General features: G+C 36.5%; 3 protein-coding genes across 3 annotated transcripts; 2 read left to right on the top strand and 1 right to left on the bottom strand.

The window, feature by feature from the left end:
- The first annotated feature begins 17,420 nt into the window (after positions 1–17,420).
- On the top strand, positions 17,421–33,453 carry LOC133873940 (syntaxin-81). Its single transcript, XM_062311745.1, has 8 exons — positions 17,421–17,680; positions 30,013–30,152; positions 30,535–30,618; positions 30,814–30,918; positions 31,358–31,501; positions 32,406–32,651; positions 32,783–32,914; positions 33,230–33,453. Exons 2-8 carry the CDS (start codon positions 30,075–30,077, stop codon positions 33,371–33,373), a joined length of 933 nt encoding a protein of 310 aa, XP_062167729.1. The 5' UTR covers positions 17,421–17,680; positions 30,013–30,074; the 3' UTR covers positions 33,374–33,453.
- A 10,044-nt stretch (positions 33,454–43,497) lies between these two features.
- On the top strand, positions 43,498–44,191 carry LOC133872312 (small polypeptide DEVIL 16). Its single transcript, XM_062309797.1, has one exon. It carries the CDS (start codon positions 43,822–43,824, stop codon positions 43,990–43,992), a length of 171 nt encoding a protein of 56 aa, XP_062165781.1. The 5' UTR covers positions 43,498–43,821; the 3' UTR covers positions 43,993–44,191.
- A 13,481-nt stretch (positions 44,192–57,672) lies between these two features.
- Positions 57,673–59,882, bottom strand: LOC133873315 (zinc finger BED domain-containing protein RICESLEEPER 1-like). Its single transcript, XM_062311033.1, has 2 exons — positions 57,837–59,882; positions 57,673–57,723 (listed from the first exon to the last, which is right to left on the bottom strand). The coding sequence occupies exons 1-2, from the start codon at positions 59,880–59,882 to the stop codon at positions 57,673–57,675; spliced, it is 2,097 nt and encodes a 698-aa protein (XP_062167017.1).
- Between the last annotated feature and the right edge of the window lie 12,066 nt (positions 59,883–71,948).

Below are 71,948 nucleotides of genomic sequence, written 5' to 3'. Positions count from 1 at the left end.
TGAGTAGAAGTCAAAAGGATTACACTCAAGAAATAAATCTAGCCAGAGTGTACCAAGCTTTAATACCAATTGAAAATTTAAATGACTTCTAATTTAACCGTGTGTGTGTGCAACGTGAAACAAAATAATGCAAATATGGAATTTAAAGAACACAATTATTTTGTTAACGAAGTGGAAACTTAATTAAGAGAAAAACCACTCAGGAGCAGCCAAACCCAAGAAATCCACTATCAGAAGACAAAGCTAGTACATAGACAGTAATGAAAAATAAAGAAGACTTCTATTTTTCCAAGTGTGTGATAGTGTGCAACAAAATAGTTAAATTGCAGAATTTAAATGATACAAATATATTGTTGACGAAGTGGAAACTCAATTAAGAGAAAAATCACTCTGGGGTAGCTAAACTTAGGATATCCACTATTCAGAAGACAAAGCTAATCACAAAGTAGTAGCACTCATATACCTAAATGCAATGGTCGTACCTTGAACTCTGATGTGTAGCCTAATACTAAAGCTTCCCAACCAAGTCACCTACTTGAAGGGGTCTTCAATAGAATCCTTTACCTTAGGGCCAACCCCTAAGATAGACTTCAATTTCAGCACAGCAACAACACTTGGCAACGGCTTGAGAGTGAGCGAATCAGCACAATAACTTCTAAAATATACTCTCTAAGCATTATAGAATTCAATACCGAATTCTTACAAAATACATGCTTAGGGGGCTCTATTTATAGGCTACAGAAACGTAAATCACGTCTAATGCGATTTTCCTAGGCGGCGTCCAAAAGGACAATTGTGCGATTGGCTTTCTAAATTCGCTTGAAATTTTTTCCTGAATAGAGCCGCATCCGAACGATGTTGCCTTAGCATCCAGACGATTGCACTTCAGCTGCACGCAATTTCCATATTAAGGCCTGAGTGTCCAGACCATGGAGTCTAACGTCCGGACGGTTGAACATCTTCTGCACGACTTGCCTTATCAAGGATAGCGTCCGGACGGAATAGCCACGTTGTCCGAACAGTTGCAGCTGTCTTCCCAATTCTGTGTTTTGGAAAGAAATCTTTTGACTTGTCGAACACTGAGAGGCGTCCGGATGTATTGTTGAGACGTCCAGATGAATGCAACCGAGAGCAGTTTGAAGCTTTTGGACACAGAGGGACGTCTGGACGGAGAGTTCTCATCGTCGGGATGGACAATGCTTGACAGATGAGCGTCTAGACGGAATTCCACATCATCCGGACAAATGCAAGGGAACTGAACTGAAGTGTAGACTCTGAATAGAACAGCATCCATGTATAATAAGCATCATTACGTAGAAGTGATTTTGTCCAACAAAATGAAGCCAATACCAAACTAACAAACTCGCCCTTTGGCCATTTTGGGATAAAAATCACTTGACCGGTTAGAAATACAATCCCAATCCAAATAAAAAAAATACTCCCCATTTTTGTCTCAAAAGGACAAATGGTAAAAAATAGAGTATAAGAAAAACCACAAAATAATTACTCCCCCTCAATGTCTCAGCAGGACAAGGGTAAACAAAGTAAAAATAATCCATGAGTTTAAAAAATGTTTACAAAATATTCAAAATATAAAGATAAAATGTCTCAAAATAAATAAAAATAAAGCACCACATAAAATCAATCATCCTCAGCCATGGATGCATCATCCTCATCATCATTGCTGGACAGATGATGGTGCTTGAGACACTCCTGGATGTCCAGCTGTCTTTGCTCCACACGGAGGTTAATAGAGTGAACCTCCTGCTGCATAGTAGAAATAGCCAGCTGCATAGAGCTCATGCCCCCCTGTAGAGATGCCAACGCCGCTAAAATCTGATCAGAAACTGCATCCTGTTGTGGAGGTGGCGGAGCAGTTTGAGATGAAGAAGCAATGTCTGGCATCTCAACATAAATAGGAGGCGGCTAGGGGTCTTCATCCTGATCTTCATGCCTCAACTATGTATTGGACTTCATCAGGGTCTGCTTGCTGAGGGGATCCTGAATCTTCATCTTTGGTTCTCCAGCAACATCAATGCCAGACTGCAAGATAATCTGAGTAAGCAAGCAACTGAAGGGGAAACCGGTATTACTCTCATCTCGGGCTTCCAGCATAATACCAAGGATATGCTTGCACAGGCAAAACAACAATCACAGGCAGATCACATACAAAAATTGTGCTCTCTTCAAAATCAGATCACTACGCCTGACAATAGGCTAGAGATTATGCTGGACGATCTTTGCAAGCATGCAGTGTGGGGGAGACAAAACACCAATCTTGATGGTAGAAGCTCGCTCCTTGGCCTGCCGAACAGCATGAAAGAACTCCTTGAGCTTATCCAAGGAAGGGGCCAATACAACTTCATTAAAGGGACTAGCAGAAATCTGAAGCACCGGTACCCCAATGATCTGGCTAATGACCTGTGGATCAACCATAATAATATGCCCCACAATCGTAGACTGTAGGACAATGCCATTGTCATCATTCTGCACCACTTCTAGATGTGCATAGAACTCCCTAACTAGCCTGGTGAGCACAATGCATGCGCAGTTGTGGAGGTAGCCTCAATGATAAGTCTGGATAATCTGATAGATATCATCCAGGGGAGAGACCATAATATTAGCTCGAACCACATTCCTCTCTAGAATGACTGCCTTGTTCATTATCTTGGCTCTTAAAGCTGCCACATCTTCCTCTATCCTTTGTCAGACTTTGCGTTGTGGACTGTCAGCAGACATGGTTCTGCAAAAAAAAAAAAAAAAGAAAAAAAAAGATATGCCAAAAATATTCTCAAAGATATTAGTGTTTTGTTAGTTCCCAAAAAATTTGGCATTATAACGACAGTAAAATGGACTTTTCCAAAAATTACAAACAACAATATAATCCAATACAGTCCAAACATATGCCAGAATAAATATTCTAATCCCAACAGCAGAGAAAATACTCACATAAGACATTATTTATCTCAAAACAAATTCCAAGATATAAAAGATATAAACAGTTAATCAAAACTGAAAATAATGCAAAAGAAGATGTGAAAATACCTGGAAATGAGATAAAAGGCACAAAAGGATAAAAGAAGTCGAAAATATGCAAGATCCAACGAGAAAATCGCAACAAAATGACAAAAAAAACAAGAAAAAAAAGAGATGGAATGCAGAGGCTAAGGCAAAGAGCACGATATATAACCTGTGGGGTACCCGTCCGAATGGATCACTAGCCCGTCCAGACGCGCATTGCCACATAAGCATGCGACTAGGCTGTGTGCGTTCGGACGAATCACCTGACCGTCTGAGCCGCACCCGTCCAAATGCAAGAAGAAACCATCCGGACGTTTCACACAGAAAAACAGAAATTGAAGGAAAAATTGCAGAAAAAGATTTTTTTTCCTAAAGTCAGCATCAGAACACGCATGTATAATCAACTGATAAAGCAGTAAGATAGCATCTCAAAAATATGCAGAGATATAAAAAAGAGTTAAGAGTTTTAATTAGATTACTCAACTCATGCAATGCGTGTGTGTGTGTGAAGACTTTCTCAATAAGGTATAATGTTCACTGATATGACTTAAAGCAACTGAATTTTCTACACATGAGAGAAAATTAATGACGATCAGTCAAAAGTCAAAAATTATTTTACTAGGGCCTAACAACCCTCATCTGATACACTCCCCCTAAGATGCAGCATCTAATTTTTTACTTGCACCATGAAGGACAAGATAAAATTTTTATTTGCACCATGAAGGACAAGATATAAAGTTGATCAGCACATAAGCAGTGAATTTATGTATACAATAATGGACACAGAATTATAACTGCTTGTTTCTTTTTGGTGCTACAACCTAGAGAGAATGCTAGAATTTTTAGGCTCTCGGTTCAACTAGCATGTTGGTCAATTTGACCATCATAAAAAAAAAATATCTTTCATAAGAATCTTCAAAAGCAAAAAAATCAGAGAGAAAAAAAAAAATGTACCTTAAGGGAGCCTTGGATAGTGCATATTTTTATTGCACGAGGAAAGTAACTATCTAATATTTACATGCACATGAAAAACTTAAAAGATATTTTGGTATAAACTCTCAATCATATAAAAGTATAGTCAATTAATGCGTAATGAACTGAGATATTAAGCAAAAATATATGCAACAACTGACATGCCAAGAAACGAAAAAAATAAAATTCCCTACATTTTCTCCCCCAATTTTTTTTTTTTTTTTTTTTTTTTAAAAAAACAATAAAAGCATGCTATAAAGATAAATCATCACAAAACTAGCATGTAAGGCAAGATCAAACCTGTGAAGGATCAAAATTACCAATACAAAAAAATAGTCGCCCGATATGCTTTTTCTGTCTTCCTCAAATAGTACCTGTAAAGTTCTCTTAAGAAAAATAGAGGGCAAATAACAGTGGTTCCTAAATTGCAAAGTAAACAAAAGATATGACAAGTGGAAGATCATGCAATGCAATCAAACCTGATGCTCTAGGATTAGGAACCAAATTCTAGGCATGTGTATCCTCACCAACTAGATGAGTCCATTCTCCCTCTGGGGGTGAATGTCTTCCTTCTTCCTGACCCATACCTGCATTCCTTTTAGTGGGTGTGGACTTGACTTCATCTGATGGTCCATCCACTATGTCATGCTCTGCATCCAACTAGGCAGCTCCCGATAGGATTGATCATCCTCCATCTTTTGCGGCTTCTTCATATAGTGCCTTGATTTGTTAGCCTTGGGTTTGCCATTCTGATTGGTAGGAACAAATCTCTGTTGAGGTCGCTGATGTTGAGGAGCCTGGCGTCGTGGAGCCTGATGCCTTGGAACTTGATGCCATGGAGCTTGATACTGGGAAGCTTGATTCCATGGAGCCTGATATTGGGGAGACAGATGCCTTGGATCTTTATGCTGGGCCAGAGGTCTTGTGCCGAAATTTGCTTGTCTGGGCACTTCTTTCTTGACCTTTGATCTCTGAGCCTTGAGAAAAGAGCACTGGGGTCGAACATGCCCACTTAGTCCGTAGTGATGGCATATGGGAGGTCGTCTAATGGTGGGAGGCTTTTGAATGATTGGAATATCCCCACCAATTACGTCAATTCCTTTGTCCACGATTGTGAGTGGAGGCTCGGGGACTATGGGCTTGACAAAAACAGTCCTAGAGTAGAGGGAATGTCAGAGGGAGGAGCTACATAAAAGAGTCCAGTCTTGTTAGTTGGGCTCTTTTGGATTGACAGCATATGAGTCAGCTTCTCATCGGTGACCCTCTCCAACTGAAGATGTGTCTTCAGTAGCTTCTCCTCTAGGTCTTGTATCTTCAGTAGCAGTGAACTCTTCTCACTTTATAAGCTATTTAGCTCATGAATGTGCTGCTTGCGAGCCTTCCTCAGCTTCTCGAACTCTACATAGAGGACTTTATATGCCTCATTGAGTTCTTCCCCATCTTCATCACTGTGCTCTGAGTAGTAAGAATCCTCATTTTCTTCATGTGGAGCCACAAAAGCTAGAAATTTTTCTTCCTCAGGAGATTTTTCTTCTTTGAACTCATCACTAAGAGTCGTATTATAAGCCTTCCCTTTTCCCTGTTTAAGATTCCCACAATCAACCTGTATATGCCAAAACACTGAGCATTCAAAACATCTTAGGCCTTTGGGATCTTTCTTCTCAGCTTCCCCTGGTTCAGACTCTTTGGTGGCCTTCTTCAGTCTTTCACAAAATTTCTTCTTGAATCGATCATTCCTCATCAGTCTTTCGAAATTCTTGGCTAGCATTGCCACTGCTTCTTCTTCATACTTGGATTCGTTTCTTCTTGGAAGCTTTAAGGGCAATGGTCTTCACCTTTTTTACTGGGGGCAGGGACAGTTCATAGGTTTGAAGAGATCCCACCAACTCTTCAATCTTCATCTCTTCCAAGTCTTTGCTTTCTTCAATGGTAGTTACCTTGATTATGAAATGCTCAAGCAAATATCTTAGAATTTTACTGATGAGTTTTACATCCGAGACGGTTTTCCCAAAACTCACCATTGAGTTTCTTAGGTCGCTCATTTTAGAGTAAAACTCTCTGAATGTCTCATCTTCCATCATCTTAATCTTTTCAAATCTAGAAATCAACATTTGAAGTTTGACAAATTTAACAAGTTTTGTGCATTCATATGTTGTTTTTAAGATTTGTCATGCTTCTTAAGCGGATTCACAATTTGAAATTCTTGCGAATTCAGACGGTGAAAGCGCTTGACATTGAGCATGGAGGGCTTTATCGTTGGAAAGTCGTGAGTTTTTCTCAGGGACTAGTTCGGGAGTTGCATCCGCTGGTTTAGTCCAACCAGTTTCAACAATCTTCAAACAATCAATGGACTTTAAAAAGAATCGCATATGAGTCTTCCAACAATCAATGGACTTTAAAAAGAATCGCATATGAGCTTTCCAATAGCCATAGTTCGTACCATCAAAGGCAGGAACAATATTAAGATTTTGAGACATATCAAAATAAAATAGAAGTCAAAAGGATAACACTCAAGAAATAAATCTAAACAGAGTGTATCAAGCTCTGACACCAATTGAAAAATAAATAAGACTTCTATTTTTCCAAATGTGTGATAGTATGCAACAAAATAGTTAAATTGCAGAATTTAAATGACATAAATACATTGTTGACGAAGTGAAAATTCAATTAAGAAAAAAACCACTCTGGGGCAGCCAAACCTAGGATATCCACTATTCAGAAGACAAAGCTAGTTACAAAGTAGTAGTACTCACATACCCTAAGGTAGTGGTCGTACCTTGAACTCTGACATGTAACCCAACACGAACACTTCCCAACCAAGTCACCTACTTGAAGGGGTCTTCAATGAAATCTTTTACCTTAGGGCCAACCTCTAAGATAGACTACAATTGCGACACAACAACAGTACTTGGCAACGGCTTGAGGGTGAGCGAATCAGTACAATAATTCTTAAAATATTCTCTCTAAGCACTATGGAATTCAATACCGAATTCTTACAAAATATATGCTTAGGATCCTCTATATATAGGCTATAGAAACCTAAATTTCTTTTGATGCGATTTTCCTAGGCGGCGTCTAGACGGTAGCTGAAGGCGTCCGGACAGACAACTGTGCGATCGGCTTTTCAAATTTGCTTGAAATTCTTTCCTGAATAGAGCTGCATCAGGACGGTGTTGCCCTAGCGTCCGGACGGTTGCACTTCAGCTGCACGTAATTTTCATATTAAGGCATGAGCATCTGGACCATAGAGTCTAACGTCGGGACGGTTGAACATCTTCTGCATAACTTGCCTTATCAAGGATAGCGTCTGGATGGAATAGCCACGACGTCCGGACGGTTGCAGTTGTCTTCCTATATCTGTGTTTTGGAAAGAAATCTTTTGACTTGTCGAACACTGAAAGGCGTCCAGAGGTGTTGCTGAGGCGTCTGGACGGATGTAATCGAGAGTAGTTTGAAGCTTCTGAACACATAAGGACGTCCAGACGGAAAGTTCTCGTCGTCCAGACGGATGATACTTGACATATGAGCGTCCAGATGGAATTCCATGTCGTCCGGATGGATGCAAGGGAACTGAACTGAAGTGTAAACCCTAAATAGAATAGCATCCCCGTATAATAAGCACCATTACATAGAAGTGATTTTGTTCAACAGAATGCAGTCAATCACAAACTAACAATTTTTAAAATTATTATTGAACTTGAGATGAATGATTATTAATTTTTGATTCAATAATAATCTTAAAACCATATCAAGGACATAAATTTCCTACCAATCGGTTTATAGGAAATTTCATATAACCCACATATAAGGTTTTTTTTTTTTTTTTTTTTTTATTATTATTATTATTATTATTTAACTAAAGGGATAAAGATTAGTATAGCATTACTTAGGAAACTTCTGGGTGAGTTTCGAAATAAAATTAAGGGTAAATGTCTAATAAATCTATGAGTCGGAACGCCATTTGAATTCGACCCCTCACTTTTTGAAAATCAGTATTTTGAACTTAACTTCCGTCACTTTTCATCAATTTTCGCCACTTCTGTTAGTGCCACGTGTCCATTTTCACCACATCATTTTAAAATATTATTTTTTTTTATTAATTTTATTTTAAAAGTTAAATTAAAAAAAGAAAAGGGGTTGGGGGTGATAAAACTTCATTTAAATTGATTGATTAATTGGGTCTATGATTTTGCAAATGCAGTGATGAATTGATTCATTTTGTTGCGGATAAACGATGCCTCAAAAGCCTTAAGATGGAAGGGTGTCCTAATCTTGGGGGTTCGGTTCTTTGTTCGTCTAGTCTTTGAACCCTAGAGGAATTGATCGGTATCATAGGAGAGGCGGCGAGCCACCCCATAGGTGGCGTTGGCCCCCTTTGGGGTCGCTCGCAAGCTACCCTCTCATGGGGTGGTTGCCGTCCTTCTTTTTTTAATTTTTAATTTTTTAAAATAAAAAAATAAAATTTTATAATTTTATAATATAATAAAATAATAATATTTTAAGATGATGTGGAAAAAATATTGACGTGGTACTAACAGAAGTTAAGAAAATGGATGGAAAAATTACGGAGGGACCTATTTCAAATTCGCGAAAAAGTTAAGCTATGAATACTGATTTTCAAAAAGTGAGGGATTGAATTCAAATGGCGATCCGACTCAAAGATTTATTAGACATTTAAGCCCCTAAGATTCACGGCAATTTCAAAGAAGTTGCTGGATCCCACTTTTAACAATCCGGGCCGTTTGTTATATCGAATGGCCTAGAAGATGACATGTGTAAAACATTTTGCTTTTCAAAATTTTGAACCCAGTACCCTTTGTTTTGGGCAAAAGCCACTCTCCTGCTCGATCTCATTCTCCTGCTCTCTCTTCATTTTCTCCATTGCAAACAACCCACGCTACAATCAATCCACAGAGGTGAACTTTTCTCTCTCTTTTTTTTCCTCTTTGGTTTCCTTTTGATTTCATTTGATTTTTTTTTTTTCCTGTTTTTTTGGTTTATGGGTTTTCAACTTTTTCTTATGTTCCGTTTATTTCGACGTAAAATGGTTTCCGTCGTAAAATATTTTCGACGAAATCATTTTCAGAAAAAATGATTTTCTCGAAAATATTTTCCAGTGTTTGGCTTGTACGAAAAAATTGAAGGGCGAAAATGCAACTGTCGCATGAATCCGGCAACGTCAGGTTGCCGTTGCCGGATTTCGGCGAGCATGTTTGGCTGGATTGGGCCAAAATAGCCGGATTCCGGCCTGACTCCTCCGGATCCGATCAGATCCGGCTGGATCCTGGCCATTTTGGCCAGAGCTGGCTGGATCCGTCCAGATCCAGTCGAATCCGGCCATTTTAGCCAGATCCAGTCGGATCAATGGCTGGATCCCGTCAGATCCGACCGAATTCCGGCCATTATGGCTAGATCCAGCCGGCTTCTGACCATGGTTTAATTCCGACCGAAACTGGCGAATTCCGGCCAGTTTAGGCCGGAATCTGGTCCGTCGGCAATTGGCGACGGTGGCCGGATGTCTCTGAATTCCGGCACTGGCAGTATTCCGGTGGCCGGATGTTGCCGGATTCTGGCACCGCTTGGATTTCAACGACCGAACATTGCCGGATTTCGACAATCAAATATCAAACATGCGTGCAAGGACGAAGAGTTTATGGTCAAACCGAAAATGATTTTCGTTGACCATTATTTTCGTCCCTACCAAACACCGTAAAATGCCGAAATCATCTTCCATAAATCATTTTACGCCGAAACAAACGGAGCATTAGATTCTCTCTCTTTCTTCGAAAATTTTAAGGCCTTCCTTTCGATCTGATTTTAACAACAAACCTTCCTTTTGATCTGAATTTTTCGCCGAAGAACAACCGATTTTCTTGAGAGATTGAGGGCTGATTTGAGGCACTGTTAAATTGCCGGCACTCCATTTTTGGCTGCTCATTTTCTCATTAGTTGCTAATTCGTTAAATCCATTTAGGAAATCAGTCTGGGGAAGAAGACGCAGAGAAAATGGGGGGTTGAGGTGAAACTTGAGTAACCCAGATTGCCAAATCTGCTGGTGAAGAGGAACTCAGATTCCTTTCAAGATCTTTTTCCATAAATGGGACAAAAAAAATAATTCATGCTTTTGAATGTAAAAACTATCGAGAGAGAAACTCGGTTTTCCTACAACAAGAACAATACAGATCAAAGAAAAAGTTGGGAGAATGAGAGAGAATCTAAGAAAAAGTTAAAAACCCATAAACCAAAACACAAATAAAAGGCCAGAAAAAATCAGATCAAAAGGAAACCAAAGAGAAAAAAGAATAAAAAAAAAAAAAAGAGAGAAAAACTTAACTCTTTAGATTGATTATGGTGTGGTGTCCTGCAATGGAGAGAACCGGAGAACGAAGGAGAGATGTAAGAGAAATTGAGCAGGTGAGGGATCTTTTGCTCTGAAACTATAACAGGTGGATTCACTGTTATTGATGTCTAAGGCTTGGATTACGAATTTGTAAATGGAAATGGAAAAGAAATAGAAAGAAAGTGATGAATTGATGTAAGAATGGAAGAAATATTCAGATCATATTGATGAATGTAGATCATATTGATGAATGTAGAACACTTATATTGAAAATAGAAAAATACTGATATGGCAGCTTCAAGGGTGCCTAACCTCCATGAGCATTCGACGTGCTCTGCCTCCATTTTCAGTCTAAAGACTGAATACTAATTTTCATGCCTTAAACATTTTAGGGGTCTTGTTTATATAGACCCAACTTAAAACCCACTAAACTATTTACAACTCAAAGGCCCAATTACTACTAAGGCTCAAGGCCCATTAACTAATATACCTATTACAATACCGACCCCTTTAAGCACCTTGCCCACAAGGTGCGGTTTAATTTTGCGTAAAATATAAACGTCGTGGGCCCATTTTAAGCTTGAAATCTGCAGCAAGTTTTCTAAGCCCATGTATTGCTCCCAAAACGACCTCACTGCTCTCAAAACCCAGGTCTTCCTCAAGTGGCCTTAGCACACGTGGAATTCTTTAAGTTGCCCAACTCCACACACAAGAGATGCAATGCATCTAGACACTCCAGCCAGCTGTAAGGCATTGCCTTGACTTCTTAACACTTTGTGCAATATTAACCACACACGTCACCTAGCTTCTTCCTGAAAGCTTCTTACCATTTTTTTTATTCCGAAAATATCCCTTTCTTCAAGCTTCTAGGTTCTTCCATGGACGTTTCCATGGACTGCCAGTTTTCTGTCCGGCACGGCTCTTGCAACAGCAGCATGTTAGAGCGTCCGCTTCAGCCGCCGCATTTGCTTATTCTTCCACACATTTCCAGCGCCATCTATGTTGAGAAGACCAACAACCACGGTAACGCCAGTTAAATATGGAGACACAAAAGAACTCAAATAGTGATGTGAGGTTTTCCGATGTTGCTCTGCACATTTTGTGTGTTTGAGTGCGAACTGCAATTTCTCCTTATCAACTTGTTCATCATCTTGAGAAAGAACAAACAGAGTTGGAATTTCAACCGGATTTGAAATAATTGTGCGTATTGGATCTTCATCCGTATCTATTTCATCGTCACTTTGCTCTGCTACTCCTGCCTTGACTTGATCGAGGCTCTTTATCTTTTCCATAACGGAATTTATTGTTGGAATTTGTAATTTCTGATTTCTGATCTAGTGCAGATTCTGAAATTTCCGGAATAATTTTTGTGTATTCTATATCTTCAACAGATCTGTTTCAGCTTCTGGAATTTCTGGAATAATTTCGTCTCTCGGCTGCTCCTCGTCATCCTTAACATTTTCGGAGGATTCTTCTTTTGTAGGAACTGCAAAACGTGCTCTAAGAGTTCGAACGAATTCTTCCCAAGGAATCACACGTTTGCTCCATCTTATGTCCTGGAACCACTGCATCTCTCTAATCTTACCTTCTAGATGGAAGGTGGAAAGGGAAACGTGACGCTCATCCGGAGTGCGGTGGTATGCAAAGTACTCTTTGGCACGACAACACCACTCCTCCAGATCATCACTATCAAGCTGAGGGAATTTTGGAGCTCTGGCATGTTGTGAACTCCATTGCTAATTTTGTGCTCTCATTTCAGCTAGCAGATTGGCGATTTTTTGATACCTCCGTTGCTGCTCGGCCTCTTGAAACTTCCGCTCGGCTACTTGCTTCTTCCGCTCATGCTCTAGAACTCCAAAGACCACGAGATAGAATCTAGCAAATCCGTCGTGCCATCCACGGAGTCCATCGGCAGAATATACTAGCGTTGATCGATTCGTTGGCCTTGTATACGAAAATTCCATGGAACCAACATAACAGTTTTCCCCGTAGATCTAGGGCTTTGATACCACTTATAACAGGTGGATTCACAGTTACTGATGTCTAAGGCTTGGATTACGAATTTGTAAATGGAAATAGAAAAGAAATAAAAAGAAAGTGATGAATTGATGTAAGAATGGAAAAATATTCAGATCAGATTGTTGAACGTAGAACACTTATATTGAAAATAGAAAAATACAGATATGGCAACTTCAAGGGTGCCTAACCTCCATGAGCATTCGAGGTGCTCTGCCTCCATTTTTAGTCTAAAGACTGGATACCAATTTTCATGCCCTAAACATTTTAGGGGTTTTGTTCATATAGACCCAACTTAAAACCCACTAAATCATTTACAACTCAAAGGCCTAATCACTACTAAGGCTCAAGGCCGATTAACTAATATACCTTTTTTTTTTTTTTGAAAGGATTAACTAATATACCTATTACAGAAACAACACAACAAGGGCTGGGTTCCAATTTTTAACACGTGGCATGTTCCAAACCGTTCAATGTAACAAATGGTTTCGATTAGGGGTGTAAACGAGCCGATCCTGAGCGGGTATTGCCTGTTCGGGCTCGGCTCGTTTAACAAACAATAAAGCTCGAGCTCGAGCTCGACACGAGCTGAAAAATCTTGTGCGAGCTTGGCTCGCGTAACAAAAACTATTGTCCGAGCTCGAGCTCGAGCTCGGCCATTTTGGTCGATCCTGAGCTCGAGTACTCGGCTCGTATCATAATTTAAATTATTGACTTTAGCAAAAAAAATTAAAAATTAAAAATTAAACCACAAATTTTCAAAATAATGTGCACTTGCACGTATTAGAATTTTGCAATAAAAGCAAACAATAAGGCAATTGCCAATGAGTCTAAAATCTGAATTACAATTATCTATGAATCTATAATAAGTAATTAAATATGGTCAAATTGATCATTATGAATTTATGAGTCATAAATCATAATTCATAACTACCTACTAATAATACTAATATTATATGATCATACGATCTAAGTATTATCATATGATAGCATATTTAATGTATTAACATGATTTAACAACTCGTATGATCTTAAATCTTAGATCTTAGATCACGTGATGTAATGATTATTAAGTATTTAATGATAAACTCATAACATATAATAAAGTGATTGCATATTTTATATTTACATGTCATATGGCACAATGTTATATTATTATATGATCATATAGCCATATAATCTTATTATATAACATGAATAATATGATTAAGTATACAAATTGTCATTATATCATATGACTAATAATTAATTATTGATATTCACTTTTATTATTTTATATACCTATAACCAATTAATATATACTAACTAATAACTATTGTTATTTATTACTTAATTTATGCTTACATATAGTATATTATTTATTAATATACTATATTATAAAACTAGTTTTATATATATATATACGAGTCGAGCCTTAATAAACGAGTCGATCCTTATACGAGCAGGTTCACGAGCTTTAGTCGAGTCGAGTCGAGTTTATACAAGTTTGCATCGTTTAATAATCGAGTTTGATTTTCGTGTTCACGAGTAGCTCATTTAATAATCGATTCGAGCACGAGTCGAGTTTATTCGAGCCGATCTCGAGTAAGCTCACGAGTAGCTCAGCTCGTTTACACCCCTAGTTTCGATTATCAAAATTGGGGATCCGGCAATTTTCCTCGAAATTGCCGCGGATACTGATCACTGTTTTACGTAGCAGCGCACGAGGGATCCGGATTCCCTCAGATTTTAAGAAATCTGAGTTCCTCAAATTTCAAGATCTTGACCGTTGGTTGCATCTAAAGGTCTAAAAGAGCTCCAAGTGTCTTTTGTCTTATCGAGGAAAATGTTCAAATTCTAAAGCTTTTGTTCGGAACCTGTTCAAATTTCAAAATCTTCCCCTCTCTCTCTCTCTCTCACCGGCCTCTCTCACTTTTCGCCGCTCCCTCTCGCCGGACTCAATCACTTTTCGCCGGGAAAGGTCTTCATTTTCGTCGGAAATCTCTCTCGCCGGAAACACTCCTCTCTTGCCGGTGGTGTCCACCATCCGGCCAATCTCTCTCAACCTCATGTGGTTTGTTCGCTTCCGCCCACCAAACGACGCCCACCCACCACAACACCACCGGCCGTTCTCCATCGACGTTCGCTCACAACCACCGCACGCTGTCGAGTGGGATAGTTGCTAAGAAGCAACAACCTCAACGGAAGAAAATCCTTGTTTCCTACCTCACCTATTTTTGCATGGGTATTAAGACCTCCGGTAAATGAGAGCTCTTTCCTTTTGATTTGTTTATTTCTTTCTCCTTTTTTCCGTTTGATTTAATTCTGTACAATGATTGTTGGTTTGGATTTGTGGGTCTCTTTCTGGGAGACGTGTTCCACGTTGTGTAGCCGATATGTTTGATGGTTTTCCGCTACGTTTTTTTGATTTAGGGCTGCTGGGTTTGGAATTGAATGGTGATGGCCATATTGCGTTTTTTGGACAAAAAGAAGTATACTCCAGCTTGGTGTGCTAATTCTGGAGCTTGTTACTGGTCAATGTTCAGAAGAGGGAGGTGCTGATATAATCCAATGGGTCCAAGGATCTCGCTTTGCTTGTTCCATGAATAAGACGATAGATCCAGATCTTGGAAATTAAGAATGAATTCGATACCATGAAGTTGCAGATGGTGGACACTTTCTTATGTATTGCATTGGAATGTGAGGCCATTTTAAGGGCACTTTTGCTTGGAGAGAAACCAGTTTCACATAGACAGACAAGTTTTATTACCTTAAAGTTATCATAGCTCCTATTCATCCAAATTGTTGATTGGGTAGGTGATTTTTTTTTTTCTTTGCTTTTTTTTTTTTTAGTTTCCGGAGATTGACAAATATGTACATTACATTTGTTACCAGAAATTTGAAAGGTATAATCCTTGTTTCTGTACATGTTATGCATGGAAGCCATATGTACACTTGAAAAATTAATATTGTAACATGTATAGAAACAAATTGGTGGCTGTTTGTTTGGCTAAAGTGCAAAGGATTTTGAATAACTTTTTGGGTGTATTTACTGCTTAAGAAGATTGTATCTTACACAGGATATGTGGTTTTCAGGCTAAATGACCCATCACGAGTCTTCTGGAATTTGAGTTACTTTTCTGGAAAGAATGTCCCAACTGATATTAAGCAACATCATCTCCTTTTGACAAGATGTAATATGATATTATGTTTTGTAATTCACATATCAAAATATCAACGTGTTGCATCAAAAAATCCACTTAACTTCTCTGTATGAGAATTACATGTTACAAGTTCCAACATGTAAAAGAATCACTCCTTTCAATATAATTTTTTCCTCTTAGAATGAAATAACAACCTTAAAATACAAAAAAGGAAGCTAAAAGATATTATGGTACATCATGTAACAGAAAATTGTCTTCTTCTCTGCTATTGCTTTGGGTTGCCTCTCCAATAACCACTGTGTGCCAATACTCCCATCTCCTCTACCTCCAGATTGCCAGATTTAACCAAAACTTCTGCAATGTGAATGTGAATAAATATAAACACAAAGTTTTCTTTTGCAAATTCATAGTAATCTAGACATCTTCAATTACACACAGTAGAAAGGGTGATTAACTAGAAGCATTACATGAATTTGAAACTTCTTGAAAAGCTGCTCTTAAATCGGAGCACACAAAGAACAAGTACATGGAAACATCTCTCATTTTATTAAGCTCAAAGAGTATGCAGAATCAAACTATATACCCTCAAATTTTATGACACTAGAAGGGCCCAAGATTGCCTTTCAAATTAGAATCCTGGAATCTCCTCTGTTTCTCTTATATGTGTACAAAAAAGATAGGAAGAAGCCAACTCCATTTTCAATCAAAGCTCTTGAAGAATTGGTTTGCAAAGAATTTTTTACATGTACAATCGGACACGAGAAGCTATAAGCACCTCTAATCAAAACAACTAGAAATCTACAACGAGGAACACAAAATGTATTTACAAAACCCTCAGAGACTTATATTTACAACAGGCATATTCTTTCTCGCTCAAACCTGAAAACATGGTGCTGTAAACTCCCGTAAGAAACCAGCCAAAAGCCAACATATGAAAAGAATAACACTTAGAAAGATTAACAAGAGAACTCAAAGGCCAAAGCTAAGCTTCTCAGCATGAGGGTTGCATATAACTTATAGCCCAAATTTCAAATAAGAACATGCCACTAGATCCAAAAAATGATGTTAAAAACTCATCTGCAATCACGTTATTTGCACACAGCAAAGGCAGTGAAAACAAAACTTCTTTTTCTTTTGGGGGTCAAAATCTTCACTTAAATATACCTAGTTCAGCTCAAACTATAGGTTTAAATCATTGAATAGAAACCAGATTCAACTCCCTCTAAATCCTCCAAATACAAGACATGTAGCTTGTTGAGAACTAAAGAAATGTATTTCAGATGACTATGAAATCTACTGCCTTGACCCTGAGTTCAGCAAATGTATAATACCACAAATAAGTTATTAAGGTTCAGCAAATTTCTCCAGTCCAATTAGCACATTGTATAATCAGCATATGGCCTCCAGCAAACACAGAAACATGCGTACACACATATTTGATAAAAAAAATTTCAACAGGTAGGCAATTTTTTGGAAAAGAAATCAATATAAATATTCAACAAAAGAAAGAGAATGAGCACCTGACCAACGAGAGAGGAGCGTTTCCGGCGAAAATGGAGAGCTTTCCGGCAAGAGAGGAGCGTTTCCGGCGATAGAGAGATTTCCGGCGAAAATGAAGAGCATTTCCGGCGAAAAGTGAGAGGGTATCTGGCAAGAGATTTCCCGGCGAAAATTGAGGCCTTTTCCGGCGAAAAGTGATAGAGAGTCTGGCGAGAGAGAGAGAGAGAGAGAGAGAGAGAGAGAGAGAGAGGGGGGGGGGGGGGGGGAAGATTTTGAAATTTGAAAGTGTTTCGGACAGCTTTAGAATATGAACATTTTCCTCGATAAGACAAAAGACACCTGGAGCTCTTTTAGACCTTTAGATGCAACCAATGGCCAAGATTTTGAAATTTGAGGAACTCAGATTTCTTAAAATCTGAGGGGATCCGGATCCGCGCACGAGACACCCCTGTCTTCAGCAAGCCCTTCCCCATTTTCATTTCTCTGCAACTAACCGAGAGAGAGAGAGAGAGAGGGAGAGAGAGAGGCGCGGTTGAATCGCGGTCGAGGCACGAACTGGCCACCGTCAGGGGTGGAGGAGCAACGCCTGGGCTGGTGGGTCACGGGACCGACGCCGGCGAGCTCAGAACCACTCGATTTGGGCTCCTGTGTTTTTCTCAGTACCAAACGGGAGGAGCTTGATCTGTAGGTAAGTGTATTGTGAGTTTTCTTTAAATTGTTTGGATGATTTTGGGTGATAATGGGTATGGGATTGGCTGATTTGTTGGGGTTTTGGTTGAATTGGCCGCTTGGGAGGAGGAAGTAGGTTTGTAGGCATCAGATTTTCAGTAGAGGTTGGTTGTCTTCGTTGGGTTTTCTTTGATTTTGATTAATAAAAAATTTAGAAGAGAATATAGTTGTTCTGATTGTGAATAGGTGTGCTGGGTTGTGATTTAGTTTGAGAGAAAAACAGATTTGTTTTGGTATTGGGTGTTTTGATTTTTGTTGGATTTTGATATTGGTGACTGAATTTGAGAGCATCCTTAATGTTGCAATTGGGTTTTCGTAACGATTATTACCTTTTTGGTGTTGTGTGTGTGTTTTTGGATATTCGGATTGTTTGAGGTTGTATATTTTTTTGTTTGATTTTCGTTACTGATTGTAGACGGTTTGTTGAGGTGTTTTGCGTAGTTGAGAATTTTGATATGGCCGGTTATGGAGGAGTTGTTGATAAATTTTGGATGTGTTGGGTGTTGTTAATTAGTTGTGTTATAATGATGAAGTGGTCTCTTTGGATATCCTTTATTTGTTTGATAACCGGAGAAGGAAGAGGTTTTTATGTAGATGGTTGTTTTGATTTCTTGACAGAATGGTGGAGAGGAAGGTTTTAGTATGATTGTTGGTTTTTGGTGTTTTGTTTGGTGAAGACGCATAGCTGAGAAATTGAGTTGAATTAGAGAGGGAAAACAGAGAAGAAGAAAGAAAGAATTTTGAGTGATTTATGCTAGCATGGGTTTCGACTATAGGGTGCCCAATTTGATTGGTTTTGATGTCAAATAGAGCTTCTTACAGAAGGGATGAATGGGTTTTCTAAATTGTCAAAAAAAGAAAAGAAAAGAGAGAAGGAGAAGAAAATGAAGAGGTTGGGATTTATGCTAGCATGGGTTTCGACTATAGGGTTAAAAAAAAAAGAGAGAAGGAGAAGAAAATGAAGAGGTTGGGTTTGAAAATTTTGACAAACTTCTCTTAGATAATTTTGGCTACTTCCAAAGAAAGAAATCTTCAAGAAATTGCTGGGTCCTCTTTCGAGATATGTAAAGTTGGTTAGTTGACGTGTTCACCATTAGCAAGAGATTGGGAATTTATAGACATACGTCTAATGCATTCTCTAGAAGTGTTCAACTATTTTATACATTGATATTTATTATTTCATTATGTGCGGCATTAACTATGAGATGTTTTCACTTGGATAATTCATGATGGATTTCTTGGGGTTTTAATATTCGGCCAAAATAATTCTAAGGCACCAAAAAGTAATATTTATAGATGTTTGAGGAAATGGGATTAAATATTTTCAGTGGGATGTCAGATTTATTCGATCGGCACACGATTGAGAGGTGGATGTCTTGACTTCTTTCTTTACCTTATTGTATTCCATCAGTCTAGATCGTGATGGGGAAGATAAGCTTTGGTGGTCTCCTTCTCGCAAAGGGAAGTTTGATGTTAGATCTTTCTACAAGACTCTTGCCTACAACGAGACAATTCATTTCCCTTGGAAAAGTATTTGTCGTACTAAGGTTCCCTTGAAAGTGGCATTTTTCACTTGGGCGGCAGCGCTAGGGAAGATCCTTACTTTGGATAATCTTAGAAAGATGCGTGTCATTGTAATTGATAGATGTTGTATGTGCAAAAAGAATGGGGAGTCTGCGGATCATCTTTTTCTCCATTGTGAGGTCGCTTGCGTTCTATGGAATGCCATCTTTAGCCGCTTCAGTCTATCTTGGGTTATGCCTCGTCGGGTGGTTGATCTTTTCGCTTGTTGGTGGACGGGTGGTCGCTCTCGGAGTGTGGTTGTGTGGAAGATGGTTCCTTGTTGCCTCTTATGGTGCTTGTGGAGGGAACGCAACGATAGACAGTTTTAGGATAAAGAAAGAACCATTAAGGAGTTCATTTCTTTTTTCTTTTATTCTTTGTACTCTTGGACGGCTGCGTTCCTTGCCCTTTTAGTGGTTAGTTGTAATGATTTTCTTGTATTGTTTTCTTCTTCTTCTTAGTTGCCGTTCTTGTATACTACCTATGTACTTGATCGCTTTTTGCGCTTTTAATGAAATTTCTCTTACTTGTAAAAAAAGAAAAAAATAAAAATTCAAGGGATTAGTAAGTGATATTTATAAATACACGAGATTATAGAAATACTTAAATGGGCTTTGAATCCATTAAGGCTTTAATTTTTTTTTTTTTTTTTTTTTTTTTTTTTTTTTTTTTGTGGTTTGTTAATGTAGATGAAACTTGCTAGACTTATTATAGAAGTGAATCCTTTTTTTTTTTTTTTTCTTCCTGGGCAAGTAACTAGTTTGAGTTATTTTGTATGGCAAAAGTTTGTAACTAGCAGATTCATCTTTGAGCTTAATGGCATGGTTTCAAATCCCAAAATTGTGTTGTACTTGGTGTATCAATATAGTCATTAACATTTCCTTGACTTATTACAATTTGTATCATTCAAGGTTTTTGTAACATGTTGGGTCTCGGCTCATAGCCCGAGTCGTATTATGTTTGCTGAGTTTTTACATTTATGTTCTTTTGTTTCCTCTTATTAGGGGCACTTTTGTATACTTCATGTGTACTAGGGTTGCGCACTTTTGTACTTTCTAATGAGATTTTATTACTTATTAAAAAAAAAGAAAAGGTGTTTGTAACATGTTATTGTTGACGACACAAGATGCATTATGAGCTTTCTTCATGGAACTAAATATCTGTTGATATGTCATTATCGTCATTGTTGTTTCCAATGTTTTCAAGCATTTGAAATTTTTTCTGTAGTTATATAATTGTCCAAATACCTATTCATGCATTGAAAAGGATATTGATTTTTTTTTTTAATAAGTAAAAATTCATTAAAAAGCGCAAATGGGCGCAACCTTAGTATACTAGAAGTATACAAAAGAGCCCCTAAACAGAGCAAAGAAACGAACAAGAAAGTAAAAAATCAGCGAACAACATATAACCCGAACTATGCGCCGACACCCAAAGATATAACATTTGAAGCACATTTCTACAAAGAGCTCCAACCGAAACCTCCATATCCTCAAAAAGCCTAGAATTTCTCTTATGCCACAAGCCCCACATAACACATAAAGGAACCTGTTTCCAAATACGGAGAACAGGACCACGACCCAGCAAGGTGCTCCAACCACTCAATAAATCCAAGACACTACTAGGCATAACCCACTCCACCCCGAACAAGCTATAAAAAGAACTCCAAACCACCCGTGCCACATCACAATGAAAAAGAAGGTGATCAACGGATTCCCCATGCTTTTTACACAAACACACCACTCTACCACCACAACACCACGCCTACATAAATTGTCCTGAGTTAAAATCTTTTCTAAAGCCGCTGTCCAAACAAAGAACGCCACCCGCTTCGGAGCTTTAACACGCCATATATCCTTCCAAGGAAAAGAAGCCGCCTCGTGACAAACTAATGCTTTGTAGAAAGTCTTCACTTCAAAATTCCTCCTTTTGGAAAGAATCCACACCACCCTATCAACCTCCCCATGCCGAACCCGAGTAGAGTATAACTGTCCATAGAAGGACATCACCATCTCCACCTCCCAATCCTGAGCATAGTGTGTAAAGAGAACATTCCAATGAACCACACCTCATACCATAGACAAATTATCCACCACCCAAGCATCAGGAGAACGAGCAATACAATACAAAGCTGGATAACAGAGCTTGAGAGGCTTGTCCCTACACCATAAATCATGCCAAAAGCGAATATGAGACCCATCACCCACCTCAAAACGCAAATACTTGGCAACATTATCCCACCCCCTTCGAATAAACTTCCAAACACTGACACCATAAGGCCCCGTAACCGATAAAGAACACCAACCTCCCCTCACATTCCCATACTTCACCTCAATCACCAATCTCCACAAAGCATCGCGCTCTTGAGAGAACCTCCAAATCCACTTCCCCAATAAGGCTTGATTAAAATTAATAACATTACGAACTCCCAGTTTACCAGCCTTGATTGGAGTACAAACTCGATGCCAATTGACTAAATGAAATTTAGTCTCATCACCCAAACCACTCCACAGAAACTCCCTTTGAAGCCGCTCCAGTTTCTTAGCTACACATAGAAATAGGGAACAAAGATAAATAATAAGTAGGAATGCTAGAAAGAGTACTGTAAATCAATGTCGCCCTACCACCCTTGGATAAATATAGTTTCTTCCAACTAGCCAACCTTCGTTCTACCTTCTCAATAACCCTGTTCCAAATAGAAATAGATTTGAACGACGCCCCCAACGGCATACCCAAATAAGTCATCGGCAAAGACCCAATTCTACAACCCAGAATATGTGTCAAAGACTCTACATCTTCCACCCTGCCAATAGGGACCAATTCGGATTTGCCTAAATTGATCTCAACCCTGACACCGCTTCGAAACATAAGAAGGTACACCTCAAATTTCGAACATGCTCGGCCTGTGCTCCACAAAAAATTAAGGTATTATCCGCAAACAGTAGATGATTCACCACTAAAGATTCATTACCCATGAAGCCCACTGAGAAGCCTGATAGCAAGCCTTGGAGCATAAATGCATTCAACATCCTGCTAAGCGCTTCCATAACCACCACAAACAGCAAAGGAGAAAGAGGATCACCTTGCCTAATCCCCCGCGAGCTCTGAAAGAAACCAAAAGGGACACCATTAACCAAAATGGAAAATTTTACTGTAGAAACGCAAAATTTAATCCATTCTCTCCACCTCTCCCCAAACCCACACCTCTGAAGTAGGGGTGGGCAGAACCCACCCGCACCCGCAAATCCGCCCCAACCCGAACTGAAATTTTAGGATATTACCTGGTTTTTGCAACTAGCGGGTACTAAATATGAAGACCCGTGCCTTATGGGGCGGATTGCGGAAATGGGTATTTCCCAATCCGCAAACCCGCCCCACCCCGAACTTGAAATTTAGCCTAGAATCTAAAATATCAAATCTGAATCCCAACCAGGCAACCACCCATCCATTGACCATATTGCCCTAAAACAAAAACCTAAAATAAGAAGATCAAGAGTCCCAGGCAGCGCCGCACATCTCCCCATTAGCGCTGCGCATCCTCCATCACCGGCACCTCCGTCACCAGCACCGCAGCAAGAAGCACGAAGAGAAGAGCGAGGGTGAGGATATCAACCTTCCTCCTCCTCCTCCTCCTCTTGTGGCTGTTAACATTACTCATCTTGATGAAGACGTGGAGAAAGGTGAGATTCTCGAAGAGGAGGGTTTTGGTGGTAGCGAGCACGAGATTGAGGAGAAGATATTTGATTCGGATGATGAGTCTGGGGAAATGAAGTCCGTTGGTGTTCAGGACGAATCTGATAAGCAAAATCTGGTGTTGTTCTGATTGCCCCCCATCCTATAATTATTATTATTATTTCTTGAAGCTTTTGGAATTTTGGTTGTTATCTGCAAGTAGAGCTAATGCTTTTTGGGCTTCTGTCGTTGTTGATGGGTCATTGGATTGTCTTTGTGGCCAAGATTTGTGTTAATGTGTTAGATGAGCAGTAACATCCTTAGAGATAAAAGGAGAAAATAGGGGGTTTATAGTTCCGATTGCCGAGAAGTCATTCCCAGTTGTATCTTGCGATGTCTGTCTTTTTGTTAGAAATTAGAATATCAATCCAATTGAACTGCCAAGGAGAAGTACCCAACCCAACCCAAAATAAAGGCTTCGACTCACATCCCACCTGGTTTTGGGCCCAATTTTTTTTTAAAAAAAGAAAAGAAAAGAAAGAAATAAAAAAGAAGAAGAAAGGAATTCTCGAACCCGCATGAACCCATCTCGATCCGTGCTACCCGAGGTCCAGCGGGTTGACCATTCACTATGCGGGTTGCGGATCCCAAATTTCAAACCCGTTCATTGTGGGGCGGGTTGTGGAAAATATATGTAAATCCGGCCCCGCACACCTCTACTCTGAAGCATGTAAAGGAGGAAATCCCAATTTACGTGATCATATGCTTTCTCCAAATCTTGTTTGCATAATAATCCAGCCTCCCTTGACCGCCTTTGGCTATCAAGGCATTCATTGGCTATAAGAACTGAATCCAAGATTTGCCTACCACCAACGAAAGCATTCTGAGAGCTCGAAATAATTTTTCCCAACACTGATTTGAGCCTGTTAGCAAGGACCTTAGAAATAATTTTATAGACCCCTCCCACCAAGCTGATAGGCCGCCTAAAGTCCTTAACCTCCATCGCATCAGCCTTCTTAGGAATTAAGGAAACAAAATTTGCATTCAAACTCCTCTCAAATTGGCAACTATTATGAAATTCTGAAAAAACCGCCATAATATCTTTTTTGAGAACCCCCCAACATTTCTGAAAGAAAGCCATAGAAAAACCATCTGGACCCAATGCCTTATCCCCGTTCATCTCCCGCACCACCTCCCACACCTCCTGCTCCTTAAAGCCTCGTTCTAACCAAAGACACTCATCTGCATCAATGGAGGAGAAAGAAATTCCATCCACCCTAGGCCGCCATGAACTCTGCTCGGTGTACAGAGAGTCATAATAATTTACAATATGATCCTTAATTTCCACTGGATCAGAAGACAAAGCCCCATTGATCCTCAAAACTCCCACATGATTGTACCTCCGATGCGAATTAGCCACCCTGTGAAAGAATTTAGTGGTATTAACCCCTTCCTTCAGCCACAGAGCCCGAAACTTTTACCTCCAATTAACCTCCTCAAACAGGAGAGTTTTTTCCAGTTCCCTGATCATGTCTGACTTCTGAACCCGCTCCTCCTCCACTAGCCCCCGAGCTTCTTCAAAACACTCTAGCTCTTTAATACATTCCAATAATTCCTTCTTCTTCTTCCCCACATCACCAAAGACCTCCGCATTCCATATCTTCAAGTCAACTTTTAAAGCTTTCAACTTGTGAGCCAGCACAGAACTCGGCAGACCTTGAAAATCATAAGACTCCCACCAACGTTGCACTTGATCTACAAAGTCATCGGATTTGAGCCACATGTTTTCAAATTTGAAGTATCTTTTCCCTTCTCTTTGTGATCCACAATCCAACATCAAAGGAAAATGGTCTGATAAAAGTCTAGGCAAACGACTTTGTGACACATCAGGGTAATGTTCTTCCCACTCCGGAGATAACAGAAACCTATCAATTTTAGACAATACCTGATTATTGGACCAAGTGAACTGCCCTCCTTGGAGAGGAATATCCACCAAATTCTGCCCATGTATGAACTCCGAGAAATCTTCCATAGCAGTAGAAAAACCACCAACACCCGATTGCTCAATCGGAATTACCTCCAAATTATATATATTTCGATATATCAATGTTGTAATTGATAGGCTAAGAGAGGAGTTCAATAGTAATCAATTTTATTATCAAATTTTGCAAGTATAAATACCTTTATACTTAATTTACTAAGAAACTTAAGAGCACATTTGGTTAAAAAGATTATGGGCAAAGATAGGATATACATATTGGAAAAATGCTAGTCACATATGTGCTATTACTCCAAAAGGACTAGTCAATTTGGAGCTTCCCTAGAATCACTTATAAAGTTTAGTTTCACCTAATAAGTAAGCAATGTGGGACTTAGCATTGATGAGTGTCTTTATAAACCACTCACTCTATGTGGGTTATTCATCTTCCCAATGTGGCACTAGGGTGTTACACTCCCCCCTTAAACCCTGACGTCCTCGTCAGGACTATGTCATGCAGTGTTCCAGTGTCACATGACGCTACTAGGTGACTTCGATATCATTTGTAACGACATAAGAAAAGCGCTAGCCATATCTGCGCTCACCCCAAAAGGACTAATCAATTTGGAGTTTTTCTAGAATCACTGATAAAGCTAGTTTCATCTAGTAAGTAAGCAATGTGTAATTTTGTGTTAATGAGTGTCTTTATAAACCACCAACTCTATATGGGCTGGTCATCTTCCCAATGTGGATCTAGGGTGTTACACTCCTCTTATTAAGCCCCTATGCCCTAACGTTCTTGTTAGGACAACTTTATACTCTGATCCAATACCACATGGTGTAAGTAGGTGATTCTGATACCATTTGTAATGACCTAGAAAAGTACTAGCCACATCTAAGCTATCACTCCAAAAGGACTAGTCAATTTAGAGTTTCATTAGAATTACTTATAAAACCAGTTTCACCTAGTAAGCAAGCAATTTATGACTTAGTACCAATGTGTGTCTTTATAAACTACCTATGTGGCTAGTGATCTTCCCAATGTGAAACCAAGGTGTTACACTCCTTCCATTAAGCCCCTATCGTTCTCTTTAGGACAATGTCATGCTGTGATCCAATACCACATAGTGTTACTAGATGGCTTTGATATCATTTGTAACGATTTAGGGAAAGCGCTAGTCACATTTGCGCCATTACCCCAAAAAAATATTCAATTTGAAGGTTCCTTAGAATCACTTATAAGGCCCAGTTTCATCTAGTAAGCAAGCAATATGAAACTTAGCACTGATGAATGTCTTTATAAACCACCCCCTCTATGTGGACTACTTTTCTTCTCTATGTGGGACTAAAGTTACACATATCCATATGTCATGTTTGGTATGCCCATGTAGGTTCAATTAGCCAATCCATTGGGTTAGTACTTTCACATATACCGGATATTCCTATATTGGTGGTTGAGGTAATATTTTTGAATTTAAGATATATTCAACTTATTTGCTGTCTCCATGACCATTGTCACCCTACCACCATTGTGCCATTATCACCATACCATGCCAATATTTTCCCCATCCCCCCTCTCTCTCTCTCTCAACCCGTGTTCTGCATGGTTCGCCTCGACAATGGAGGATTTGATGGGGTTTCATGGTAAGAGAGATACAAATCTTTTAGGGAGGGTGCAAAGGTTCTCATTGTTCGTAGAGGTGGCAATAACGCTGGCCGGTTTTTAGAGGCGGTGGGATATGGATTGGGTGACCGGAGAAAGTTGATTGTGATCCCTGAGGGTTGTGATGGGTGGGGTTGGCTTAAATTTGTTGAAGAGTTGAGTATGGCGATAGAGTTCTTTGTTGCTTCAGTGAGGTATGGTTCTGGGTTTCCAAATTTGGCGGAGAAGAAGGGTGGGAAGAAGGTGGGGCCTTGGCTAGGTGTTGCGAGTGGAGCCCAATTTTTATGCGGTGGAGAAGCCTTTGGCAGAGGAGCTTAGAGATCCGTTGGGTATATTCGTTGATGCTGGCGACAATCCGTTGGGCAAGAACCACACAGACGTTCACTCTGTTCAGGCAATGGGAATTGCCTCTTTGATGATGAAGTAAAGGGCGGTAGATGATTTGGAAAGAGGAAGATGTTATGTCTTCTTAGGGATTGGAAGAGGCATCTCGTGAAGGCTAAAGTGGAGTTTGATAGGGTATGGGGGAAGATAGTGGAGTTTTTTAGGGTATGGGCCAAGTCCACTAGAGTTGGGCGGTTCAAAGGAGGGGTGGCTTGGGCCCCTAAGCGTAAACCCAGGCCCAAGCTTATTTCGAGCCCTCAACTCGTTTTGGAGTTCGGGTTAAGTTCAAACCCAAAACAAGCGTGGTGCAATTTGCCATCTTGTTGGGTGAGGGGGAAAGTCCATTTTCTCTGGGTGGGGTTTCAAGCTGGTCCAAGCAGTGTTTTGGTACTCTGGAGTTGTCGCCGAAGGTGGTCCTGGCCACGGCGGCCATGTCTGGTTCAGTCCGGCGTGCTGGGATGTCTCCAGTAAGGACTGATGATGTCGATGTTACTCTCTTGCTCTCATTGGACGCCTACTTCCGTGAGTCTCGACAATCGACACCAAGGGTCCTCTACGATTTGGTTTGATATCGCCAGTGGGTCTTAGTTAGTTTTGGCTCCGGCTGTGGAAGCAGATCAGCCTACGCCAGCTTTTGTAAGTCTTGACGATCGACAACAGGAGTCTTCTCCAGTTTGGTTAGATATCTCTGGTGGGTCTTAGTCTTCAGTTTTGGCTCCGTGCTATGTTCCCTTGTTGTCGTCATCAAAGGTCAATATTCAGACAACCACTCCAGCAAGGGAGTTCTCTTAGGTCCGGCGGTGGAAGCAGCTATTGTCCCAAGCTCTGCTTTTTTGACAGAGCTTGTGGCTCAGCCTTCGACGATAGTGTAGTTTGAGAGTATTGAAGCTGATTCCTTGCTGCCTCCAAAACTTTGTTTGGATTCCTTGATACTGGTGGCGACTAAGCCAATGAAGTGCTATAACTATAAAACCAAGGATAGTTAGTTCACGAAGATGGAGGATAGTTTGCTTGCCGAGCCTATGTTGGTGTTCATTGTGCTGCTAGTGCGGCCTTCTGTCATCGTGGTGTCGGAGCCTTTTGGTAGATTTACAGCCACCGTGAAGGCTGATGTTCAGAAATCTCCTCGGCCGAGGGGTTTGCTTCGACGAAGGTTTTTCAGGCCAAGCCCCGCAGTGAAGGTTCATCATCCTTCGCCTAAAGTGTCGGTTGCTTTGTCTTTGGCTCTGGTTGCAAGGGAAGTTGGGGTGGAAGGGGTTTACTTCCCTTTGGGTGTTTGTTTCTCTGTCACTCCAATTGTTGACAAGGGTGATGATTTCAGGTTGAATGGTTTGATTTAATCTCAGAAGTGGCCGGTAGGCTTTGGTTTGCCTTTGGAGATGGTGGGGTGAGATCAGGGAGACGATTTGTGGGATGAGGAGTATGGAGATTTTCCTTACCCTTTGGGTGTTTTTCCTCCCACCATGCCCTTGGGTAGGGCTTTGGGTGGTGAGGACCTTGTGATGGGGGTCTTGTGTGAGGGGTTCAAGGATACATCTTGCTCCTGGCGGCCATTGAAGAGGATCATCATTGGGAGGTTAAGGGTGCGCGTCCTAAGACTAGAGGTAGAAGGGAGCTGTTGAACTAAGATTGCTCCATAAACTATGGCACTGCTTGCTCGTCCTCTAGGCGTGGGAAAGGCAAGGGCTCACGTGCTGGAGTTGAGTGCTTCGTGTGGGTTTCGGGTTAGAGGGCTTTTGGTGTTTTATAGGTTTCGGGTTGGTGTGCTTGTCGGGTTTGAGGGCTTTTAGGGTTTTGTGGTTCTTTGTTGTTTTCTTTGAGTTTTTGTTAGGTGCTTCTTGTGTATATTGTCTGTGTACTTAAGAGTGCCTTACGCTTTTTTTTATAAAATCTTCACTTATAAAAAAAAAAATTTCACCATACATTTATTTAGGCTGAGTAGCTTTGTCTATCACAAATGGTTTTCTTCATTTGCTATGCGGTGTTTGATGTGGAAGCTTTTCAACATGTGTAAAGTAATTTTAATCACCACCAAGCAACTGAATTACATTACACTTGTTGCATGACCTGCTAGTTATGAGCTTCACCCAGAAAATTATGATCTGTTTTAGATCATTAATGACATAGTGACAAAAAGTAGTGTTTCTTAGAGGTGATGCCTTGGAAAATAAAAAGATGATATTTATTTGCTGAATCTTGTGTGGATTTTTTTTTCCCACTCATTTTAAGGAGTGTAACTAATAAAAGAAACTTCATTTGTTAATATACTAATTTATAGAAGGTTTGATCAGCTTGGCCTCAGGTGGTGGATCAAATGAAGATTCCACTGCGTCATTGCTGCCTTAAGTACTGGTTCCCTTGTTTAGATTCCAGTTTTCAGCTACATCTTCTGTTCTTTATGGTTAAACTGTGTTGCCCTTTGGAGGCAATTTTTTAGCACTACTTGATTTCTATATTTGTTATATTTATTTTTTTCTTTTATATGCCGGTTCTAAATTTAGTTTTGACCTTAATGCAGCACGAGTTTTGGTTTGTTCGTCTTTGCATAATAATAAAAGATAGTAGTAAAATACAAAACAAAACTAAAGGAGTTCAGTTAATAAGGGAATGGAATAGACATTACGTACATGTTAGTTGTTATGCACCAATATTTGTGGTTTATCTTAGTGGTACCTGTACTCATTGTATGACATGCAGATACATTGTAACACACATACTCAAAATTCTTGAAATAAAATTTGATTTGCTGCGCTGAGTTGGTTACATCACGGGCATAAATTTGCTTGTACAACGAATGTTAGAAGGCCTTAAAGGCCCTTTTGTTTTCAAGAGCCGGATGAGTATCACGCATTGTTCATGTGCTCTCTGTTACCCTAAATTATCTGAGACTAACTGAAGGGAGAATTGTTAAATCTATGAAATTAATTGCAACAATACAAGCCAAGAACTCAAATTGAAACCACTATAAAGTCTGGCGGGATTTATGTAATAAGCCTTATTCTTTTTCTTGTTCTTTTTGTGCTGTATGTAGTGTGCTTTTGGGTTCTGTTGAAGCTTTTAGAGGATTTGTTCTGAGGTGGTTGATGGTAAAGAATGACAAGAATCAGAGATAGGTCTGAGGATTTTAAGGATGCTGTGCGGCAGGCTGCTCTTTCTTTGGGATATAATGAGGTTTGTTACCCTTAAGATCCATTTTTACTCTAATTATGCGTAAGATGTGTTTCTTGCAGTGGAAACCTTTGGCGCGATAAGAGTTCTTTGGGAAGGGGTTTGGTTATGATGTTGGTATAAAATACAAGTTGTAACTTCTTTGCTTTCTCTTTAATTCTGTAGAAATTTTTGCTATCAGTTGTTTGCTTTGTTATTTTCATATATTTACTGGAAACCAGTCAAGATACCCTTGTATCTGTTTATATTGTTAATTCATATTGTCTTGAGGTGCCATTAGGTGACTATGCTTGCATGTAGCACATAATTTTGTTAACTTGATAAACTTCTTTTCCCCCCACCCTTTTTTTTTTCTTCCTAAATTAGGTGTTATTTCTTTTGGCAGACGAAATTGGCAGCCATTTTGGCATCTTTCATAATTCATAAACCTCGGCAAAGGTCATCTTTCAGCAAAGCCGCACTGAAGACGGTATACTTGCCATCACCAGTGTGCTTTATTTTTCTGTTCCCCTTAACTTCTGATTACAGGATTAGTTCACTAGACTTTATCATCCTCAATTGATCCATGAGGAAGGATTTTATTTCTTTTCTCCCTGAAAAAATGGAAGCATTTGATCATTTATGTACCTCTTTGTGGTTAACTCTTTTTCTTCTCATCATTAAGCTCGAAAGCATCGAAGCTTTGGAACAGTTTATGTTGAAACATCGGAAGGATTATGTTGATCTTCATCGCACTACTGAACAGGAGAGAGATAGCATTGAAAATGAAGTAAGTCATCAAACTTATCCTCAGAATCCTTTTTATGAGACATTGTAATCTTGTGTTTAACAATTGGAAAGTTACTATATAATCTTAAATGTGTTGAATAATAGAATCAGATGATTTTGTTTTAGTGCTAGATCTTAACTTGTTTTCTCCCCCGTATATTGTCCAAGATTACATGTGTCAGGCATTCAATGTGGTTTTTTTAAGTTTCTGTATACTTGAGAAACATTTTAGTTCCGTTTAGGTAGACCCTATTTTAATTTTTACAGCAAGTGCTTAATTGCTTAGTTTTTACTTGCTCCCATTCTCCAGAACATAGTACTTTATACACCAAATTTTGCATATCATTTTTGGTAGGTAAACATTCTTGTGCATTTCTTGTAAATGGAGCTGCATAGTTATTAGGATATCCTTACTTTTTCTATAAATCAATTCTTTGCAGGTTAGTGCTTTCATTAAAGCATGCAAGGAACAAATTGATATTTTAAAAGATAACATAAACAATGAAGAATCAAACTCAAAGGGGTGGCTTGGCACAAGGGCAGATAATTCTAATGCTGATACTGTAGCGCACAAACATGGTGTGGTATGATTCTTTTCTATATTTTGCTAAAATTTATCTATATTATATTGGATTTGTTGTTGTTTCTAATATCCCACCCCACCCTGCCAAAAAGAAAAAAGAAGTGGCCAATTGACCAACTTTGAAAAGCTGGCCTTGGACAGATATTCCCTTTTGAAAGTCTGGTCTGGAAGTGATCAATTCCTAGCCTCTTTGTGAGGTCCAATTCATTTTTTTTTTTTGGGAAACTACACTTAACCCCTTAATCGACCACTTAATTTGCAATGTCCCCCAATCTTTCAATTTGGTTAATGTGTCCTATCAATCTACCATTGGGATTGTAATGTCCTCATTTTTCCCTGGAAAAAGACAAAAATCGCCATTTGAAAAAAAAATAAAATTAAAGAATTCAGAGAAAAAAAAAACCCCCTAACCCATGGCGTGGTTGTGGGTCATGTTAGTAAAACAAAAATGGATTTTTTTTTTCCCAGATTTTTAAATGTATTTTTGTCTTTTTTGGGGGGTCTTTTTTTTTTTTTTTTTTTTTCTTTTTAGAGGGCAAAAAGGGAACATTGCAACCCAATGGTAGACTTATAGGTACGTCAACCAAATTAAACGATTAGGATAGACATTGTAACAAGAGTGGTAGATTGAGGGGGATAAATGTAGTTTCTGCTATTCTCATTGATACTCTTGTCATCTCAATTGTGTTATCTGCTCTGATATGGAAACCCTACTTTAACTGCCCTAGATGTGGTGGTCATAGGACCTCTTGTCTTATTTTCATTATTTCGTAAGGTAAACTTTGCCTCATGTGTTGAGTGGCTGATCTTTTTCATTAATCTCAGAAATTACTGATTAGATATTTTTTATTTTTTGCATGATATGACTGATAGATTAGTTTTCTTTCTACTTTCTTGAACTGCAGGTTTTGATATTAAGTGAGAGACTTCATTCAGTCACAACACAATTTGATCAGCTAAGAGCCATACGCTTCCAAGATGCCATTAATAAAGCAATGCCTAGAAGAAAACTTAACCGTAATGCCAACGCAAATTTTGAAGATACCTCTAAATCACCTACGTCACAGCTCAGGGAGCTCGATGAGTTTCAACATGATCCTGTAAGAGTACAGCAGCAGCAGCTTTTGGATGATGAAACGCGTGCCCTTCAGGTATCAACATTACTGGCTCTCGGATCATATTTTGTCTAAATCCTTTTATACAGGCGTTTCCTCTCCTGTTCAATTCCCGGTTTTGAGGTCCTCATAAAGTTAAAAGTTGCTTGCTGGTGCTCGTTATGCAGGTAGAGTTGAGTAGTCTTCTTGATGCCGTTCAAGAAACTGAAACAAAGATGGTGGAAATGTCGGCATTGAATCACCTTGTGTCCACGCATGTTCTGCAACAAGCTCAACAAATAGAATTTCTGTATGAGCAGGTGAGATGTGAAATCTTTTTGCCCATATTTCTTGTTCTTTAATATTTCACAACAAATTCACGAAGCATGCCAACATCACTCATTCGGCTCTGTACAACTAATACCAGTGTGATATTGTTTGAAATGGGCGGGTCTCTTCAGTTAGCTTTTACTTTGGATGGTAACTTCAATCTACATTATCATATAGAAGTTGTTGGCAAACTTCAAAGTTGTTGTGAACTGAGGAAACATATGCACTTTGAAGAACGGATAGCTGGGGTTTAATCTAACTAAAGCTTTCTCTGTTTTGTTCCTTTTTTTTTTTGTCTTTTGCAGGCAGTAGAAGCTACAAAAAATGTAGAGCTAGGTAACAAAGAGTTAACCCAAGCTATCCAGCGGAATAGCAGCAGCAGGACCTTTCTTATGCTTTTTCTCTTTGTACTTACCTTCTCTATCGTCTTTCTTGATTGGTATAGTTGAGTCATGTCATTTTAATACTGTAAGAACAAATAATATTTGGCTTTTCAAGCTTGCTAATCTTATGAGCATCTATTGATTTATATAGAGTTTATACATGATACAAGATAACATCAAAGTACTTGCTTCCTAGTCTAATACTATCTTTTAGAGATAAACCTAATCTAAATACAAAACTGTGATCAGCAGCCTAAAGTAAACAAATACAGTTCAAACTCTTCTAGTAAATACAAGTAGGATTCTATCTCTTTAGGAACTGGTTGTCACTAGTAGTTGTGATCAATCGGGTTTCTCCTTAACACTCACTAGGACTCTTATTAGTTTGAATAGAGTTAGGAGTGTGTTGTGCTTTAATATCCTCCCGCAAGTGCAACGGAAGTGAGCGGACGTTGAGCTTGTAAGACAAATAATGAAATCTTTTAGAAACAAGCGGTTTAGTTAGCACACATGCAACCTCATCAGCACTTGGAACAAATAGAATCACTAGGTCCTTGGATGCAACCAACTCTCGAACAAAATGGAAATCAATAGCAATATGCTTGGTGCGAGCATGAAAAATAGGATTGACCGACAAGTAAGTTGCTCCAATATTGTCACACCATATCTTCGGTGGACCAGACAATGTAAGACGAAGTTCATTAAGAAGAGACTGAATCCAGAGCAACTCTCCAACCGTGTTAGCAACAGACTTATACTCAGCTTCTGTTAAAGACCTTGAGACAGTAGGCTGCTTACGAGAGTTCCAAGAAATTAAGTTAGAACCAAGATACACACAATAGGCACCGGTGGAACGTCGATCATCAGAGCATCCGGCCCAGTCAGCATCCGAGTATGCCTGTAGAGAATTGGATGAAGTCTTGTGCAAAAGTAAACCATGAGAGATGGTATGCTTGAGATACCGAAGAATACGCTTGACAGCTTGCCAATGGAGCTTGGTTGGATGATGCATAAACTGGCATACACGACTTACAGCAAAAGCCAAGTATGGGCGTGTAAGAGATAAGTACTGAAGTGAACCAACAACACTTCGATATAATGTGGGGTCTTCCATAGGATCACCTGTGTAAGCAGATAATGTCAAAGAGGATGCCATGGGAGATGAGATTGGTTTTGCTTCGATCATGTTGGTTTTGGAAAGTAAATCTCGAATGTAGCGCTGCTAAGAGAGTAAGAGACCATCCTTCACTGGTATAACTTCAATGCCAAGGAAATAGTGTAATGGACTGAGATCAAAAGCTGTAAGAGTTCATCAATGGCAGTGGGAACAGAAGAGACAATAATAATATCATCAACATAAATCAGTAGGAACATAGTGACAGCTGCAGTATGATAAAGAAACAGAGAGGAATCGGCTTTGGAGCCAATAAACCCAAGTTCAATCAGTTTCCCACTAAGTCGAGCAAACCATGCCCGGGGTGCCTGCTTAGTCCATATAATGCCTTCTTCAACTTGCATATATGATGAGGGTAAGAAGGATGAATAAAACCCAGAGGTTGCTCCATATAGACATCCTCGGACAATAAACCATGCAGAAAAGCATTTTGGATGTCTATTTGTTTCATAGACCACCCAGCCGAGTAAGCATGTGATAGAACAATACGTATAGTAGTTGGCTTTACCATAGGGCTGAAAGTCTCACCATAATCAATTCCAGCATGTTGGTGAAAACCCTTAGCAACTATTCGTGCCTTGTGACGATTGATAGACCCATCAACCTTTCTTTTGAGTTTAAAAACCCATTTGCAGCCAACCACATTTTTAGCAACCGAAGCTGGAACAAGATTCCAAGTGCTATTTTTCATCAAAGCGTTAAATTCAGTTTGCATGGCAGTACGCCATTCACTAACCTTGACAGCATTGGTGAAGCATGTAGGTTCTGTAATAGCAGCTTCAGAGAGCAATGCCCGAGGTAGAGGATAGCGCATTGTCCCGTCAGTGAGCTTCCTGATTGTGCTGACATTATTTTGAGATCGAGTCCGCATAGGATGTAGATGGGTTGGTTGCTGATCAGGAGCCACATCCGTTCTGCAGGAGATGAAAAAGAAGAAATAGAAGGACTAGGAGGACTGGCACGAGTAGGTGAAGAAGGTAAGGTGGGGATAATCTCGGTAGGTGGAGTTGAAATAGCCATTGAATGTGGAATGGGTAAGGGGAAGGAAAAAGAAGGAATGGAAGAGGGAGGAGCTGGATTTGCAAAAGGTGGTGTGTTTGAGAAGGGAAAGACATCTTCATGAAAGATGACATCCCTAGATACATAGATACGGCCAGTTTCACTATGATAACATTTATAGCCCTTGTGAAGAGTGCTATAGCCTAAGAAGACACAAGGTTTGAAACGAAGGGAGAATTTGTGAGAGTTATATGCACGAAGATTTGGAAAACAAGCGCAGCCAAAGACCTTGACAAACTTATAATCCGGAACTTGAGAAAAAAGTTTTTCAAAGGGAGAAAGATTTTTGAGTAAGGGAGTTGGCAAGCGGTTTATTAGGTAGCAGGAAGTTAAACAAGCTTCATCCCAAAAGTTCTTTGGAAGAGAGCTTGCGGCCAATAAAGCTAAGGTGGTATCAATAAGATGTCGATGCTTCCTTTCCACACAACCTTGTTGTTGGTGAGTGTGAGGGCAGGAAACTCGATGGAGAATGCCAACGAATTGAAAATATTTGTGAAGGTTGCGGTATTCGCCACCCCAATCAGTTTGAACAGATTTTATTTTAGCATTAAAGAGACGTTCAACCATGGATTGAAAATTGAGGAAAACTTGCATGGCATTCGATTTGGATTGAATAGGGTAAACCTAAGTAAAACGACTAAAAGCATCCACAAAAGAGACATAAAAACGATTGTCATTTATTGAAATAGTGAGTGAAGGACCCCAAACATTTGAGTAAATTAAATCTAACGGATTACAAATAGAAGTTTGTGAAGTTGAAAAGGGCAATTGGTGACCCTTTGCCTGAGGACAGACATTGCAGGGAGCCGGTGCCTTATTTGACAAAATAGGAAGCTGAAATTTGGATAGGGCAAAGTTGAAATTTGGATAGGGCAAAGTTGACAGTCCGAAGGGCTGGATGACCCAAATGTTGATGCCAACTTTGCAAAGAAGTCCTCTCACCAACGAGTGCTTGTGATGTGGATGAAGGCACTTGCAGAGGGAAGAGGTGATAAAGGCCATCCTTAAGTGGGCCGTGATGAACTGGCAGTTTGGTCTTGCAGTCCTTAATGATAAAAAAAGAGGAGTGAAACTCAAAGAATACTTCATTGTCAAAAGCAAACTGACGGACAGAGAGAAGATTTTTGCAGATTTGAGGAACATGAAGTAATTGGTTTAGAAGAAATTTACGACGAGTAAGAGAAAGAGTTGCAGAACCGGAGTGAGATATGGACAAACCTGTACCATTACCTATGCGGATTTGATCTTGCGCAGAGTATTCTTCAGAGGAAATATTCAGGTTCTGCAGGTTGTTGGTGAGGTGGTGAGTTGCACCAGTATCCGGGTACCAATTTTCTTCTGGAGGAAGATTAGGAAAAGAACAATAGGCTTGAGCAGGCTAATATGGAGCAGCCGGTGGTCCAGCAAGAGCTGGATCGGGGTGCTGATAGCATCTGGGGGCAGTGTGCCCAATCTTCCCACAAAGCTGGCAGATAGGACGTGAAGATCGTGTCAAATCAGATGGGAAATACGTACCTCTGCCACAACCAAGAGAGGCAGATCCCCGACCTCGGTAGTTGTTGGTGTTGCGGCGTTGCGGCCACGGCCACGATAGCCCCGACCTCGGGATGGTGCACCTTGGGATGAAAAATTAGCAGCAGGTGAGACAGGCTCCACGGGTGTGAGATGATGTGCAATCCGCATCTCATGCTCAAGAAGGTGTCCATAGATTTCATCTAGTGATAAAGGATCCAGGCGAATAGTGATGGAGGTAACAAACAGATCGTAATTAGATCCGAGTCCAGCCAAAAAATAAGAGGTGCGCTCAAAATCGTTGAGGTGTTGGCCAGCAGCAGGAAGGTTGTCACAAAGAGCCTTGAATGATTGAAAATATTCCGTGATCGATGCGTTACCCTTCTTGGAAGTAGCAAGTTGATAATGAATCTGCAGGACCCAGGATCGTGCTTGGGAAGCAAACATAGACACCAAGGTAGTCCAAAGTTGGTGAAAGGTGGCACAATCGACTGCATGAACCACAAGAGGTTCGGAGAGCGTGGAGATTAACACACTGAGGAGCATCTGATCACGTTGGCACCAAGCTAGAAATTCTAGATTTGCTATGGTGGCAGGAGCACCTTGAGTGGTGCTCGGATTCGGGATTGTCTGTGCTGGAGGCTGAGTAGAACCATCCAGGAAGCCGTATGAATCTTGGGCTTTAACAAAAGCCATGATCTGAGTTCTCCAACTGGGAAAGTTTGCATTAGAGAGTTTGATTTGCAGGGTGTGGTTCATGTTAGGGATAGTAAAAACAACATTAGATGCGGGTGGAACAAGGGCGGAATTTGTTTCTCTTGAAGTAGTAGAATCGGACATGATGAAGGAAAGGAAAAAAAGAAAAAAAGAAAAAAAGAAAAGAAAAAGACGCTTATCTATGGAAGGCTTTGATACCATGTAAGAACAAATAATATTTGGCTTTTCAAGCTTGCTCATCTTGTGAGCATCTATTGATTTATATAGAGTTTATACATGATACAAGATAACATCAAAGTACTTGCTTCCTAGTCTAATACTATCTCTTATAGATAAACCTAATCTAAATACAAAACTGTGATCAGCAGCCTAAAGTAAACAAGTACAGTTCAAACTCTTCTAGTAAATACAGGTAGGATTCTATCTCTTTAGGAACCGGTTGTCACTAGTAGTTGTAATCAACCGGGTTTCTCCTTAACACACTCACTAGGACTCTTATTGGTTTGAATAGAATTAGGAGTGTGTTGTGCTTTAATAAACACTATGATTATCTACATGCATAAGGATACTACTAGATTACCTAAAAATCATCACAAACTTACCTTCAACTCTTTGTATCTTTTATAGAGGAAAGAGAAAAAGTGGAGAGAAAAAAAATCTAAATTTTGGTAACAGAGTACCAATATAAATCTTAGCATTGTTTTTAGATTGTTTATTTTCTTTGATATGAGGGCAGTAATTCCGGAGCCTTTACATCTTATCTGGTTCATAGTTTTCTTCTCAATTCAGGGACTACCCAGATTTCTTCCTTGTTGGGGTGGGACAGAATATTCGATTGCCGCATACCAACTTGCAGCAGTCGATAGTCGGAATAGAAAAACTGCTTTGACATTGGTTCGTTTAGTAGGTGGTAGAATTTTTATTTTGTCGGTTAACTAAATTGAACCGAATTGCCATTACTTGTTTAGCTAAAAAATATGTTAAATAAACACTTGTTTAGTCCAAAAAAAAAAAAAAACAACGATTTGCCCCAAGAAAACAACCCATTAGGCCCACAAAAATAGATTTGGCCCAATAAAAGCTCACAACTAACCCACTGAACTGAAATATTTGGAATTTATTTCTGTCGTTATGAAGTCGGTCAAATAACCGACTTTTTTGGTTCGGTGAGTGAAAATACTTATGTCGTCATCGATTTAACTGATGTCCAGCCTACTTTCTTGTTGAGTTGTGAACCGGCGATTGTATAATCAAAAGAAAACCAACCAAAAGCGACCAAATAGAACCAACTGAGAAGCACATGCAATAGGAACTACTGAAATGGGCAAAGCAAAGTGAAAGCTGGCTAAAACCAATTCAAATTTCATCTTTGTATAGCCATAATTTTCTGAACAGGGCCTAACAACAAATGAATTTATGCTACATGAAAGAAATCGAATCCCAGTAATAGCCCCAAAACAACAAGAATCTGACCAAGCTGTGATTGAATCAGTGTAAAAACACTACTTAATTGACAAATTAAATGGAATCGGCCGAAAAATCACCTGAACCGACCGAAATTGAGCCGATTTCTGTCACCGCTGCCGAAAAAAAGAAAAGAGAAAAGAAAAGAGAGAACCTTTACAGTCTAGCAAATTAGTGAGTTCCTGGTTTAGTCGATAATTGCTAATGCAGCATCATCAAGATTCTCATGTAAACAACTTTGGCACGATCAATTGCACCCTTTGCATGTGAATCTTGATTATGCCACGTCTGCAAACAACGACTTTCCATCAAGCCAAACAACACTACACCATAAGAAAAAAGAAAAAGAAAAAAAGGAATATATAGAAGAGAAGGTCGTCCAAAGCCAACCAACAAATTTATAGACGTGAAGATGGGGTCAAAAAATGGTAATTAGATATGCTGTGTCTTTCCAGAAGCTTTTAGACGGTTTAGATTGTATGTTAAAGAGATCAATGGAACATCCAATCCTAGTTCAATTACTAATTAGAATAAATTAGAAAGTCAAAGATATACGCATGATCATCGATCAGTGCCCATTACGACATAAATAATATTCCCAATTGATGCTATTTTCAATCGGCACTTGATGTATTAGAGATGATTGGTTGATTGATGATTAATAATTTTTCAACCGGTATGTAAGTTGAGGGTGGTGGGGGGATTTTGGGGTTTGATGACTTGGGTTTCACGTGCAATAATCAATTATGCCGATGACCTTTAGGAGTATGGATATAAAGGCCAAGATCTTGTAATAATCACTTCTTGTCACTTTCTTGAGTCTATAGATTTTGCTAAGAAAAATGAATTTTTAAATTCATCATCGCATTTGTTACACGAATGGACCGGGGTTTGGAGATGTACGACGAAATGATGTCTAACAGTTCTCTTTTGCCAACAGTTTCTCTAAATCTTATTATCTTCCTTAAATGTAAGAAAAACTTCTAAAAAATTTATTGAATAAGATTTTCTTGTTTCTTAAACTAAGAAAACGTCAAGGGAACCTTGTACCCTCGGTCTAGGGAAGCAAAAGTGATTCCTTTAACATTATTTTATTATAGAAAAACCTTTCTCTTTCCTCTCTCGTTACTTTAACATTTATTTGAAATAATATTTAAATGATTTTTATTTCCTCTCTCTGTTCTTATTATTTAATTTTTTAAAGAACATTTAAATTGTATAGGAAAATGATAAGTGCAGCTATTGTGGAGTACATTTAAATCGGAAAGCAAATTTAAGATAGTATCAGAGAAATAGGTTCTGACTTCGAACTTAACCTTCATAATTAACTTTTTATTTCAATTAAATAATCTACGCTAAATAATAAGTAATTAATAACAATAGAAAAGAGCTGAATAATTTATGACAAGCTTGACTCCAATGCTTATGTGTACTAGTGAGCCTACTGAATGCCAAGCAAGGCTGCCCAGTCAAACAAGGTCCATCTCTGAAGTCATGTGTGAAACAGTGGCAAACCAACCCATTCCTGGCCGAGAGGGAACTCTCAATGACTGTTTTAACAAAATCATGCCCCCACTCGGGTCGCTCATGCTTAGGGGTGGTAATTAGTGTTTGTGTGTCGGGTTTGAATTATATTAAAGCATATATATAACACTATATAAGTTAATCCTAATTAAATAAAATTAAACTAAATTGATATTGATGATCCTTTACGGATCAGACGATCGATGGAGACATTAGAAAACTTGGCAAAGTTGAAGGTCCATTAAATGATAGCAAATGATGAAGATGGTGATGATCATAATAATTAAATTTTGATTATAGATCACGAAATTAAGATCGATGGAGACCTATCATATTAAAGATATTCTAGCTGTTGGGAGTCTACATGTTTGAATGTGAACACCTAGGTCCCACGTACGGTAGCTAGTATTCACAAGAGTGAACGTGAGGCCAAAAAAATAAAAAATAAAAATAAAAAAAAAGTTTAATTTTTAGAACGGACTTAGTAGTTTGGGGTCCTTGGCAGTCCCACAATTTTATATAAGATTTATTAAAATATTATTTTTTTTATACCATGGCCCCGCCGTCAATGATAATTTTCTCACCCCTAAATGGTTAGATGTACATGATTATAGCAAATTAGAAAAATTTTGTATTAGAAAGGAAAGTGTTTTTTAACAAAGGTTTTATAAATATGTAACGTTCACTTATCATCTGCGATCTTTAATATTTTTGCAATTATGTCTTTAAAACTTGAAAAAAAAATGTCAATTTAATGTATCCATCTTTTAATATATATATAATTTTCAAAGATTCAAGTATGAATATTTTTTTAAATTCTATTAAATCATAATCAACACATAAATTCTTGCAATTTTTTTTTCTTAAAAAAAATGAAGAGTATTTTAGGTATTTTGACACCCATCTATTAGAATTTAACGAAAAATCTAACTGATGAGTGAAATTAAAAAATAAAAAATAAAAAATTAATACATTAAATTGACACTTTTTAAAATTTATGAGTACAATTATAAAAGTGATAAAAAATTAAAAATAATAAGTGAAATTTTTTTCAACTTTTATATACAATTATGACGTATATATTAGGCTTTTATTTTACGAAACACGCACGCACAAACATAGATTTTATTTACGTCGAGTCAAACCCCGCCCAAAATGTCCTGGTTCCGTCCCTCCCTCCAGTTCCGTTTCCTGCCGTTAAGGGTTTAACCATGGCAATATTGTATGGTTTGAGTATTAATGTCTCGCGAGATATTGAAAAGTTTTGGATTGGTGATATATATGAGAATTATGTACGTTAGTAGTGATTTTGTGTGGTCAGGATTGTACAATAGAGTAGAGGCAAAGGTGGTTGAATTTCGGTCTCCTAGGCTTAAGATGCTTTTTAAGAATTATGACATATCTGCCCTTTAATGGAAGATGAAAGTCATAAACATGCAAAAACAACACTTTATTGTAAAATTTTTATTTGTATTTATGACTTTATAATCCCACAGCATGTGATTATGATTTTTCAAAATTTTATGATGTATGACAGAAAAGATAAACAAATGAAAAGCAAAGATAATATGCAGAAATAATAAAATAAGAAAAATTAAAGATAAAATGCATAAATAATAAAATAAGAATACAAGAGATTTTACGTGGTTCGGTCTATAATCTACGTCCACACGATAAAGCTCAAAGGGTTACATTATGCTCTTATTACTTGATATATTCACAATACAATAGACTCCTATTTATAGGAGAGTTTGGGTAAATAAGTATGGTAATCAATCAATGCGATTTATTTACCATCAAATCTGAGTGCAAACAAATTAATCAAATCAATCAGATTTGATTGATTATATAATTATAATAAATTGCTCAAATCAAATGCTTTAATATATGAAAAATATATTCTCTAATAATATAAGACTTTTATACTCATAATTTTTATCAATGAAATATTCAAGACTTTTTTTTAAGAAAAAGAGAAAAAAGAAAAGAAAAAAAAGTACTTGGGCGGTGGGTATATATATGGTGGTGAATGGTGATGGCTAATTTTGTCGTAAATGGTGACAGGTTTAACGTGTGGGTTCCGTCAATAGTGAGAGTACTTGCATGCTCGTGGTTAACTTGCGAGAGATCGATGAACGTATTATTTTTTTAATTAAAAAGATTTCTACGATTATTTTCAATAAAACATTATAAAAAGTAAATAATCTTTTCAATAAATGAGTTGTAATACTGAAATAAGGCTAACAATTTTTAACATGACTCACAAATTTAATATGAAATTAAAATATTACAATTGAAGGGTCTGACTTATTTAATCAAATGAGACATGTTATAGTTGGTCTATATAGTCTTATTACTCATGCCTCAACATAACTCGAGTCGACCAACACACGATATAAGAATTGACATTTTTTGTCACGATTTACGTACCGAACACAAAATTAATAGAATAGAATTGAAGGATCCGGCTGAGTTAGTTAAGTGGGTTAGGTTAACTAAACGAGAAATTGGTAATTTAAAAACATTTGGTAAGGTTGAAACACAGAGACGTAAGTGAAAATGGCAATAGCACGTGGCAGGCCCCACGCACAGGATCTCTGACTTCCATGTTGGGAATGGGTGGAGATGTGAGATTATTACCAGTCCTAGCTACAAGGCTACAAACATTAACATCATCAAACAAACAAACAATGAAACAAACACCCCAGGCAGCCAGCCAGCCTCAACGCTTTCCCACTTAGGCAATTCTCTGCCGCTCCAACGCTCCCAAACAGGACAAACCGTCCATATATACATATTCATATTCATCTTTTCTTTTTACTCCAGACCATTTATATATAGCCGAACCCAGTAAAATTCACAACATTCAGGTGAGATGCATGGCCCAGTCTATATCTATCATCCCTGACACTGGTCACTGGTGGCCGAGCGCAACGCTTGCAGTCCAAACCTAATTTAGAGGTCATTCTATAAATATACCAAAACTCCCCCACCCCCACCTCTGCCCTTTTATATTTACACCAATTTCTACCTAGCTAGCATTAACACTCTCGCTATAACTTTCATGGCAACCAAAGAGAGCAACATAAACTTAAACAACGACCACACCTGTGAACCCTGCCGATCCTTCGGCCAGAAGTGTAGCCATCTTGTGAAGAAGCAGCGTGCCAAGTTCTACATCCTCCGCCGTTGCATTGCAATGCTCGTCTGTTGGCGCGACCGTGGGGAACCTTGAGGCGGCTGCAGGCACGCTAGCTTGTTAGTTTATTTATTGGGTTTAGACAAAGATATGTGTTTACTCGTCATGGGATGTAATTATGAGTGCTTTGGGTATGTTAGCTAGAAACATTTTTTTTTCCTTTTTTACAGTAATTAATTACCTTAATTATATAATGTTCAGGAATTGGCTTATTAATTATCAAATGGCTTCTTGATCTGTTGAGGTCTAGTTTTACCTTAATTATATATATAATGTTCCAGGAATTGGCTTTTCTTTTGAACTAGTGTTACTGTTAGATGAATAGGATATATGCAACTGTGAGCTCAATTTGTACTTGACCCATAGCCATCCAACGGATCATATGATTTCTGCTTTCTTATCAAATTCTCAAGGTGGGTTTTTTTGGGTTAATTACAAATAGCAAAAAGACTATTTATTTGCAGAAAAAACGAAGAAAAATGAAATGAAATTGTCGTTGTACTAGATTTTCTTCTTCTTCTTCTTCTTCTCCTTCTTGTTCTCTTGTCAATCAATCGGGCCATTGGACAAAGCTATTTTAGTGTACAACAACCAGTTATAATACGTACGGGCATGGGGAGAAGTTGTTTTTCTGTAGAAGTATGCCAAACATACAGCAAGTGTGTATAGTACTTCCCATTATGAATGTTGATTTATTAATTTTAATGAGTTATCCTTTAGGTTATTTGTAATTATATATGTTTTGGCTTCAACCATGCACGTTAATTCTTCTCCTCTTTCTTCATCTTATCTTTTACTTTTCTAGATCTAATATAGTACTGTTAGAGTAGTGGGTCAACCAGATCTTACTTGAATATGTCTTCATTAATCTTGTTTTTCTCTTGTTAATAATTTTTATCATCACCTTAATTATTTATAAGCTAGCTTTTCGGCACTCAATTTGGTTCAAATTTCGTTTTAAGCTTTCGATTCAACTTCTTTTCGGCTGATCTTCTATGTTTTTTGTAGCATATATTCTAAATAAAGAAAATGTTACGGATAATACAGCTTTTACTATATTTTTTAGGCAATTTGATGTCTTATTTTATAATTGGTGAAATAATTAAGAATATAGAATTGATAATTAGTGAGCCACTAATTAATAAGTTTGAGAGTCTGCTTAATCATTTTATCAATTATGGATGGCCGGCGTATCAATTTGTGAAAACACTTTAGTACTCCTAACGTACAGCGGTCTCTAAATAAAACAAGCAGTTATAGTACTACCATACTCCCTTAGTTAATTAATTAAATGCATGAATTATAAGGCTAGCTGCGCATCCAAAATCGTGTATTATTTGTCAATTCAGACAATCTAATCACCAAGCTAGGGGCCTTATGCTAAGGGAACATCAGACAAAAGAGCAAGCATCTATTTTCAGAATTATCTTCTTTGGACCATCCTTTAAGTTTTCTTAGTTCTTTATATATGTATAGTCCTGATCATGTGTCCTCAAACCCCACCATCTTTTGGTTAAATGTTTCTTTATATGCAACAAGATCGATTTTGATGGTCCAGATTAATCATATATATAATGGGATTTATCAGCTAATTACATGCAATGCAAGGGATGAGAAAAGAATTCACCTTTGAATTGATTACTGGAATTAATTAATTAGATCAAATTTAATAATAAAAAGGACATAATTTGATGAACGATAATTAATGAACATGCATGTATGCATGATGATGATCAGTTAAAGTTGATTAATTAATTAGTCTATATATATATATCGAGTAATGCTATCATCCCCTTATCCTTCTTTTATCCTCCCAAAATTGATGTGGCTCTTGAAATCACCATTGAATTTATGATAGATCATTATTGGATTTTGATCCAATGGTGATTTCAAGAGCCACATCAATTTTGGGAGGATAAAAGGAGGATAAGAGGATGATGTGTAGCATTACTCATATATATCCAAGTGATCAGGCGAAGGAAACATTAGTTTTATTTGATGACGTGGAAGTGCATGTACATGTTTGCTTCCACAAAGCGAGCAAATCCCTCCGTAGTAAACATAAACAAATTAATCATCCTTTTGCATACAGCGACAATATCATATGTAAAGGTCTCAAACACAACCATAGCTTTCCCCATTTATATATGAAACATTTTGAAAAATGTATTTAATTACAATTAAATATCAATGGCCTAATTTACTCACCCTCAAAAGACACTTTGCGAGAAGAGGGATACCTAAGGCTTATAAACTTCACAAGTCAAAAAAATCCTAACAATGTATGACTCTTTGATATGTCTCCTCACGTGAGACATGTGGCATTATAGTCAAATACGTGAACAATAAGAAAGAGGAAATCGCCTGAAAATCGCCCAACAACCCAAAAAACCTGTTCTGATACCATATTAAAGATCAATTAACCTAATTCACCCTAAAAAAAACGCTTAAAGAGAGAACGGATCGATACCTTTAACTTATAAACTTTACAAGTAAAAAAAATCTTGACAATGTGAGACTATGATATTTATCCTATTCTACTGCTGCATATATATATATATATAGAGCCCAACAATGCATAAAATAGAGATAGACTTGTTTGTACGACCAATATCAGATAGTCTAGCTTGCTGGGGCGCCACATTAACATACAAATATATATCCTTATTATCATTTTCAAAGAACAAGGAACCTAACTTTGACTACAAGAAGAAAGATTGGAACTGCAGACAAAATAATGGAGATATATTAATTATTAGCGCCCTGTTTTCTCTAGAGCTTTCTGCAAAACCTCATGACGAGCTAGCCATTTCACCTTTCAAATATAGAGGCATAGATAGGCACCTCATAGCTAGTCATACCCATTATGCATGTTTAGAGTATCTTACTGTATATGAAAAGGACTATGCTATATAGGAGACCAGGTCAAGGCCGTCAAGGTCATGTGCGCTTGAGCTCCTGTCAATATCAAACATAATCAAATATTGTCTGCCCTCTCTTCCACCTTAAATTCCTAGGTATGTAGTAAGCTAGAGGGTGCCTCTGCTGGAACATTTTTAGTGGTTTTTCCGTGGCTTATGAACAATAACGGGTAATTATACTGTATGAAAATGTTTGATATGTGTACGTAGAATGGGAATTGAAGGAATTTGTATAGAAATGGGAGGGAGGAAAAACGTATGTGAGAGCCGACAGCGAGAATCGTTTAGAGGAAAGTGAGATAGACAGATTAGGGTACGACCACCTGCAGCCGCCTGTATACTTGCAGTGCCCCCTCGTGCGGCCCTCCTTTGTGTGCCTCGGGTCCCATCCCCCAATTTCTGACCCTTCTGAGCTTTTTACAGAGTACTCATCTCACCGACCTGGATTAGTCAATATCCACTGTCACTAATTCCCAAATGTTTTTTTCATCGTTATTTGCCTCCAATCTTTTGGTTTTCATTTTATTAATTATTATTATTATTTTCTATAGAAAGAGTGAATCGTTCCTTAATTAGCTTATGTTTATGCATTTGAGCATCATCCTCTTAAAAAAAAGATGACTTGAAAAAGTTGTTGGATTCGGTAAAATTTTGAAATGGAAAGTGTGTTGAGTTTTAAGCTTTTAAAAAGAGTTGGATGATAGTCGTAGTCTCTATACTGTTGATTGAGTTGATTTTAAAAATGCAAATAGAACCTTTAATTCAACAGGGAAGTCTTATCAAATTTGTAAATGACCGCATGCAATCACGATCACTACCTACCAGTGACCAAGGTTAGAGCATCCATAGTAGATCGTTTAAATTTTAATTTAAAATAACTAATCAAAATTCATTTTATCTAATTTAACTAATGAGTTTTAAAATGTATTATTCATCCGATTATCTATTCTTAACTCTATATTCTTTCTTTATTTTTTTATTTTTTTTTATTTTTTTTTATTGACAAGTTTGCACAAACTGTTCCAGAAAATTGAACAACTCTCCATACTACACGAAAAACACAGAAAATTCCACAATAAGATTTTCTCACATCTTTTGGTCACCAAAACATACAAAGAAAAACTTGCAGAATCAATATCTTGAATCACCCCAAAACACCCATGTTTTGCTATTGAAACCAACCGAATCACCCTATAAATTCCTCTAAAATTTTGATCACCCTCACCAAAAAATCAAAACCTTACACTCAAAACCACCCCATATTTCCTCCCAATTTTGGCCATTCAGCCAATCCAGAAAACACACTCATCGGAAATTTCCATGAATCAAAAGCAAAACAACTCTTTCACCTTCGGTTGCCGGAAAATCAAAACCCCAACACCATTGAACAACCACACAAAACCACTTAACCCCAAAAATCAAACCAACCCAATGAAATTGAAAACCAAACCAACAATCTTTTGAACCACAGTAGCTAAAAATCTCATTCTCCTACAAATTTGAAACCAGACCCAAGTCTTTTTCCTTCAAACACGAGAACCTCCGACCCGTCAAAGCCAGCTCCATAGCGTGACTATACCCGACTATAGCAGCGATCACCAGCTTTCGACACCGCTCAATCGAGGTGACCATGTCCTGTAGGAACTTGATCTCCTGCCGTAGTTTCTCTTCGGCGCGGCCTCGGTCGCTTTTGGAGAGTGACTTGTCGAAGATCAAGCCCAGGGTTGTGAGATTGATACCGGTGCTGAAGTGAGCGCCGACGCCAGAGAGGATGACGACGTTGACGTCGAGGTTCTGGTCGAGGGAGTTGGGAATTTGGAGAAGAAATCGCGGGAGAGAGCGTTGCAGAGAGAGAGCGATGCAGAAACTGACGAGAGAAAGAAAGAAGAAAAGCCGAAAGAAAGAATTAAAAATGAATGCATCCGTGAACAGTGCAACTCCACATGTAGAGTGAGTTTTTGAGGTTTTTGTTATCTATTCTAGCCTAAAAGTGAAAATATATAATCTACTATGAGAGCCCTTAGGAGGGAGCCTAGGAGAGAGTCAAGGGAGGAAAGACCCCCACTAGTCGCACATACAGCAGCTTATGCAAGATCCAATAGGAGAGATATAGATGATAGCACGAGGATTTTCAGGAGGAGGCTCTTCAAATGCTTCTCGAAAGGCTTATGTGAGGCGGTTTCATACAGATGAGGTATACGCAATTGGGCTACCCGCAAAGGCTTTGCGAATAGAAGAAGAACCTATCATGTTTAAGGAAGAAGATGCGTGGGAATCCTTCCACCGCATTATAATGACATTGAAACATTTGAAAAGTGTAACCTTCCTCGGCTAGCTCATTATCAACTGCGGTAGCATCTTCTGGTTCAGTCCCATCCCTTGTTGAGGCACGAATCTTCTTCATTCTAGCTAGGCCAACCTCCTTAACCGGCCTCTTTTACTTCCGAGTGGCACCATCGCTTTCAACTTTTATTAGCTTGCCAAATTTTTTTATCATCTTAACAACATGATGGGTACTCTTGGCTGACATACTTTTGGAGGATGCCGAGTACTTGGCTGACTCAAAAACAACGGTGGTAATTGGAATTGCCAAGACATCTCTTGCTATCTCAGAGAGAACTGAAAACTTTGCCGAATTTACCTTCCACCACATTAAAATACCAAAAGTTTCACTTGGTGTCTCAACATCTTCCACGAAATATTGTTCTATCTCTGTCTAATACAACATCAAATTTTTGGACGCTCGAAATGAATGGAAGTCCCTTAAAGCATCTTTCTTACTTTTATCAGAAGTACCCACACCCACTGAGGTTGAACCTATGCAACTCTGCTCTTCATTTGACAGCCTATCCACACTTCCTCCAATATTCTTAGCATAGTGATTATATAATTGATCCAAGGCATTCTTTAATTTGGTGACAATCTTTTCTGCTTTGTTTTCACCTACATTACTCATGAACCAAAATTCTAAGACAGATATCTTGTAACGTAGATCAAGCACATGAGTAACAAACAACAAGGGATTAATTTTCTCAAAATCTCCCCAATACTTATCATATTTAATTTTCATTCTGATCTTCATGGTACTCAACAAAATATCATCACTATCACAATACTCTGTCAAACAATTATAAACCTTTTGGAGTACACTGAAATACATGTTAGAAGTTGAGTGTAAGGAACCCGATATCTAAACTATCACCTCATAAAACACTTGCAAAAATTTGGTAAAGTTTCAAACATTATTCCAATCATCATCAATCGGAGGCCTCAACTCCTTTCTCCCTCCACCATCCTCACACAAATAGTTTGCAAAATTCGAATTTTTGTTTAACATTAGTTCAAATGACCTTCCTACTTTTCTGCCACCGCCAACATGGTATAAGTCGAGCTCCATTGAGTGGGAACATCAAGAGTCAATGAAGCATTACACCCAATTGTCTTCCTTTCTGCACAAGACTTAAAGAGAGCTAATTTTTGAGGGGATCCTTTCACATACTTCACCGCATTTCAGATCCTTATGATTGAATCATCTACATCCTTCAAACCCTTATGTACAATTAGATTGATAATATGCGTACAACACCTTACATGAATAAATTCATGGCGATAAATAACTTCATTATTGGCCAGAGTTCTTTCTTTGGGCTATACTATAACTTCATTATATCTTGGGCTATACTATAATTATTTAATTTTTGGGGTGTTACAGTATAGCCCAAGATAGAAAGGTGTTGAGTCACCCACGAGTAAGACACAAATTTTTTGAAAGAAGAATATAAAAAATTGGTATCAAATCATCCTCATTAGACATGGATTTGATTGTTATGTCATCCCAACAACAGGCAGGCATGCACAACATTAATGTGGTGGTACGACTCCCCAAGTGCTGAAAACTGCCAAAATTTTGAAACAGAATAACAAAAGTCGCCCAACAAAATTCCAAACGTCAAACTACTTATTTTGACGTGAGAACTAAAGGCAACTGGTGTGCCATATAATAAGCAGACATTTCAGTCTGTTAACTAGCCCAGGTTGGCCGATTTTCAGCAAAGCCTTATAGGTTAGCCAAATTCAGCCTGATAAAGATGGACGGGCTCACAAGGAATATAAGAAGACTGGATCTACTATATCCTAGCCGGTGCATGTCACTTAGATTGATATCATTCCTTTATTCTTAGGGGCTCAATAATGTGTCTAACAGAGTTGAGGCAAGAGAATCAAATTTGCTAGCCAATGAACCACTTCCCTAACAAAAAACGAGCGAGAAGACACTCCATATAAAAGGATTGGGTCACTCTGAGATATGTTCATTTCTTTAGCTAAATATTCTTCTTCTTCTAGTACTTTTTTTGAGCTCTCTTCTTTCTTTGAGAAATTTTTTGACTTAAGTATCGAAGTGACACCCCATTACACCTCGACGAGACACTATGTGTTTGACCTTCCTTAGACACCCTTAAAGAACAAGGATTCCACAATGTTGTTTTTCTCTTTTGGAAGAATAGCCCAAAATAGTCCCCTATGTCGTTTTTCTCTCGTTTGATTCATTTAGAAGAATCAAACCCGTAACTCTTGCCTTGCTTACTGGCTTACTGCCAATGCCAATTCGATTAAGATAGTAGCAATAACTTACTTTGCTGAATGGCTTTGTCAATTGTTGACAAAGTAAGGGGATAGTATGAGTGTTTGTGCACAAGAATCTCTCAATATTTGATAGTGGGTGTGAATGGGCATAACTGAGAATAATAATATAATAAACCGGTTACCAGTTACCCGGTTATTAACTAGATTTCTAAATCTCTATAACTGGTAACTGCAACCAGCTTAAACAGTTATACGGTTATGCGATTAGCAGTTATTAACGGCTAATAACCGTCTCGCTTGTACACCTCTAATAGAGATGACTGTTCAATTTGTTCAAGCTGCATTATCACAAAGACAAGTATTCCGTCACGTGTTGGCTAGTAGGGTTACAAACTATTTTTCTTTTTGGTGTGATGCCACCTAATATTTCTAAAGTCGTATTTATTTTGATTGGTTGTGAGATAAAAATATATCATATTCGCAAAATGTTTTGATTAGGCTGAATACTTTAAAATTTAAATATGAAAGTATTATCTCGATAATTAGTCCGAGGGCAATATAAAAGTTGTTTGTATATTTACTGTATAATTTCTAAACTTATGAAATTAAAGAGCCTTTCAACCTATATTGGGAGAATTTAAAGGCACAAAACCCACGTGGTGAAATACTATAAATTCTTGACCCAAAATTATATGTCTTGGTTTGGTATAATACAAAGTTAAATAGTATTAATATGATAATATTTTCTAAAAATATCCTGTTTATTTATAATATCTCCTACATGATTGTTAGTGAGAATTTTACCAGTAACAATAAAATAATATTAAAAAAATTTAATATTTTGATATATAGAGTGCATTTCATAAACAAACGCACGATTTTAAATTAAGTTGTAAAAAATATATCGTTAAGGAGTGTGTTTATAAAATTGCGAAGATTCGCAAGTAAGGAGGTATTTTTTAAAAAACGTACGATTTTAAAGATTAAATTGCAAACTTACTAAACGCTTAACTGTGTTTTTAAAAGTCGCATTTTCAATTCTTACATTTTTAATATCACAAGTTTTAAACCTCATTTTTTGAATTCGCAAACTCAAACACACCCTAAACTATTTAAAAGACGCAACGATTATAATCCCATGAAAATTTTAACCACGATCAAGAATCGATAGGGACACATCATTCACTTGTTGCATTCGCTTTTATTTTATTTTTTGTTATTTGCGCTGATTTGATTATTTTGAAGCTTATTATTGAGTTATCCGCGTTCTTATAAAAATAATAATAATAATAATAATAAAATAAATAACAAAAAAACAAAATTTAATGTAGATGGGAGGGAGGGACCCAGTTGGAAGGTTAACACGTGCAGTTCTGACACCGTTGAAATACATGTGTTACCGCTTTACTTTCGGTAGGGAGATCACAGTGTTTCAATGTACGAACACTTCAAGACCTCCCACGTGGAAACGCACGTGTAGGTGCACAAAAGTACCGCACAGTGAATAACACTTAAAAGCTGCCAATTGAAGGACCCCCCCTCCCCCCTACCCCACCCCGTAACGTACAGTAATTTATCTTCTACAACCACTTGTCAGCCGTCCCATAATTCAGATTTTTATTTTTAGCGAATATATTAGTAATGCCATCGTGGCGACAATCGGCCTCGGCCCTCTGAGCCCGAACGGGGATAGAAGGTGTTTTTTGTCTTTTGCTTTCTTTTGATCGGCTGATTAATCTTGCTGGCCGGCTGAATCAAAATCATTTCGGTAGGAGGGACCCACTATATAGGGATGAGAAATGTGGTGGGGGCACACGCGCGGTATGCCCCCCAGACATGATGTGCTTCGCACACACCATCATTCATTATTATGGCATATGATATGATTTGATGTTTTTTGTTACCATGCATTATGCATTATGGTTTCCGATCCTCTAATGCACTGGCATGGATCATGGTTGCCAACTAACCATGTCCCTGCAGGCATCTCAGAAACATAAAAAGGAGTCGAATTAATCATAGGATGTTCACATGTATGCATGCATGTATCAAATAACATGTATTTGATGCGTGTTAGTCATGAGGTGATGTATCAGTGTCATTGCCGGCCTACGTTTCCATCCCCGAGGGGCTCAGCTCGTTTGATAATTGATCATGCTATTTGAATTTGCTTTTTATGAAGTTTTGCAGCATTCAAAGCAAGAAAAGGAGTCGTAATCATAGCATGTCACATGTATGAATGCATGTACAGGGTGTAGTCAAACAAAGTATGCAAGAAAAAAGAGGACATATATGCCCATGTTACCATGGATTTGATGCATGTTAGTCATGAGGTGATCAGTGTCATTGCCTAGGTTTCCATCCCGAGGGGGCTCGTTTGACAATGCTATTTCAATTTGCTTTTTACTTTTTTATGAAAAAATAAAAATAAAAATTAGATAAACGATTTCCAAGTACAGATATTCACGAAATATTTTAAATTATTTTTACTTTTATGTTAATCAGAACACATCTTCGACTAAAAAGAAAAAAAAAAATTATTAAAATAGGCTGAAACCTCTCATTTGAAGGGATTGCACAAAGCGATTTTATTAGCTAAGAGATGTATAAAATAAGACAAGTCTATCTATACCTCCACTTGGGATCAACAACAACCAATCGAATGAGGTTGAAGTGGTAAAAGCATTGAAAAAGTTTGAAATTGAAATTACAGAAAAGAAAAGCACCAACACAAGTTCAAATACAAGAATCTTTCCTAAAAGGAGACAATAACCCGAGCAACATTAAAATACAGAAACTAATAAACAGCAAAAAAAACCTGAAAAAAAAAAATACAAAATCAACGACTGGTAGTGCAGAGGAAGACGAACCTAAAACTCGACGTGGATGCCGGAAGACGGATCAGCCGATGGAGATAGGAAGAGGGGACGCCAGTGAGTGCAGTGGAGGGGTGCGTGTGAGGCAAAAACCATCGTAAGAATGTAAATCTAACTTTTAAAAAACTAAATCTAAGAAATACGACAAAAACAACCACCAATGCAGGGAAGACGGCGGTGAACGTGAACGGCGTAGTGGACAGTGCGATAGGGAAGCCAAAACACTGAAGTTGCAAATCCAAGAGAGATAAGTCGTACAAGACGACGGATAAAACCTCAACAAATTAAATGTGAGGTGGACTAGAGAAACCTCTAGCCAAATAGCAATAAAAGCAGTAAAAGACATAAAGAAAGAAGAGAGAAGAGAGAAGGAGAAGGAAGAGATGTGGTCCTTCCCTTCTCCCTCGTCCGGCTAAAGCAAGAAGAAAACCAGGTGAAGTGAAGAGAAAGAAGAGAGGTCTTTTTTTTTTCTTTTTCTTTTTCTTTTTTTTCTTTTTTTTGTGGGTGTCGGCCACTAGTTTGTAACATTTAGTCCTTCACGGTTAGTAGAACTTAATATGTAAGTTACGTATTACCCACTAATCAGTCACAAAATGTCATGTCACCATTTTTACAACTTTTCTCATGTTATTACTTTTTCCTTCATAATATATATATACATACTCGACCTTCAAGTCAAACTGTGAAAAATTAAAATACAAAATATCATGTTGGATAGAAAAAATCATGTGCAGGTGTTCGTAATCACCAATAACAAATTGAACTATTCAATTCAATCATGAAGGTGGAAGATTGACCTTTGGACTCAAGTTTTTTCTGTTGGATTTCAAAAAAGTTAATTTAAGTAGAGTCATACCCACCAAGTTGAAATTTGAGTGTTTGACAACCTATTTTAAAAAAAGAATAATGCTAGCAACTACAATAATTTTTATTTCATAATACTTACATGGTAATTTTAAAAAATTCTTTGAACCAACCCTTGTGTTTTTCTTTTAATAAAGACTTATCCAAAAATATAGATAGAAAATGAACATTATGACATAAATAGAGTAGCATCTAAAACCTAGTTGGAGGGTGGGTCTAGGCCTCCCAGTTGGACTTGGTTTATATATATAATAATCAGAGAGCTAGCTTGCAAAGAGCTAGCCTCCCAGTTGGACTTGGTTTATATATATAATAATCAGAGAGCTAGCTTGCAAAGAGCTAGCTAGCATTGACAATAACAATCATTGGGGGGTTGAAGACAATATATATGGACGATAATAGCATTAGGAGGACCCACTAAGAGGCTGAGTCTAATCAGAACCTCCCCGACAAACTTAGCCTAATTTATTTCTTATAACAGTCACGCGCGCGCTCCCATTCATCCTATCTCTATGCCCTGGCCTGCATGCGTTGCTTCGAGGGACATGACTCCCTTTAGCCTGCATTCCAAAACCTTGCCTTCATGCCTTAAGGGCTACTGTCCACTTATCTGGTTGAGTCAAATATAGCCACAACAACCACTAATTAAAGTAGGCCTGACAAGACATCTATGTTTTTTTTTTTTTTTTTTTTTTTTATAAGATATCTATGTATCGGTTTTTAGTCCAACTGGCCAATGTCTATGTCCGTTAATACTTCCGCTAAGATGATAGAGATCTCTAATAATTTTACTATTTGAAAAATTGGACAATAAATATGACAGAGGTCTTATGAGGCTCATCTAAATAAGTTTTGGACAGCTCACTCATTTGATAGAACATGTAGGCGTTATAGACTCTATCATATTTTTTGCCGAGATTACTAGCAATTCGATAAAAAATTGCTGGGAATTTAGATCTAGACTATTTAGGATAAGTATGAAATTTTTATTTTCTTTTTCTTTTTCCTTTCGAGCAATACAGGATTTTAATTTCAACTTTAAAAGCTGATCACTAATTTACAAAAAAAAGAAAAAAAGATAACCATTAATTTAAATCCAAGTTTAAAACCATCTTTCAAATATCTTCTAAGCAGAATATTTCATAGTTTTTCCAATGGCATAGTCTAGAAGTACTACACGAAATTTGGTCATTGGCGACTACATTATTAGTAGCAACTTTTCGCTGTTGATAATTGCTTACTAGTGATGACTTTTGAGTTGCTGCTAAGAATGTAGTCACTAATAACCAAATTTATTGTAGTGCTTCTAGACTTGTACTTATCAATGACAAGCTTTGAAAGTCGCTCATAATAAGTGATTTTTAGCAATGGCATTAGCAACCATAATACTCATGGCTAATAATAATGAAATGGGAATTAAAATTCACATAAGTAGGGCTGTAAACGAGCCGATCCTGAGCGGGTATTGCCTGTCCGGGATCGGCTCGTTTAATGAATAGTAAAGCTTGAGCTCGACACGAGCTTGGAAATGTTGTGCGAGACTGGCTCGTTTAAAAAATATGGTGTCCGAGCTCGAGCTCGAACTCGACAATTTTAGTCGATTCCGAGCTCGAGTACTCGGCCCGAGCTCGGCTCATTTCATAATTGAAAATTATTCACTTTAACATAAATAAAATAAAATCACGAAATTTCAAATGGCCATTTTGCACTATCAGAAATCCAGCATTTTGCATTAAGCAATTGCCAATTAATCTAAAAAGACTAAAATCAATACAATTACAACTAAAGAAATAAAATAAAATTACTTTCAAACAAATACAATTAGAAATATAAGAAATTACAATTATGAATTACAAATTTTCAACTACAAAAATAAAATAAAATTACACTTAAACAAATACAAACAGAAATATAAGAAATTACAATTAGAACTGTAATTTGATAGGTATAATAATAATGTTTAATTCTTTTGTGTGCTCTCCAATGAAACCTGTTGTAACACACTAAAAAAAAAATTGGTTAATTTTAACTCATTTGCATTAGTTACACAAGTTTTATGTACTTGGTAAAAATGTCAAGAGAGGTTAAATAACACAAATTAATGTGCATAAATCATTAAATAAAAAAGTATTCATTACCTTAAATCTGCTCTCAAATAAAATATGGAAACTGCAACACACTAAAAAAAGTTAGATTAAATTTAACTCCATTGCATTACTTACACAAGTTCTATATACTTGGTAAAAATGCCAAGAGAGGTTAAATATATCACAAGTTAATGTGCATAAATCATTAAATAATAAATCACACATTACCTTAAGTCTTCATGTCTTGATGAAAATAATATTATACAAAATTTAAACAAAATAACATAGTTCAACTATCCCACATAGTCCTCAAACCAAATATATAGTTAAATAACTTATACGACAACACTTCAAAAAATAAAAAGAGGCAAAGAACACTAACAATCAAATTGCCTCTGGCAAAGTTATCTCCACTTCCCCTTCATTTTGATCATCCTAAGATTAACAAAAAAATTAACTATATAAGTAATTAGTATTTAGTACAATATAAAAGTAAAACTAAATTAACAAACACCATTAGAATATATAAAAATAAAACAAAAACATACCCCACACTTCTTTTTGAGCCCATACAATGATCTGACCCAATCAGCCCCACATAACAACTTCTGAACTGTCTCAGTTGATAATGATGCTCGATGTGGATCAATAACCCTTCCTCCGGCACTAAATGTAGACTCTGAAGTTACAGTTGTAATCGGTGTTGACAAAATATCTTTGGCCACTTTAGACAAAACATTATACTTCAGAGTATTCGCTTTCCACCAATCCAAGGCATTAAATTCGATGTTCTTGTTAGGTATATATACACCCTCCTCAAGATACATTTCTAATTCAGATTTCATAGGTTGAAGCACAGTTTCAGCACTTTTGAGAAATGACTCCCGAATTTCCACACCACCCTCCTCATCATGAACTGCACAGACTGAACGATTACTTGAAGAGCTTTCTTGAACTTTGCTTGCAAGATCCTGTTCCTTGAGATTTAAATTATGTTCATGAAGATACACATTATATATCTCTTTCAAAATTCTTTGAACATATTCAATATTCTTCGTAGCTTCAGCCTCTTGATAAATCTTCGGAAAGCAGAATCGTATGAACACCAACTTAAACCTTGGATCCAAAATTGCCGCAATTGCCATCAATAAATTGCACTCGCCCCAGTATTTATCAAACTTGGCTTTCATTCGATGTGCCATAGATCTAATGTAGTCATTTCCATCATCACATTTATTAATTAGAACCTCTTTCATTCGCCAAATTTCAGGAAGGAATAAATTTGATGTTGGATAGTCACTACCAGATACAATCTTGGTTACTCGATTGAAGACTCCCAAAAGTTCACAGACAGATTTAACTTTATCCCAATCTTCTTGCGATGGCACCCAAATAAATTGATGGTCGTTGTATCCATACATAGAAAATACGTCCTTAAACTCATATGCAGCAGATAACATCAAATATGTACTATTCCAACGAGTAGGAACGTCCAAAAATAGCTTCTTAGATGACAAATGCAAGTTCTTTGCAGTTTCAGTAAATTGCTTTAATCTTCCCTCTGATGCTACCAAGAATTTTATTCCATCCCTCACACAATCAACAATATCACCAATCTCACTAAGACCATCCTGAACCATCAAATTAGTTATATGTGCACAACAACGCACATGAAACAACTTGCCCCCAACCACAAGCGATTTTCTCATATTAAAAACATCTCTCAAGTGCCTTAATGCTACATCATTTGCCTTGGCATTGTCCACAGTGATTGAACAAACTTTACTCTCTATACCCCAGTCTCTAAAATATTTATGAAGTGCATCAGTAATAAGAAGTCCAGAGTGTGGAGGCGGAATATTACAAAAGTTCAACACACGCCTATTTAACCGCCATTCAGAATCTATAAAATGACATGTCACAACCATATAAGAAACCTTTTGACAAGAAGTCCACATATCAGTTGTGATATTAACTTTGGGGACCCGATTCAATAAAGTTTTCAACTTCTTCTTCTCAAATTCATAAGTGGCAAAGCAAAGACTCTTCGCAGTAGCTCGAGAAATTTTTTTCCAATGCGGGGTACAAGCTTTCATAAACTTATTAAACAACACATGCTCCACGATTCTAAAAGGATATTCATGATACAAGATCATGTGAGCTAAGAGTTCTCTCACCTTACTTTCATCAAATTGAAAATTTGAAATAATGTCCACACCACCAGACTCCTTACCCTCAACTGACAAAACCTTTTGCTTCTTCTTTGAACCAGCATACTTCAAACACGACTCCAAGTGTCTACCTAAAGTAGATGTACAACTTGATTTTGATATGGTAAATTTACTCTTACACCATTTACATTGATTTTTTTTTACACCACAGACCTCAACTTGCTCAAAATGATTCCACACAGTAGAAGTCTTCCTCCTAGGCTTTCTCTTATATACATTCTTTTCATTTGGATCCTCATTAATAGCAGTATCTTGAACCAACTCAATAGTTGCATCAACAGTAGCACTATTACTAATTTCAAGGGAATCCTCGTTCTCATACTCTTCTTCTATAGGCTCAAGTTCATGCGAATCACTCTCCATGCCTTTTAATTTTTAAATTCTATATTAGATATTGTTATGAAAAAAGAAAAAACAAGTATTCAAAACTTAAAATAGTAGAATTTAAGTTTACATATCATATGATTGTTCATTGTTTTTTGTTGATTGTTAAAATAAAGAAATTCAAATCTGTACAAATTGTTCATTTTCTTTTTTAATTGCCAAGGAATTGCAATTTTTTTTCATCTTCAAGTTTTGTTATTACAAAACTGTATAACTTATAAAATTATAGTTTTCTGCCCCTAATTTTTTTAGAAAACAGATTGTTCATTTTTTATAAATTGCTAAGGAACTTCAAATTTTTTATGTTCAAGTTTTGTAATTAAAAAACTGTCTAACTTTTAGGATTATAGTTTCTGCCCTATTTTTTATTTTTTTAAACAAAAACAGATTGTTTATTTTTGATAAATTGCCAAGGAACTTCAAATTTTTTATGTTCAAGTTTGTAATTAAAAAACTGTCTAACTTTTAGATTACAAAAAACTGTCTAACTTTAAAGATTATAGTTTCTACCCTATTTTTTTTAAACAAAAACAGATTGTTCATTTTCTTTTTTAATTGCCAAGGAATTGCAATTTTTTTCATCTTCAAGTTTTGTTATTAAAAAACTGTATAACTTATAAAATTATAGTTTTCTGCCCCTAATTTTTTTAGAAAACAGATTGTTCATTTTTAATAAATTGCTAAGGAACTTCAAATTTTTTATGTTCAAGTTTTGTAATTAAAAAACTGTCTAACTTTTAGGATTATAGTTTCTGCCCTATTTTTTTTTTTAAACAAAAACAGATTGTTTATTTTTGATAAATTGCCAAGGAACTTCAAATTTTTTATGTTCAAGTTTTGTAATTAAAAAACTGTCTAACTTTTAGATTACAAAAAACTGTCTAACTTTAAAGATTATAGTTTCTGCCCTATTTTTTTTAAACAAAAACAGATTGTTCATTTTCTTTTTTAATTGCCAAGGAATTGCAATTTTTTCCATCTTCAAGTCTTGTTATTAAAAAACTGTATAACTTATAAAATTATAGTTTTCTGCCCCTAATTTTTTTAGAAAACAGATTGTTCATTTTTTATAAATTGCTAAGGAACTTCAAATTTTTTATGTTCAAGTTTTGTAATTAAAAAAGTCTAACTTTTAGGATTATAGTTTCTGCCCTATTTTTTTTTTAAACAAAAACAGATTGTTCATTTTTGATAAATTGCCAAGGAACTTCAAATTTTTTATGTTCAAGCTTTGTAATTAAAAAACTGTCTAACTTTTAGGATTATAGATTCTGCCTATTTTTTTTAAACAAAAACAGATTGTTCATTTTCTTTTTTAATTGCCAAGGAATTGCAATTTTTTTCATCTTCAAGTTTTGTTATTAAAAAACTGTATAACTTATAAAATTATAGTTTTCTGCCCCTAATTTTTTTAAAAAACAGATTGTTCATTTTTTATAAATTGCTAAGGAACTTCAAATTTTTTATGTTCAAGTTTTGTAATTAAAAAACTGTCTAACTTTTAGGATTATAGTTTCTGTCCTAATTTTTTTTTAGAAAGAAAAAAAAAAACAAAACAAAACCGACTGTTCATATCTTATAAAAAAACTGTCTAACATAGAGCATACATTTCTAAATTCAGTAATAAAGCAAAACTCAGCATTATATAATCAGAAGATTCAGAACATACATTTCCAAATTCTAAACATTGTGAAAATTTTATAAGCATTATAAACAGTTTTCAAACATAGAGCATACATTACATAATCACAACATAATTTGTAAAACATAACATATTGTTCATAGAAGGATTTGCTAATTATAAATTTATAATCATTAATCATAACAAAAAAATAATAATAATAAAATAATGTAAAGAAAAAAAAAAAAAAAGTGAAACCTGAGTTGTTTATTAACTTGCAAAATCAATGAGGACCTGAGGTAGTAGTCTAGTGGAGGATCTAAGGCTGAACGGACGTCCCTGATTCCTGAACAATCATACGGCATATCAACATTAACATTAGAAATTTAGAAATAAAAAATATTGACAGATTAGCTACTAAGTGAAAGAAAAAAAAAATTGAAAACATGAAAATGAAATGATGAAAGAGAAGTAGAGAACAAATATCTAATACTTAACTAACTGAGATTTGAGTCTTAATTCTTGAGTACTGAGGAGTTGAGCGGCTGAGTCTTTTGACTCTCTTGCTCTCAAATTTATAATTGAAATTTGAGAACAAGAGCATCACACGGTTCACACGGTTCACACGCAACTCATGTAAAGTCCAGTACTTGACTATTACCACTTCAGTCAGATCAAGAGTGTTCTTGGTCGCTGGACTTGCTGCCATCGATCCGTGTGAGAAGAATAGAAAAAAATCACGAAAGTTGGGATTTGGCTGCGCAGTGGAAAGATGGAACATCAGATGATTTAGATAGATCGGTTTCTTTTGGTTTGATTTCAACTACAAATGTAAAGAAACTCTAACGGATATCAAAACTAAATCCTGTAGAAAGATAGAAGCCATTCGATCAAAAATTAAAAATAAAGCAAAGGCTAAAAAACGAAGAAGAAGAACTGGATAGACGAGGGTAATTGAGAGAGAAAACTTAGCATTCAAAGCAAAGCATTAATTGTGTTCTGAACCATCAGCAACACAATAAATTTTTTGCAGGTTTCATGTGTGCAGACTGCAGCGTGAGAGACTGAGAGTGAGAAATTAAAAATAAAAACTAAGTTTGAAAGGAATTTCCAAACAAATGAACGGTTTGATTAGAATTTGTCTTCTAATTTTTTGAACAATCAACGGCTTTGAATCATTCGGTCAGAGAAACTGAGGAACGAGGAAGACAAAAAAAATAACGTCCATTTTTCAAAATCAAAATTTTAAATTTCAAATTTTTTTTTATTTTATCTATAATTAATAATTAAACAAAAAAATCGTTTTGAAAATTATTCCCTACCCCCGTATACAAATAAAACCGGATCCACTTATAATCCTAACCGTTAAGTATTCTAATCAATTTCAAGATCAAAACTGAAGTCGTTGGATCTCATCTAATGAGTGTTAACACGTGATAATCGAAACACCAAATAATTTCTCAGAGTAATAGTTGAGTATAGCTGTAACCCATTGTTTCAAAATGAATGGCTCAGATTCAAATGATAATTTGGCATGGACGATCGGACGACCAGAAAAATCTCGAAGATTGAAGTGTCACGCGTGCCACGGCGTGTTTCTCGGGCCCTCGGGAGTGTCAATGCGTCAGTCGTCAGGCGTCAGCGTCAAGTCCAATTTTTTTTTTTTTTTTTTTTTTTTTTCCCGTTTATCTTTAAATAAAAAAAAAATTGTATGCACATGCTTACAAATAAAATTGGATGTAATTCAAATCCTAACCGTTTATTAATATAATCATTTTCAAGATCAAAATCTAAGTCGTTGGATCTTATCTAATGAGAAGTAACACGTGATATTTGCAACACCATATAATTTCTCGGAGTAAATAGTCGAGTATAGCTGTAGCCCATTATCTCCAAATGAACGGTTCAGATTCACGCATGATTTGGTTTGGATGATCGGACGATCTAGAAAAATCACGAAGATTGAAGCAATACATGTGTCGGCGTCTCACGGTCTTGGCCTCGGCACTGCAGCTTCGTCACTCGACTCACTCCTCCGGCGTCAGGTTAGGCGCGTCAGGCGAGGTGCGTTAGGGCATTATAACCTAGTTCCTAGACTCAGTACTCAGTAGACTGTTATCATTTGGTGAAAATCGGCTACACACGGGCAGACTGAAGACTACAGTTTTGTTATTATAAACGGTCACGATGCAGTGTAGGCCTGTAGCTGTTGAAAACAGTTTTTGATGATTCAATTTAAGTCGTTGGATCAGATTAAATACCGTGTCATTCGTGTGTGAGAAACACTGTATAAATTGTTATACAATTCGTAATTTCAACCGATAAAAAACGATTCGTTTCATCTACCAAATATGTTATATGTACAAAATCAAATATGAACATTACTCGATGCTCATTTATTATTTTTGTTTTTTTTTTTTAAAAAAAAAAAAACTACGTTTCAATTTTAAAACACAACATTAAAAAAAGAAAAAAAAAAAAAGAAAAAAAAAAAGGCATCCTACTCACACTGGCTGAGTGGCACATAACACACCGTCTTTTAGCTCTTTTTTAAAAAAATAAAATTATTTTCTAAATTTTTATTAAGAGTAATTTTTTTATTTTTTCGCAAATGAAAAACATTGAAACTCCGGTAAGGCGGTAATAATTTGATAAGACATTGCACAAATTAAAAATAATAGTTATAATTTAAAAAATCGTATATAATATAAAGTACTACTCAAGAATTTCACAATATATTAATTTAATTGTATAGTTTATTCCCCAAGTAAAATAAATGAAATGACAATAAAAGCTTTTTCAGTTTTTCATATAAAGTTAAAATAAAAAAATAAATTTAAGGAAAAACAACTTTTATCTGTAATTTAATTTTTATTTATATATTAGTGATTGATAACAATTTTAAAAAAAAGGGCATCGAATGGAGAATAGGAAAACATAAATTCATAAAATAAAATTTGTATTATTCTGAAAATATTAACGAATTATAAAATAAGATAATTAATATATATGAAAAATTCAAAGTAGACAATACCACTAATGAATTATATATATTATATATTAATTGGTCATATTTATATATTATCTAATATGTTGTGAAAGTATGCATTTGGCACGGATGGCAAAAGCTTGTGAATCAATAAAAATAACAAGTTCAATTAATCTTGACTCTTTAGGGTAGCCGGGTAGGTGCTACCATGGTATGTTGGTAACGCCCATAATGTCGGAATCGGAAATTCATGCTTGAGGAGGTTGAAATGAAACATGAGTTTTTCAATATCTTTTATAAATTATAATTATAAGATTACAAATTTACTATACTTACATGTCATGTGGATTTAGTCAATACTTACATTAGTTACATACTTAATAAGTTAATATAGATAGTCTAAGATAGATATAAATCATATACATGATAATGAATCAATGATGTTTTCATATAATCTAAACACTATCATATGATCTCGAATAAACAAATATTATCATTTTATTTTTTGCATTAAAAAAAAAAAATGAACAGTCAATATAAAAACTAACTAACTTATATTAAGTTAAAACATTAACAATGTCTTACAATGATAGTTATTATATTATCATATAGTCCTATATGGCTATATGATAATACTAATCAAATCATATCTAACAAATAACGGTTATATAGCACAAATGCACAATGTTAAATCATATGATCTAAATTATAAATTTATAATGATAATTCATAACTTGTGAATTGTGATTACAAGTTATGAATTATCATTATAATTAATATATAAGTAATTCCAATCCTAATAACTTAATTTTGGATTGTATGAATCACATTATTATTATATATGAATAATATCAATAAGTTTCATATGAATCATATGTGTCATTATATTATATGAATAATGTGAATTCATACTTACTGTAACGTACGTATGTAATCTATATACATAGATATAGTCATTGACTCATTGCATCTAAATATTACTAATAATTATTAAATACTTAAAATCATAAATCATACTTATCGGGTGTATGAGTGTATCTAACTAAGTATCTAAATACTAAATCATTATATTAGTATGAATTTGTATACTATAGTCTATATCATATATGAGTCATATGACACTATATAACTATAATTATATATGTTACTAATATAGTAATATTACTAATATGTATATATATTTATGATTATAAATTATGAATCATATCATATCACTTGATTTATGGTATTATCTATGAATCTATAATAAGTAATTAAGTATGATTATTATAAATTTACGAGTAATAAATCATAATTATCAAATTTATCATAATTCATAATTACCTACAAATAATACTAATATTATATGATCCTATATATGATCTAAGTATTATCATATGATAGTATATTTAACATATTAACATGATCTAACAATTCGTATGTAATGATTATTAAATATTTAATGATAGTACTCATAGCATATAGTAAAGTGATTACATATTTTATATTTACATCAATTACATAGTAGTATGGTACTATAGTACAATGTTATATTATTATATGATCATATAATCCTCTAAATTATAATCTTATTATATTACATGAATAATTTAATTAAGTATCTAGATTGTCATTATATCATATGACTAACAATTAATTATTGATATTATTCATTTTTACTATTTTATATAAATATGACCAATTAATATATATTGACCAATAACTATTGTTATTTGTTACTTAATTTATGCTTACATAATATACATAGTAATGAATCTAATGATAGTATATTATTCATTATATATATATATATATATATATATATATATATATATATATATATATATATATATATATATATATATATATATACGAGTCGAGCCTTAATAAATGAGTCGATCCTTATACGAGCGGGTTCACGAGCTTTAGTCGAGTCGAGTCGAGTTTATACGAGTTTGCATCGTTTAATAATCGAGTTTGATTTTCGTGTTCACGAGTAGCTCATTTAATAATCGATTCGAACACGAGTCGAGTTTATTCGAGCCAATCTCGAGTAAGCTCACGAGTAGCTCAGCTCGTTTATACCCCTACACATAAGCAACAACATATGTTGTCGTTGATATGTAATATATATGACAACTCTTGAAGTCGTTGTTGTTGCTATGTTGAATATTCATAAAATAAAAAAAATATAAAAGCATATCAACGACGACTTTCCGCACTCATCAGCAACTAATTTAATTAGTCGATGTTGATAATTGACTATCATCAATGACTCTGAATGTCATCGTTGTTGATCTGTATAATTATTTTTTAAAAAATAATAAAAAAAAAAAAAACAAAATAAAAGCATATGAACGACAACTTAAAGTCTTCAATGATACCCACTCATCAGCAACGACTTTTGTGAATCGTTGCTGATAGTCTATTTATTTTTTTATTTTTTATTTTTTTTTTAAAAAAAAATTCAAACTCACATTTATATATAGGAACAAAATTAATTCATTTTATATATATATATATATATATATATATATTTTGTAAAGTTTTCTATTTTTATTTATTATATATACACCATTTACTAATTATATATATTATTATTTTATAAAAACAACAAATTTAATATCTCTAATTAATCTAAATTAATAGGTCAATGAAACTAATTTTTTGCACTAATCTGATCGATCGTGATACGATTGAAGGATCGAACCAACTTTTTAAATTTTGTATCATCTCGGTGCAGTACTAGTCTAATATATTGTGATATGATCGAATGATCAATTGTACTCCTTAATTTTTGTATCATCTCAATGCACTAGTATGAAAGAAACATGAGCCGTGTATATGCAATTGATTGTTAGTGATGGATCCTAGTATGAAAGGTTTGATGGGAAATTAGAATTGCTTACTTCATAATGGGATTCATTGACTCATCCTCTAGCATGACTAGGTCTTGAAGATTTTTAATCCATGATCTTAGCTGCAAATATTAGTTAGAGTTTATAAATGATTTTTCGTAAAATGGCTCTTCCATCGATCCCTTGAGAATATAAACAGAGTGGTAGATATCTCAAGCTTTATTGTGGCTCAAAATTCTGCCTTTTATCTCGCATACATCTATCTCAAGCCATATTTTTTGTTCTTTGGCCTTGGGTGGTCCTTGTAGTTCACAACTTGACTCATTGCATTCTTTAATTGTGCAATCATTTATCTTTGCTTTTTTATTCCCCAACCCCCACCCTCAACCAAAAAGATAAAAAATAAAAAATAACCCTTTGGGCTTCACAAAGATAGTAGTTGATATACAGAAATTATTGACTTTTTTGATATATCAAGGTGGATATATAGCTTATACAAGAAAAGTAGTTTTCCTTGAGAGAGTTGCTGGAACTTAGAGCACTTGTAGTGAACTCAGCAAAATTTCAGCAAATTTTGACGAAAAATACAACTTTTGTTATTTAAGCTACCTAATTTTCAAAAGCTCTAAATATCAAACTCTTCAAATATTCTCTACTTTAAAATAAATATTATTTTTTATTTCCTTTTCAACTAACCTACTTTTTTTGGATTGTTCTAGAATTCATACCTCTTTCCTTTTTTATTTTCTTCTTTTTTCTTCTCTCATGCGCACTTCTATTATTTTCTTCTTCTTTCTCTTCTTTCCTTCTTTCTCTAATCCGATTCCTCTTCCTTCTTCGCTCTCCACACCAAGAGACAGTGAGATAGTGAGCGAGAGAGAGAGAGAGAGAGAGAGAGAGAGAGAGAGAGAGAGAGAGAGAGAGAGAGAGAGATTGAGATCAAGGAAGAGAGCACACCGGGAGAGATTAGACCGGAGAGATAGGGAGATAGAACCGGAGAAGATCTAACCGTCCAGAGGCGCTGATTTTTGGTGGGTTCCATGGATTGTCGCCGGAGGAGAATGAGGCATGACGATTGGTGGCCTGTGGAGTGATTTTCGGCGAAATCGCTCTCCAACCCGTGACCAATCGGAGCCCATTTTCTAGGAGACTTGAGACTTGAGAGACCCAGCCTGATTGTGGAGGACCCGTAGAAATCCAACGAACCCAGGGACCCACGTCCATGGGTCGTCGGCCAGAACCCATCTCCGGTGGACGTGAGGTGATTTTCCGGTGAAAATCGTGGCAATTCCAATGGGTTTTCGATGGGTGTTTTCCGGTGAGTTGAGAGATGACTTTTGGTGAATTTTTTTGTAATTAAACAAAAAATTCTTAATGTAATTTCTTGTGTTTTTTACTTGGATTATTATTGATTAATTTGGGCTATTATTGATTAGTGGGTTTTAATGAACCGTGTGTATTTTTGGTGTTGATCTCCCTGTTCCAGCCGATCGTGTTTCTTGTGTGTTTGCTGTGATATTTCCAGCTGTCTCCCCTGTGATTTCCTGTTGTGTGTCTCCCCTGTGATATTTTTGGTGTTGATCTTATGCTCATCAACGACCTTCACCGCGAAAATGGAATAAACAAATGCAAAATAACAACAGACGATCGACTTTGCCCTCGTCTCATTAGACGAGGGTTTCTGACAATCATCAATTTTATTGTAGAGGCAACGAGCTTATTGGAGACGAGATTTTAAGCAAAATCGTCTGGTTTTAGTGATTTCATCTGTTTGACGACTTCACTACGAATGCTCTTATTGATACACGTGAAAATGGGGACTACTATCTATGGTGAAGTCACATCAAGGTATAGTGAATATGTCAATGTATCAAACGATGGTTGATCACTTGATCCCTTGAAAAAATAAAATTATATAGAATGATCACTCAATATATAACATGACACGTTTTAACATTTTTTTGCCAGCTTACTACTATTTTTCAAAGCTTCATTCCTCCCTCGGTAGTTCGATTCTTCTATTTCTTTTCAGTTTTCTCTATGTGTACTATCTATACTTTCTTCATTTTCTTTATTTATTTTTTCTTTAAGTAAAGAATGCAAAAGCCTAAAAGATTCACATTATAATGGACTAAAGCCGGGAGGAAACTCGGTATTCAATAAATTATCTTCCTCTTATAGTTATAATCTTCTTTTTCTTCCTTTTCCTCTTCCTCTTCTTCTATTAACTAATTTCATTATGGGTGAAGTACACATAACCCCCTCAAACTACCACCACATTGTCAATCTCCCTCACAAACTATCAATTGTGTCAATGTCCTCCCTAAACTATCAAAAAATGTCAATATCCTTCGAATGACAAAAATATTCTTCATAAAATTATTTTAAAACTAAAAAATTATTAAAAAAACTAAAATAACAAAATTTATACAAAAAAATAATTTAAAATTTAAAATAAAAATAAAAAAATAAAAACTGGTTTTTCTTTTTTCTTTTTTTAAGAAAATAATAATTTTAAGTTTTTTTTTTTTTGAAAAAAAAAATGTTCTTTTTCTTTTTTTCGTTTTTTAACTTTTGGTTTTTAATTTTTTTTTTCTTTCAAAAATATTGGTTTTTTTAGTTTTTTTAGTTTTTTTTTTTAGTTTTTTTAGAAGTTATAAAGATATTTTTGTCTTCATGAAAAAAATGTATGGTCATTTTTGTCTTTAGGTTGGTCTTAAGAGGGACATTGTCATTTTTGGTAGTTTGAGAAGAAACATTGACGCAATTGGTAGTTTGATGAGACATTGACAATTGAATGGTAGTTTGATGAGGATATGTGTACTTTTCCCTTTCATTACAATGTATTATTTTTGTCATGTTATAAATAGAGTTAACTACTTTAAGTCTTTAACCATTAGCATGTGGTTGTTAGGCCTCCAAACATGCCACGTTTACATTGACAGATAACATAGAACTTGTTAAATTGCTAGGTTTTCTTAAGTGCTTTACTGTTTGGGTGTAGGCATTAGAGGTATACAAGTGGGAGGTTAATTAACCCATAATATCCGCTAACGGTATAACCCCTAATAACCGCTTAGGATTGGTTGCGATTAGTGGTTTTAGAGGTAGGCGGAAGCAGTTAATAACCCCTAGCCGGTTTATATTGTCGGGTCTCAAGCCGAATATCCTATCCCTTATAGTCACTTTCTTGTTACCACTGCAATTGTTGTTAAATCTTTCCATTGTTAACCAAACGCTAATACTGTGCATCGTGACTATTGATTTATTTTAATTGACTCATTTTGTTTTGACAAAAACGCTTTCATATCAGGGAATTTCCTTTAGAGTGACTTCCATAACATGGACACTGTAATTCTAGAGGACTCCAGAAGAATTACTGCAGAATAATTAAATTCAAAGATGGAAATGGCTGAACAAGGAAGTAATCTGCACATAATTTCACTAAGAAGGAAATATCCTAGTGAATGAAAGAATCTGGAAGATTTACAGCTTAAAAAGTCGGTTTTCCTTATATACTGTCCGGACGCCTAAGTCAAAAACTCAGTGTTCGATCAGGGTCCGAATGCTATAGCAGATGATGGAGTCAGTAGCTCAAGGTCTGAAAGAGGTCCGAACGGCCCAGTTGAAGCTGAAGTCAGTAAGTCTCCGCTCACACAAGGTCCAGACAAAATGACGATGACTACGGACAAAGAAAGGGTTTTCATACAACCGTCCGAACGCTAGGGTTACGGGTCCGGACTCACATCAAGTGAAGGTCGGACGCCACAAGCACTGTCCGGACGCCACTTATGGAAATCAGAGTTTGATTAAAATTATGATTTCTTAACCCTATTTAAGGGGGCTTTGTGCTTGTAATTTGCAAGAATTTAGTATTGAATTCCAGTGTACGAAGAGAGGGTCTTTAGGCAGATATTGTTATATGTGCTAACTCTCTTAGAGTATTTGAGTAATTTGATCAATTATTCAAGTCTAGCTTAGAGAGGAGCTCTAAGTTAAAGGAATCCATTGAAGAAAGCTTCAGACAATAGGTCTGGTTGGGAAGCGTTCAAGTATAAGTACGTGTCAGAGTTAAAGGTAAGACTACTGCATTGAGTTATGTGAGTACGACTGCTTTGTAACTAGCTTTTTCTTTTGATAGTGGATTGCTTTGGCTTGGCTGCCCCGGAGTGATTTTTCTCTCTGATACAAAAAATTTCCACTTCGTTACTAAAATATCTGTGTTCTTTATATTCTGCATTTAATATTTTGATATATTGAGTGTTTACACACATACATAGGAGTCATATTTAATTTTTAGTGACATCGTCTAAATCTTGCCAACACACAGCGACATGTGGTTATTATCATTATCATTATTATTATTATTATTATTATTATTATTATTATTATTATTATTATTATTATTATAATTAATAATAATAATAATAATATAATCTTTTGAGTTGAAGAGAAAGAAACATATTTGACCAAATAAAAAAGGGCACATAGACCTGTCCTCTACCTGGAGGTGGAGAGGTAGCAACTCCCTATATAGATATATGTGCCATTGCATGAGAAAGAAGATATCAGGATGATGCTTTTGGGTTTTTTATCCT

This window comes from Alnus glutinosa, chromosome 7 (assembly GCF_958979055.1).
Source record: "Alnus glutinosa chromosome 7, dhAlnGlut1.1, whole genome shotgun sequence".
NCBI lineage: Eukaryota > Viridiplantae > Streptophyta > Magnoliopsida > Fagales > Betulaceae > Alnus > Alnus glutinosa.
Note: the sequence above shows the minus strand (reverse complement) of the source record. Positions and strands in the feature narration are given on the sequence as shown.

Excerpts from the sequence above, each read along its gene's own strand:
- LOC133873940 (XM_062311745.1), top strand. The coding sequence starts at position 30,075 with ATGACAAGAATCAGAGATAGGTCTGAGGATTTTAAGGATGCTGTGCGG. Across the intron at positions 30,153-30,534 it reads TTTCTTTGGGATATAATGAG|ACGAAATTGGCAGCCATTTT; the intron begins GTTTGTTACCCT and ends TTCTTTTGGCAG. Across the intron at positions 32,652-32,782 it reads ATGAAACGCGTGCCCTTCAG|GTAGAGTTGAGTAGTCTTCT; the intron begins GTATCAACATTA and ends CTCGTTATGCAG.
- LOC133873315 (XM_062311033.1), bottom strand. The coding sequence starts at position 59,882 with ATGGAGAGTGATTCGCATGAACTTGAGCCTATAGAAGAAGAGTATGAG. Across the intron at positions 57,724-57,836 it reads GGCTCAAAAAGAAGTGTGGG|GATGATCAAAATGAAGGGGA; the intron begins GTATGTTTTTGT and ends TGTTAATCTTAG.
- LOC133872312 (XM_062309797.1), top strand. The coding sequence starts at position 43,822 with ATGGCAACCAAAGAGAGCAACATAAACTTAAACAACGACCACACCTGT.